This window comes from Zingiber officinale, chromosome 3A (genome assembly GCF_018446385.1).
Source record: "Zingiber officinale cultivar Zhangliang chromosome 3A, Zo_v1.1, whole genome shotgun sequence".
Taxonomy (NCBI): Eukaryota; Viridiplantae; Streptophyta; class Magnoliopsida; order Zingiberales; family Zingiberaceae; genus Zingiber; species Zingiber officinale.
This window is the reverse complement of record NC_055990.1, coordinates 154,929,190-155,000,459: the sequence shown is the minus strand read 5'-3', so window position 1 is coordinate 155,000,459 and position 71,270 is coordinate 154,929,190. Positions and strand designations below refer to the sequence as shown.

The 71,270-nt window shown below is 40.9% G+C and overlaps 5 protein-coding genes and 1 pseudogene across 6 annotated transcripts; 4 read left to right on the top strand and 2 right to left on the bottom strand.

Annotated features, from left to right (window-relative positions):
* Positions 1-18,541: 18,541 nt before the first annotated feature.
* LOC122054167 lies at positions 18,542-19,273 on the top strand. The gene has a single exon (XM_042615979.1). It carries the CDS (start codon positions 18,759-18,761, stop codon positions 19,101-19,103), a length of 345 nt encoding a protein of 114 aa, XP_042471913.1. The 5' UTR covers positions 18,542-18,758; the 3' UTR covers positions 19,104-19,273.
* Positions 19,274-23,346: 4,073 nt separating this feature from the next.
* On the top strand, positions 23,347-26,090 carry LOC122052916 (cyclin-dependent kinase inhibitor 4-like). Its single transcript, XM_042614659.1, has 3 exons — positions 23,347-23,876; positions 25,495-25,695; positions 25,799-26,090. Exons 1-3 carry the CDS (start codon positions 23,539-23,541, stop codon positions 25,866-25,868), a joined length of 609 nt encoding a protein of 202 aa, XP_042470593.1. The 5' UTR covers positions 23,347-23,538; the 3' UTR covers positions 25,869-26,090.
* Positions 26,091-26,440: 350 nt separating this feature from the next.
* On the bottom strand, positions 26,441-38,422 carry LOC122052917 (cyanate hydratase-like). The gene is made up of 4 exons (XM_042614661.1): positions 38,027-38,422; positions 27,902-27,973; positions 27,071-27,179; positions 26,441-26,726 (listed from the first exon to the last, which is right to left on the bottom strand). Exons 1-4 carry the CDS (start codon positions 38,308-38,310, stop codon positions 26,691-26,693), a joined length of 501 nt encoding a protein of 166 aa, XP_042470595.1. The 5' UTR covers positions 38,311-38,422; the 3' UTR covers positions 26,441-26,690.
* A 300-nt stretch (positions 38,423-38,722) lies between these two features.
* On the top strand, positions 38,723-42,897 carry LOC122054166 (protein BREAST CANCER SUSCEPTIBILITY 1 homolog). Of its 2 annotated transcripts, none has more exons than XM_042615978.1 (14): positions 38,723-38,921; positions 39,657-39,710; positions 39,792-39,862; positions 39,932-40,015; positions 40,131-40,450; positions 40,573-40,690; positions 40,770-40,828; positions 40,917-41,017; positions 41,240-41,426; positions 41,528-41,622; positions 41,702-41,825; positions 41,920-42,085; positions 42,165-42,283; positions 42,382-42,897. In XM_042615978.1, the coding sequence occupies exons 1-14, from the start codon at positions 38,833-38,835 to the stop codon at positions 42,691-42,693; spliced, it is 1,899 nt and encodes a 632-aa protein (XP_042471912.1). In that variant the 5' UTR covers positions 38,723-38,832; the 3' UTR covers positions 42,694-42,897. The 2 variants fall into 2 exon arrangements, with proteins under 2 accessions (XP_042471912.1, XP_042471911.1); XM_042615977.1 differs by having other exon boundaries at positions 39,932-40,036.
* Positions 42,898-59,780: 16,883 nt separating this feature from the next.
* On the top strand, positions 59,781-60,915 carry LOC122054165 (peroxygenase-like). Its single transcript, XM_042615976.1, has 6 exons — positions 59,781-59,883; positions 59,988-60,137; positions 60,216-60,301; positions 60,377-60,471; positions 60,552-60,677; positions 60,765-60,915. The coding sequence occupies exons 1-6, from the start codon at positions 59,781-59,783 to the stop codon at positions 60,913-60,915; spliced, it is 711 nt and encodes a 236-aa protein (XP_042471910.1).
* A 687-nt stretch (positions 60,916-61,602) lies between these two features.
* On the bottom strand, positions 61,603-62,511 carry LOC122050800 (annotated as a pseudogene).
* Positions 62,512-71,270: the final 8,759 nt, after the last annotated feature.

The following is a 71,270-nucleotide window of genomic DNA, read 5'->3' as shown; positions in this document are numbered from 1 at the left end:
AGAAAGAAGGGCACCAGGCCGACGTATGTGCTAGTCAAGATATGGAGTGCATGGACGATTACCTAGACTACATAAAGGTATCAAGCAAATGTTGAAAAGGCTAGAGCTAGAAATACAAAGCCAAGTGGCCCGAGCACTAGAACGACTCGGCATACGTCATGTTTCAGATCTATTGTTGAGCATATCATGAATCTGATGAGTTTAATTTAAAGTTAAATAGGAAAATTTTATATTTATTATTAAATTTATATAATTTGTCCCAAATTACTTGTGTATGTAGGAATGTGAACTAGCCTGCCAAATTACTTGTATGGAGGTCTTTCTTAAGACTCATAAGAAGAAAGATGATACATTTGTCGATACTAGATCTAAGGTCATATTTAATTTATTACATTTAATTATTTCTATCTTGATTAACTTTACTAATTGTGATTAAATTCATATCATATTTTTTCAAACAGGATCAAATGACAAATAGAGTGGCTCAAGCATCTCAGCCACCAATAAAGGGAGAGGGGAGTCACAACTTCTATTTACCGAGGTACTAAATGAGATTTATTATGATGTTATCGGTGGACAGACAAAAAACTTCACCCTCTACGACCTTGGCTCTTAGGCCAAAATAGCATTTGATCATTTGAGGACTCCTAGGGGTCGTGATGATTTCTCTTCCTCTTCTTCTTCTTCTTCTTCGGTACAGTCTTTAAGACAGGAAAATTAAGAACTATACACTCAAATTGTCTTAGTGGATAAGAAGATGGAACAGTGGATAGTTGCTGAGACACTGAGGAGAGCTGAGGAGGATCAGAAGCGATGTGAGGATCATGATGCTCTCATGGCTCATATGCAACCGTTCATAGCTAATTTTTCTCAACCACCAATTCGTTTAATTTTGATTCACAGGAAACTCAGGATCCATCAAATCCTGTTGATTAGTTTTTTTTTGAGATTTGTTTAACTAAAACATAATTTTTTTATCTTACATAAATCATGCAAAATATATTTATCATACAAAAATTAGCTAATTTCTAAACATTATATTGCTATATGTTTATGGAGTTAATACCTATTAACATTGATGATTATCATTTGTTTATTTATGTTATTAAGTATTAAATTTGGTTATACATATATGCAATATTTTTTATACATAAATATGATATAAATCTATCATATTTGACTTTTGCAAGAGATTTTCTATTACTATTTTATATATGGATGTATTATTTAGATTATGGATTCTAGATAGTGTAGTTTTTTTATATTAATTTATTTGTATGAATTATGTTTAGATTTTGTTTGTTTTAAATTATTGTGATTATTTCTATTATGGATTGTGAAATGTGTTTGTATTGTGAAAATATATTTATATGTGTTGATTGTGAAATGTAATTGTATGGATGAAAGTGAAATGTAATTGTGTGGATTGTGAATGTCATCGTTTGTGATAATTTTATTCGTATATGAAAATTGTAAACAAGGCTGAGCCTAATTCAAGTTTGCTATTTTATTTTATTTATAAATTCTGACGGATTCTATCGATGATCCGGTAGTAAGAACAGGGGACCCCGCCCTGTGGAGTCAACGTCACGTGGAAGTCACAGTGGCAGTTGTCCATCCGGAGAGGGCCGGGTCCGACCGGACGGCCGACCGGCCGTCTGGTGGAATCGAACGTCCGGAGAGGGATGGGTCCGATCGGCTGGCCGACCGAACGATATTCGGCTGATGGTTAAAGGCGCCCTGTCGAAATCAGGGTTCCGGCGCTCAGTGGAAAAGGTCGCGGTGCCGAGCGGACCTCACACTCGGCCAAAGCCATAAGGTAACACTGCTAATAGTCCCCATAAAGCACGTGATGGAGGATCTCCCCAAGTAAACCACCGCATATGTCCGGCCGGATGTTGAGGGAGCTGTCCGCCCGGAAGCCAGATTTGGAGCAAAGGGGAAAAGGACAAGGAACGTCTTTTTCTGACAGCAGGTATGTTTCACGTGTGGGCCATGCTCCAAATCTTGTGACAGGGGATTCCGCTGTCCCATCGAGGACATGCTAAGACTGTAGCAGTATAAGTTAGGGAAGCTCACTGACAAGTCCTTACTGGAGTATGGGCCATGGACACGTGTACACCTCGGTAGGTGTACACTCACTTCTTCGCTGCCCTATATAAAGGCCCTCATTTTTCGCCGGAGGTACGCATCCTACGAGTTTTAAAGCCATTGTTTCTTTCTTGAGCTTCGCCTGACTTGAGCGTCGGAGGGTCGCCGCGAGAACCCCTTCCCGGCCCGACTTCTGTGCAGGTTCGCCGGAGCTTCGTGCCACCAGTCGAAGATCCACGCTAGCAGCCGGAAGCGCCACGTGCCCAGCGTCCGTTGATTCTGCATTCGGACATGATCAATTTGGCGCCGTCTGTGGGAACGTTCCTGTATCCGAGCGGAAGACCGTCGAGCTCCGACGTTAAATATCGAGAGACGAGCCGGCGTCTATAAACGTCCGAGCGGAAGACCGTCGAGCTCCGACGTTAAATATCGAGAGACGAGCCGGCGTCTATAAACGTCCGAGCGGAAGACCGTCGAGCTCCGACGTTAAATATCGAGAGACGAGCCTGCGTTTATAAACGCTCCTAGCGAAGACCGCCGAGCTCGACGTTAAATATCGAGAGCGAGCCGGCGTTTATAAACGCCGAAGCGGAAGACCGCCGAGCTCCGACGTTAAATATCGAGACGAGCCGGCGCCTATAAACGTCCGGCGGAAGACCGTCGAGCTCGACGTTAAATATCGAGACGAGCCGGCGTTTATAAACATCCGAGCGGAAGACCGCCGAGCTCGACGTTAAATATCGAGAGATGAGCGGCCTATAAACGCCCGAGCGGAAGACCGCCAAGCTCGACGTTAAATATCGAGATGAGCGGCCTATAAACGCGTCCGGCGGAAGACCGCCGAGCTCGGCAAATATCGAGACGAGCCGGCGTCTATAAACGTTCGAGCGGAAGACCGCCGAGCTCCGGACGTTAAATATCGAGACGAGCCGGCGTTTATAAACGTCCGAGCGGAAGACCGCCGAACTCCGCGTTAAATATCGAGAGACGAGCCGGCGTCTATAAACGTCCGAGCGGAAGACCGTCGAACTCCGACGTTAAATATCGAGAGACGAGTCGGCGTCTATAAACATCCGAGCGGAAGACAGTCGAGCTCCGACGTTAAATATCGAGAGACGAGCCCGCGTCTATAAACGTCCGAGCGGAAGACCGTCGAGCTCCGACGTTAAATATCGAGAGACGAGCCGGCGTCTATAAACGTCCGAGCGGAAGACCGTCTAGCTCCGACGTTAAATATCGAGAGACGAGCCGGCGTCTATAAACCCTCCGAGTGGAAGGCCGTCGAGCTCCGACGTTAAATATCGAGAGACGAGCCGGCGTCTATAAACCCTCCGAGCGGGGAATGCCTATAAAGAGAATACAATTGCCCCAGAAACTCACCCTCAATATCATTAAATCGTCTCTACGTTCCGCTCGGCCGAGAGCCAAAAAGTACTTGCTCGATACATAGCGAAGGATCTCTGATATCAGAGCGGAAAATTAAGTAGGCGAAGTATTACATGTTTAGCCGAACGGCAGGGCAAGGCCAGGCGCTTGGTAAAAATCCCTTTCGAATACCAGAGAGGTGATAATGGCAGAGCGGATGAACACATATTTTGACTATGAAAGGAGACAGCAAATTCAAGGAAAACGTTGCATTATATGTAAAGCTTTAGGCCGAGCGGCCCAATTACAAAAAAGGATGATATCCGGGCGAGTGGCCGAATTACAGAAAACTACTCAATATAATCATAGAGGTCCCTGGGAATGTTATTCAGAAGCGCCACTTGATCGCCGGCCGGAATAGTAGTAGACTCCGGAAGAAGACCCTTAGACTTCAGATAAGTGGCGGTGGCGGTCATAGCCAAGTCGAAGGCTGTGTACATCCGCTCGCATATTTTCTCTGAGAATTCGGGCGAGCGGATGTAGCTCTGTCTTAAGGCAGCAACTCGACTCGGCTCGGCATCTTGATATTCTTTGAAAGCCGCTTGGGAGCCAGTAAGGGCCTCATTCAGATTTTGAATCTTAGTCGCGTCGGCCGAGCGGCCCGCCTTCTCCCTGTCGAGCTGCTCTGTCAACTCCTTTATCTTCAGCTCCAGGCCCCGAGCCTCAACGTTCTTCTTCTCCAGATTGGAGATAGCTGTATTCTTCCGAGTGGTGGCCAGGGTTATTTTTGTGTCAAGCGACTTGACTTGTCGCTCGGACTCGGCTAAGGCGTGGGCCTGGTCGGCTGTCTTCTTCTGTTCGGCCGCCAGCAGAGTTTGAGCTTTCTTCAGCTCCTTTTGCAGCTCGGAATAGGAAGGGCCCTGAAGGCCGGACGGAAACCAACTGCGGCCTTTAGTTGCCGTAGCTCTTCATCCACTAAGGCCAAGCGGTTGGAAACTGCAATTTCCTCCACCCATCTCTGGCAAAAGAAAATTATAGTTATTAGCGGCCGATCGGAAAGAATGCATACAAAACTTTAATAGCAAACTTACCCCCGTGGCCTCCCGCATGTGGCTATTGGCCAAGTTTCCGAGGGGTATCAGCGCAGTGCGTGCCCGAGCATTGGCCCACATCTCAGCTAGGGGCCCTTTCAAGGTGATGGTGTGCTCGGGCGCAGATGGACGGTCGGCCTCTGGAAGCAGCTCTTCAGTCGGGAGATGAAGAGTGACCCGAATCGTGCGGCCATGACCGGGGGTCGTCCGACCGGCAGTCGGAAGGGGATCAGAAGCCGGCGCAGAAAACTGCGAATGAATGGTCGAGCGCTGGGCTGAGTGGCGAGCGGGCGGAAGGGTGCTGATTGGAATAGCCTCCACTGGAGCAGCTGGCTCGTCCCAATCCGAAGGCGTCCGGTCGGACGAGATGGTTTCGGTCTCTGGCGCCTTGCCCCGAGCAGTTGCAGTGACCCGCTCGGATGGTTGGACCGCGGAGGTTGCCGACCGCAGGGGAGTCTCCACTCGGCGCCTCTTTTGTAGAGGCTGCTCCTCCTCCCGAGCGGAACCTTCCTCGGGGGCAGTTCGTTCTCTTGAGGGGGTGGCGCCGCTAGCCACATTTTGTTGGGAAGCTTGAGCGGCCGACTCAGCTTGAGTTCCGCTCTCTCCTTCATGGGATCCGACCGGCTGGATACCCAGCGCTTCCATCTCCTTGGCCGCCGCGGCCTCTAGCGCCGCCGCCTTTCTCTTCAAAACACCGGCCATGACCGAATCCATGACGATGTCCGCTGCAAAGAAAGGAAAAGAAATCAGTTAACAATCAAAGCAAATGCCCAACCAAAGTTCTTACCGAAACCGGCCGGAAGAGGAGTCCGTATAGGACTCAAGCCGAAGATGTACATCACTCCTTCGTGAAGAAGCTTATTGATGTCAAGTCGCAGACCGGCTAGCATATTTGCGGCGTGGAGATAGTCCGGTCGGGTCTTGAATTTCTTCAACTCGGGAGTGGGAGGCAGACTGACCTGCCACTGGGTCGGGAAGTTTGCCTGATTGGGCATACGGATGTAGAAAAAATAATCCTTCCAATGTTTATTGGAAGTAGGAAGTTTGTTGAAAAAGACCAAGTCGGGCCGAACTTAGAACATGAAGGTGCCCTGCTCGGCTTGCTTGGGGTAATAGAAATAAAAGAAGACCTCCGGTCGGATGGGGATGTTGTGAATCTTAAACAAAACGACAACACCGCAGAGGAGACGGAAGGTATTGGGTACTAAACTGCCGAGCGGCACACCAAAAAAATTACAGACATCTATGATGAAAGGGTGTACAGGAAAACGAAGACCGGCGGTAAACTGGTCTCGGAAGACACAGAAAGCTCCGCGCGACGGCCTGTGAGGCCGAGCGGAAGGACCAGCTAAGCGAATTTCGAAATCCTCTGGGATTTCGAAATTGTCTGTCAAAATATCGAAGTCCCGCTGTTCGAATCGGGACTGCATGGTGGTGTACCATGGGCCGAGCGACTGATTTTCGTGATTGGAAGAGGTAGCCATGGGCCGATCGGAAGGAATCAAAAGGCAGGAGAAAAACAATAGCAAACGAAAGGAGGTTTCAAGGATCGAAACTGAGAAAGAAATGCGGAGGAAACACCGGAAAGGAGGAAGGAAAGATATAAAACCTTGCTGCGGGGAAAGGGATCAAGGAAAAGGCGCCGGAGAGCGTCGGAGAGCAGAAACAGGATCGCCGGAGCTCCAAAGCGCAGGGGGCAATGGTCGAAATCGCGGAGGCAAGTGAGGGAGAGAAGGAAACGAAGAATTTATAGGGTGAAGGCCGGGCGGCCTCCACCGTTGGATCCAGGTCACGGGAATCAAAGCATGCATCGAGCCGTCCATTTCGAATCGCTTCGATCACATCAAAACACCATGCCACCGCCGCCGTACGCCGATGGCAGTGCTCCACGTGGCATTCAATCATTCGGAGCATTTAATGAAAGCATGCTCAACCTTAATGTCGAAGATTGGCGCAGAACACGAGGAGATCCGGTGAATGCCATTGTTGATTCGCTTAAGGCTACCTCTATGGTTGGCCGAGCGGAGGATACCAGCACGGAGGAACCGCTCGGCCAGATTCTTAGTCCAGTCAGTCGGACTATTCGCCTCCTTCGACTAGACTTGAAGGGGAGGCAAGTGATCCGGTAGTAAGAACAGGGGACCCCGCCCTGTGGAGTCAACGCCACGTGGAAGTCACAGTGGCAGTTGTCCATCCGGAGAGGGCCGGGTCCGACCGGACGGCCGGCCGGCCGTCCGGTGGAATCGAACGTCCGGAGAGGGATGGGTCCGATCGGCTGGCCGACCGGACGATATTTGGCTGATGGTTAAAGGCGCCCTGTCGAAATCAGGGTTCCGGCGCTCAGTGGAAAAGGTCGCGGTGCTGAGCGGACCTCACGCTCGGCCAAAGCCATAAGGTAACACTGCTAATAGTCCCCATAAAGCACGTGATGGAGGATCTCCCCAAGTAAACCACCGCATATGTCCGGCCGGATGTTGAGGGAGCTGTCCGCCCGGAAGCCAGATTTGGAGCAAAGGGGAAAAGGACAAGGAACGTCTTTTTTTGACAGCAGGTATGTTTCACGTGTGGGCCATGCTCCAAATCTTGTGACAGGGGATTCCGCTGTCCCATCGAGGACATGCTAAGACTGTAGCAGTATGGGTTAGGGAAGCTCACTGACAAGTCCTTACTGGAGTATGGGCCATGGACACGTGTACACCTCGGTAGGTGTACACTCACTTCTTCGCTGCCCTATATAAAGGCCCTCATTCTTCGCCGGAGGTACGCATCCTACGAGTTTTAAAGCCACTGTTTCTTTCTTGAGCTTCGCTTGACTTGAGCGTCGGAGGGTCGCCGCCGGGAGCCCCTTCCCGGTCCGACTTCTATGCAGGTTCGCCGGAGCTTCGTGCCACCAGTCGAAGATCTACGCCAGCAGCCGGAAGCGCCACGTGCCCAGCGTCCAGTGATTCGGCATTCGGACAGGATCAACCGATAAATATCGAAACAATTAATTTTTTACCGACGGAATATAAGATTCCATCGGTAATGACCGATGGAATCTTGTATTTCTTCGGTATGTCCTTTTTTAATTCACCGACGGAATATATTATTTTGCCAGTGATATTTATTACAAAAATTAATTTTTCATCATAAAATACCGACATAGTTTATTTTCCGTCGATAAATTATTTCCTCATAAAATTTTAGAATCAGTCCAGTATCTACTGTACCAAAATACTAAATTATATATCAATATTGATCCTAATTTAGTACAGTATAATATGATATTAAAATTTTCAGTATACTAATAATATCAATATATATATTTTAATATTTTTTATATATCGTAACTACGGTACACTAAAAAAAATAATATTTGTTTCGCTCCTATTCGGCCATCATTTATAATCGGATGAGGGCCTTAATTTATAAGAGGTGTGCAATATTCAATGTACAAGAATAAATGCAAAGTAGCGGCCTTAAGTCACATACATAAAATATTTGGTTATTCTTTTAACTTAAGTTTTATAAGCCAGCTGGCTTACCCCTTTTCTCTTTCCCATGCTCTCCTTTTAATATTTCTTAGACGGTACTGCTATTAAAATTGGACCAGATCAATGGGAGAGCCGAAGACTGACCCAGTTCCAAACATAAAGCCCAGTCCATACTCGCTTGGAGAATTTTTGTTGAGATTGACCATTGTCATGGATTTGATTCACTAGAATATGATCGAAGAGTTTTTACGATGGTAAGAAAATAGATCGTCATAGACATCATCATCTACGTACAATTAATCTTGAAACATAATCCCCCTTTGACCATACTTTGTCATCACCTTCATATTTCTTCAGCAGCCTTCTGCCTTCCTTCAACCGTCTCTGTCGCTTTAACTCCTTGTCACCATCTTCGGTGCAATCTCTTTAATTTCTCCGTTTGTCACTTTCTAATAATTGATTAGTTAATATCTTTATTCTGTTTTTATAAAGTTATTTTATTTTGAATAATCTTTCTTTTATTAATTTTGAAATTATTACATTCATAGTTTAAATGATTTTTGTTGTTATTGTAGAATTATATATAGGATTTGTACACAGTGATCATGTCGTTGGTGACTGATGAGCAAGCTCAATATACAAAAGCATTTTTCATTACAAATTTTTTAAATAAGAGTTTTACTTTTTAACATTGATGAACAATGGCAATAATAATTAATATGTTAAAAAAAAAGAGAAAATAGTATAATTTTCATTAATATTGAATTATTTTTAACTAAATTACAAGTACAATCTTATTGTATAAAGATATGACTCATTAGAGATTATTATTTTATTTTATTTTTGATAATTCAGGTGCTTGGGTTTTGAAACAACTAGTCTGAATAGGATGATTCAAAATACCAAGATTGATTCAAAATACCAACATTGATTTGGGTCAAATCATCGGATCAAAATCAAATTAGTATTAAAATTTAATAATTATTAGAATAATTTTATTATTTATTAATTAGTCAATTGATCAAATATTCTTTATATATTATATATTCTAACTATTCTTAGGGTAAATATCAACAATAAGATTTTTTATTGCTCTCCTATTCTTCTTCCCTCTTCCTATTCGTCATGAGTATCAGAGTCATTGCTATTCTTTTTCGCCACAACTATCTCTTCTTGCCTCTACCTTGAATCAAAGGTTTGCGCTCCAAGCCCAACTCCCGCCGCCTAGAGCCTACAAGTAAGAAGCTCCCGCTCTAGCACTGGCGACATCCTCCCTGCAACTTGTTCACGAAGCCACCGAGATCCACCATGAACCTCCACCCTCGTTGACTTCATCGCCACGAAGCCATCATACGCACGTTATGCTTCAACAAGATCTGCTCCGATCCTAATTTGCCACTAACTATTCTCTCCCTCTCCACTACTTCCGCTAAGTGGTGATCCCTCTCCATCACAGACGACTTTATTTTTTCGAGATAAGTTCTTTGCTCTTTTTTCTTTGCCTTCTTCTTTGGTTTCTCTTTCCTTGCTGGTTCAGAGCAACTCTCTTCCACCATCCACCACAAATAAGTTATCATTACACAAATTATTATATTTATATATAATGTTAGAACTTTCTTCTCCATCATCTGCCATATAAATAAATTTTGTAATACAACTGTTGGAGTTAAGACGATGAAAGGGAACCCCTTCCCCTTCATCTCCTAACCCATTTAATTCCTCTATTAATAGAGGGAGAGGAAGATTCATCTTCCTCTAATATCTATGCATCCAAGCCAACGAAGAAAAGGGGAGTTTTACGGGAGCTTGTTGTGTGTGAGGTTTGTGTAAAGTCGGGTTTGTCCAATATGTGAAAGGTCTCTGTGCAAGGTTCGTCAACGTGTACAATATTGTAAGAGGGAGTGAGCAAGTAATCAGCAAGGAGAACATCCGGTAGAGAGATATTTGACTCGTGAAATCTTGAAGAGCTACCATATAATATATGACCATGTCATTATGACACATGGGTATGATCATTATATAATAATTAAATGGACTTATGCCACTTGATACTATATTTTATTAACATATCAATAAATAAAAACATTTAGTCTTCGTCTCTTGCTCCGAAGCATTGTGGCATTTTAATATATTAGTACATTGTTAACCATATTAGCATGATGTTAGCATTTACCCTATTAAATTGTTCTATCATAATATTACTATAAACTATTAATTGTGGCGATTATATTAGATACTATGTAAGTTGACTCATGAGTTTAATTATTTGCACCTAGTAACTAATAAGATAGCCCAAGCTACTGATTCATGTACATCAATATGGGTAGCCCCAGGCAGGCCAGAGATACTTAACCATAATAATAGTATGGGCACCAAGGGTATTAGACCTAGCCTATGTTATTATTATTAATTGATCATAAGAAATATACCATCATAGTAATGATGCTGACTATACAATCATAATAATGGTGAAAATTCGGCTATACTGCTAATTGCTATATTGGTCCCATATTAGCATTAGAGTCCCTCATAATAGTACGATAACTTAATAAGTTATTACCCCATTATCCCATATTTGGCATGATTATGGGATAATGAGCTATGTCATATGGCCATAACTACGGGGTATATAACCATCATATTATGCTGATATTATATCTTAATGAACCATCAGTATTTTCATTCCCACGGTTATAATCCTATCATTTGACCTACAAATGATATTAGGAAACATATATCGTTACTAAAATCATTTTAGTTCAGCCCACGGTCAATGCATGATAGGAATGGATTACTATGTTGGTAGCAATATTCCATTCCTATCATGCACATATGTAATAATCACAGATAATGCCTTATATAGACTGAGCATATAGGATATCAATTATCGCATAGTGATTGTGTAGCATCACTATTAATATTACCAATATTAGGATAATATTGGTAACTAAAGTAAGACTACATTATTCTATTAGAATACACAATAGTCTATCAATGAGGGTATCATAATGTATTTTTGTCCATCATGAGAAATAACCATTATCATAATCGGATCAATCATAATACCATTATGCATATGGTGACAAATATTGTCTTGCTTATTACCCATGTGATCATTAACATGATAGGCATCCTTTAATAGCTATCATATCCCATTGTTATACTTTACAATTAATCATATGTTCTTATGGTGCATGGCGATCCTTAGGGTATTATAATAAGTATTATAGTTATCACTGTATGATAACTATTATAATATGCTATAATAGGACTTTTCTGTTAATTATGATGTAATTAATTATTATGATTATATCCATATAGGTATGGTAATTACGTGGCTATAACTATGGTAATAGTATACCATATGCATAGCTAATAGGGTCAAACTAATGATTAATGAGCGATTATTTACCTACTCTAATACTATCACTATTATTGATACAATTGGATCATATACACATTTATCATGTAATGGGATATTGGTGCCCAGAAGTAGTAGGATTATGCTAAGGATATGTGTCATTATGGATATAAGGCACATGATTTAAGGTTATCCCTGCCACGGTGAACCCCTGTCATACCATATTTGTGATTAGAATATTACTCATTATCCTACTAACCATATTAGTTTTCACCCTATACGATGTAATCCTTAGCATTCACCAGTATGATAAATAAGTATGTGGTGACTCATTGCATTTAGGATATGGAAATGCAATGATCATAAATGATTAGCGGTGTATACATATTGATGTGTATTTATAACATATAGGGGCATATGTTATTAGTACCCTAAGTACTAATATACTAATTACCCCACTTGTATTTTAGGAATATCAACTTACATACCCTGTGCTATTACTTCCATTACTATGGTGGGTATATAGGGGCATGATGTTATCCCTTAATGTGCGGATACGCTATCAATAAATTTAAACAAGTCAATACATCCACTATGACACTGGATCCCATTAATCTAGTGTGACAATATAATGTTACAAGATAAAAGGTGCTCATTATAATATCGTAGCTATCATGATCATGTTTGCAACTCTTCACAAAGGGAACACCAACTATTAAGCATTCTTATATTGGTTCATATTACTTAATCTTAATAGCTACCATCTCCAAGTTGAGCATATTGAGGAAACTAAGTGAACTATTTTGTCATGTCAAAAATATCCTCATTAATGGATATACAATGCAGATCATTTGACATATCATATTATTAATTCCATCATTACATTGAATCATACAGTCACATGATGGATCATATCCTCACATAGTGATTATTAGTATAAATATGTATAATGTGACCTCAAGATATAGCCCACTAATCCATATGCAATTAGTTTCTCAGCATACTCAAACCACTTGTACTACCAATAATATGGGGAATATGATACGGAGCATATAGGATAATATGTGAACATTACTATGTTGGTAACAATCCATTCCTATCTTATAATGTATTCCCCATTGATACAACTAGAAGATTGTTTCTAGTTGGCAAAAGAAGACCACTAGAAATTACCTACTTTGGTAAAAAAATCAATCTTATTAAATATAAGAGAATGTGATGATCCACTACCTATTTAGAACAATGGATAGTCTCTATTAAAAGAGATTACCAAGTGACCATGAACTAGATATAGAATTTGGAGAAGGCATGATAAGAGTAGGAGAAAATTACTTAGAAAATGTTGCTAGAGCCGCATGGGAAGCTTATAAAACTACTTATCTTGAGGAAGTAACAAGGATTGCTTCACAAGGAAACAACATACTTAATTAGCCAAAATGGATGATTACATAGTATAATTAATGGATATACCATTAATATGGGCTAATTACTTATAGGTACCCATCATAGCTTCCCAACGCTAGCCGTGGCATATTATCATAACTATGCATAGTAACTATTTGTATGTAAACTGATATGCGTTCATTTTGAGATTATATTATAATGTATAATCTTATACATTATAATATTGGTTTATCTAATTTTACGATTGCCCATAATCTCTAATCTACTTTGATAACATGATAAATATACTTCGATTAAGTATATTAGGGCTTCTATTAGAGAAGGTATCCTTTGCTCTTTGCCTTGATAAAGAATTATTAAGTTGCCCATAGGATTAACTATTAGTTATGGATACATTATAAGCACAATAATGGTTAATGTCCTAATGAGGTAAGGTCACGGACCATAATTATGATATATTATCCTGATAATAATGTATCATGAACCATATAATATGAGTCAATATCATTATTAGACTAGGGTAGGATTATATCAGTTTATAATGCGGCAATCATATGTATATTCTGATTAGAGTGACACATTAGTACGGAGCTACTAATCCCATATGATCATCGGATTAATATGAGTCATTAATGGAACATAATAATATTAGTTTATTATTGTTGGAGTGTATACTGAAAGCCTAAGCTTTGTAAACATTCATTATGAATAAAGAATCACATTTGGTCAAATTGTCTACATTTAGTTGTAGTTGTTCAATTAATTTATACTGTAGATAACATAGTATGTGGTGCCACATGCAAAAGATGATGTTATCAGTACCTTATAAATTATAAACAGTAGCTCACGACCAAAATGGAAAGGAACAAACCATTAGAAGGTCGTAGTGTAATTAGGTATCAGTTTATCTTGACTGTATAATTACACTAGTACACTTAGAGTGTATTGAGTAGGACCATTTGAGGTCGTTTCTTTTATACTGACTTTATAAAGAAACAAAGACCTCGGTTATTATGGAAGTGTGCGCTCTTAATCCTAATATAATAACAAGCACATATATTTGATATTTATTTCTTTAATTTATCAGTGGGTGAGATTTAGTTCGATGAATCAATAAGCCCGATAAGTTGGGAAATGATATCACTTATAGTGTGTGTTGTTGATTATAGAAGGAAACCGTGTCCTAGAGATACTAGGTTGATAATGTCCCCAAGAGGAGCTCATAAGGATTGTCATGTTAAACCCTGCAGGTGGACTTAGTCCGACATGACGATAAGGTTGAGTGGTACTACTCTTGGACTTAGATATTAATTAAATGAGTTGTCAGTAACTCACTTAATTAGTGGACATTCGATATCTTAAACACAGGGAGACTAACACACTCATAATAAGAAGGAGCCCAAAAATGTAATTTGGGATTGGTGCGGTAGTCTCTAGTGGAATGAATTATTATTGATAAAATTAAGTTGTGTGTTCGGGGCGAACACGGGATGCTTAATTTTATCGGGAGACCAAAACCAATTCCTCCTCTCGGTCCCTATCGTAGCCTCTTATTTATAGAGTACTATACCCACCTATACCCACCTTCATATCCATGAGAAAGGGGCCGGCCAAGCTAGCTTGTGGTTCAAGCTAGGGCCGGCCAAGCCGTGGGTGACCCTAGCTTGAACCCAAGCTTAGGTGGCCGACCCCCATTAAATTAAAAAGAATTTTAATTTTAATTTTATTATGTGGAAGATATAATTTATTACAGAGAATTAAAATTAAAATATCTCTTTAAAAGATCTACAAAAGATTAAAAGAAAGAGATTAGATCTCTTTCCTTATTTGTAGATTGGAAAGATATTTTATTTTCTCGAAAATTATTCACATGTTGAAAATTAAAATTATAGAAATTTTTTTATCAACCATGAAGGGATTTTAAAAGGAAATTTTATTTTTTAAAATTTTCAAAGACAAAAAAGGAAGTTTTAATTGTTGATTAAAATTATCCTATTTGCTCTACATGAGGTGGCCGGCCACATACAATTAATTAGGAAAATTTATTTAATTTTTTCTTAATTAATTGTTATCAAGGAAAGTTAAGGAAATTTTATTATAAATAAATTTCCTTATTTGCCAAAGCCAAAGAATATAAAAGAAGGGGTAGGGGTGCCTTCATGGTGAACAACCTCTATTATTTTTCCTCCCTCTTTTCCTTGGTGTGGTGGCCGGCCCTTCCCTTTCTCTCTTCTCCTCTTGTTGGCCGAAACCTATCTTCTTGGTGGAGCTTTTGTTTGTGGCCGGATCAAGGAAGGAGAAGAAGGAGAGAAAGCAAGTCTCATCTCTAGCATCCCTTGGAGCATTGGTGGTGGCCGAAATTATTCATCCTTGAAGAAAATTATTGTGGCCGGCCATCCTTTCTTCCTCTTTTGTGGTGGCCGAAACTTATTTCTTGCTTGGAGTTCTTGTGGTGGCCGGATACTACTTGGAGAAGAAGAAGAAGAAGGAGAGAAAGCTTGTATCCCTTGGAGCTTGGTTGGTGTTTTGTTCTTCGTCCTTGGTGAAGCTTCTTTGTGATTGGCCGAACCTAGCTAGGAGAAGAAGAAGGTGCTTGGTGGTTTCTCATCTCGGAAGATCGTTGCCCACACAACGTCCGAGGTTAGAAGAGGAATACGGTAGAAGATCAAGAGGTTTTTCTACAAGGTATAACTAGTAATTTTTCTATCCGCATCATACTAGTTATTTATGGAAATAATACCAAACACAAGAGGCTTACGATTCTAGAATTTCGAATATGTTTTTCGATGTTGTTTTTTTTTGTTTTTTTTTCTTTTCCTTGTGATTTGATTGTTCTTTTCGGTTAACCTAAAGTTATTTTAGGAAATTAAATATTAGCTTTCTATAAAAGGTTTTGTCTAGTCGGTGGTGGTTGCTCCCATATCCAAGAATGCCATGTGCCTCGCCACGTCAGTACTGGGAACCAATTATGGAAATTAATATTTAATGGAATTAATAACTTAAGGTGATTTGGGTCGAACGTGTTAAGTTCCGCAGGAGATCCAAGTCAAAACCTAAAAGAACAAATAGATTAAGTTTTGGATCTAACGTGTTAAGTTCCGCAGGCGATCCAAAATTTAATTTAAAAGAACACATGGTAGCTAGGAAAAGGTTCAGACCTTTGTACAAAAATTTTGTACAGTGGAACCTCTAAATTTTCCGAGTAACAACCAACAATTATGATATGTCACCTCAGGGTTATAGATATGGCCATAATATTTCCATATAATAATTTACCCTGTCATCATATGGTGCCTCATATGAGCACTATTATATGGCGGAGGTGCCTTTACCATAATTAGTATATATTATGTCCCTACTGGCTTTGCTACCCTAGGGATATTTTACCCGTTTATATTAGTTTTAATCTTATATGCATTGACAATAGTAATTTTATAAGGATATAAGATTGCCCTAATAACATATCGATTGATGTTTAAATAATGAACTATAAGCACATCTCCGGGTTATTAATTGGTCAACTGACTTAGTATTTCTTATACATTATATATTATATTGTCCTTAGGAACAAATATCAATGAGTAATAAGATTTATTATTACTCTCCTATTCTTCGTTGCACTCTTTCTATTCTTCTTCTTTCAGACTCGACCTCATAGATAAATCATTAAGTAAATACGGAAGCATGAACATCTCCTCACCCCGCCAATGTCCCAAATTTTTCATCTCACTTGAGAAAAATATACCATACATCATATCAAGATTAAAATCATGAATGATTGAAAAACTACTTGAACGTCTTACCATTGCCATTGCCATTGCCACATGGCCAAGGGCATTAGAGATTAATTTTTAAGTCGATATTATTATCTAAATAATTAAAGTATGGATGTTATACAGACATTATTTGAAGGCCACGCATCTATGGCGTGCAAGCTAGTGAATGGAACAAATACCTCACGGACTTCACCTTCATATATGCAAGCCAAGAATCCATCCTCCTCTGCTTGTCTACAATCTTATATATATATATATGCGCGCGCGCGCGAGCCGCCCTCCATCCACCATTGAATAGATCAGCCATGGCGACGGCGAGCGCCGACTTATTCGTGGGCCTCGGTGAGGGCGAGGGCGAGGGCGCGGGGTTGGTGATGCTCACCGGGGAGAACACGGGCGCGGTGACGAAGGCCGACAGCCGACTACTGCAGCAGCTGGCGGTGGATACGCAGGGCGAGATGCGGGCCGATGAGGCCTCGCTAAGCGCGTTCGCCAACAGCAACTACCAGGCCGTGAACAACTCGGTGGTCGTAGGCGGGCACTGCGCCGTGGAGGACCCCGGCGTCCACATCGAGATACTGGAGAACGACGACGAGGAGGATGGCGGAGGATCAGATGTAGACGAAGAGACTGCGAGCAAGGAAGACGAATCATCGAACTGAGACTCTGAGAGGCTGAATTTTCATGCTTAATTCCTTCTCTCTGGTCAAGTGATGAACAATTCAACCTAGCTATAACGTTCCTCGTGTCAAGAAAACGACCAAAATTTCGATGGAATTCAAAGTATAATTGACTATATATATAAACTTTTTAAAAGATTAAAACTTGGGTTGGAAACTTCTAAAATGTCAAAAAGATACAACTAATTAAGGCGGCATAGTTAATGCTTTGAGTAAACTAATCAAAAGTTTTGGTATTTCATTTATTTTTGTATTTGTTATCAGCAAATATGTTTATTTTTTATTTTGGTTTGTTATCGGACACGAAGGATGTCGATTTTTTTTTTTTTATTTGGATTGACGAGGGAGGCCATCTGTGAGCCATCAATGAAGCTGAGCTACAGCTTGCGTGGAAAACTCAAAAAAGTTGAAACCAAATTAAAGATATTAATCTTTTTTTCTAGAAAATAATAAAAAAAAATATAAGATTGTTTTAGTGGTGGTTGAAACTGATAACTAATAATTAATTATAAGGTAAGTAAATTAAGAATTTAATGTAACATTTATTGTATTTTTATTACTTTTGGTGTAATATATTTTCATCTATCAATCTATATTAAATAATGAAATTTCTCTTAAATTTTTTATGAAAAAATTGATTAATCAGGCAATGTCAAATCTAGGATGACGGTATGATTCTATAAAAATTTTACATCGGCTATTTAGATAAATCAATAATATACATTAGGCCCAGATCCACTACGCCTTAAGAAGAATTTTTTTTAATAATATATCATAACTAAATTTTAATAAAAACTTTATTAAATTTTGAAACTACGTAACCTTAGAAATCAACACAATTAAAAAAAAAAAAACCTTTTTTATCCCCTACTTTCTGTCCCATTCTTCATATCATTCAAAAACATTGCATCAGCTAGGTCCCCAGTTGCTTCAGTGTTGTAACCAATTATCACAAGGGTGTAACTTGGGTAAAATTCGCAGTGTACCTATATCAATGGGAACTTGAACTTCCCCTACGCCACAACCATCCTTCTCCGGAGAAGTAAATGACGATTTTACCCCATACGCAATCTCTCCTTAGTTCGTCCCTCCCCAAATCGAGTAAATAAAATGACTAAAAGCACCCTTATTAAAATCCTCGTGATCAGACGGCTAGAGTTCGCTTGAACTGGGCTGATCAGAAGCATTCAATGGTATTTGATCATGGATCTAATGGCACGGTCGTAATTTTCTTCAACTGAAAGGGAGTTTGTTAGGAGGGTACTCTATATAAGGAGGCTGGGCCTGGCTTTTGCAAGGGCTCGCATATCTGTCTCAAATTCTCCTCCTCTCGCTTCTCTCTCGTTCGCCGACGGCCGTCTCCGCCGGAGAAACGGTCCTCAGGGTCTCTCCTCTTCCGACGCCGCCTATATTTTTTTCCTTGTGTTTTTTTGGGGATCCTGCGCGGTGTGTTTTGATTTCACTGGGTTCATTCCACCGATCTCGCCCTGGCTGACGTGGCAGGACGGAGGGCCACGATGTTGAGCGAATCAGGGAAGGAGCCAGGCGCAGTGGGCAAGCGGAAGGGCCGCGATCCGGACGAGGCCCAATCCGCGGCCGAAGCGAAGCGAGCTCGGACCGCAGTCGAGGCCGCAGCCCGGGGGAAGGACAACAGACTCCTCGCCGGCTTCCTCGCCCACGAATTCCTCTCCACGGGCACACTCCTCGGGCAGCGGTGGGATCCCTCGAGCGGCGCCGTCAAGCAGGGCAGACCGGCGGCGGCAGCGTACACCCAGGTGTCATACTTGTTGCTGAAGGCGAAGGGACCCCACATCGCCGGCGTCCTGAACCCCACCCAGCTCGCCGGATGGCTTCAAATGTGAGCGAGGGCGCTTGAATGGAACGAAAGAAGGTAAAGGAGTTTGTAGCATTCGCAAAATGGTGGTTTCATTTTCTTTCCGTCGATCCAATTTTCCTGGATTCGCTTTGTGTAGTGTTAGCTGATTAATTCCTGTAGCTCCATTAACTCTTGCAAAATTGGATTCCTCTTGCGGAGATTATGCGTTCGATTCTTCAGTGCGGATTCTCCCTCTTCTTGATTGAATCAGCCAATATCTTTCATTCATTTGCTAAACTAACGAGTAACTAAATCTGATGCGAGCAATTTTGTTGTTGGTTTAAGTATCTGCGAATTTGCTAGATTGTTCATGCCTATCGAATCAATGCATTCTCACTGTTGTATCCAATTGTGGAATGGATATTGAAAATGATCAGATAATAACAGGCTTTATCAGCATGATCAACGTCCAATAATTTCAAAAATCTGGATAAATTTTCTCAAAATTTGAAATTTCTTTCCTAATTGTCATTAGTTTGGCTGTTATTTTGACTCTTTAACTTTTGCTTTAGTTTTCTGGTACATGTTTATCACTACTAGAATGTTTAAGATTAAAAGCTTTTGCTTGTTAGGAAAAAACAATGAATTCTTAAAATCTAGTAGTCTTCAAATGGCATTTCCAGACATTATGTATAGAATGTTCTGCAGGGAGTTTTTTTTACCAGACGTTGTTGGTGCTCCAAATGGACCACTTCCCTTATGAGTGATCGTATGACTAGTATTTAGACCATGATGATTAATTTGACAGGTAATTCAAGAAACTTCTACTATGAATACAGAATTACAATGGCAACTTTGGCAAGTAATTCAGTATATGATTAAAATTCTCACTTGGTTCCTTAAATTGAATTGATTCATAAAATATCAGGATCAGTTAAAAAAAGAAAAAAAAAAAAAGAAGAGGAAATTGGATTTTGTCCATTAACTCTAAACAACAAAACTAGAGTACATTAAATGACAGTCGGTCGTGAATCGTCTTTTTCCCCCCACTCATGGACTTATACTGTTCCCTCTTTGAATCGTTGTTTTCGATAACTTTCAGAAACAGATCCTCTGGTCTTGATTTTGTGAGAGTTCAAGTTTATTGGGAAGTGCAGCTCTTTAGCCATATTCCTTCCAGCATCCATTTGGGCAAGAACTCTTCGTTGTAGCATTAGGGAAGAGAGCAAGTTGGACAAAATTTTCACTTTATCCCATAAGTTTATCTTCTTTCCGGAATATTATAACTAGATCAATAAATATATAAGAAAACAATGATTAAAAAAAAAGCTAATTCAACTGAGTATGCAGAATCTATAATTCTATAGACTAATTCTGTGATTTTTTTTTTCAGTATTAATAGTCTCAATATTTATTTAGCCTATGTAAAAAAAATAATAAAAAATAGATCTATTATCTTAACGGTCCTCCTAGAATGATCTTATGGATATGAAGAAAAATTCATACAGGTACTCAGGTGTTGAACGCATGATGGGACCAATTATGTCAGTCATCATTCCGAAAAATCAATCCCTGATCATTACGTCAGAATTATCATGCGCTCACAGTGTCATGAGATTAGCCTATATATAAAAAAAAGTTAGTATCAACAATGGTGTTTGGTATAATATCTGTTTAATTTTTTTTAGATATCTTAAAATTAAGTTTTGATTTTAATAAATTAACGGATAATATTTTTTAATAAAAAAACATTAATATCAAACGGGCAATGGATATTTCATCTCCTAGGCGTCCGATTTGTCAGTTCAAATACTCATAATTAATCTCGCCGACCGAATGGCAATTTTGTTATATTCTCTAGTGTGGGACGGCCCACGAATGGGCAAACGGTGGCGCCGGGTCCCACGGGAATGCGAGGATATCCAGGCGAGTCGACCACCACACGTATTTCCTTAATTATTTACAATTATTATTTTTTTTCTTCTTTCTTTTTAATTATTACGTTTATCCTGTTTGTTTCCGATCGAAAAGAAAAGAGGATCGTTAGTTCCGCACGTGCCGAGGAGGTTGGTGACGGTTTGGTTGGCGGGAAATAATTACAGGCGCGGGAGTCCAAAATGGCGGCGGCGAGGATTTTGGCGGGAACTTCGTTGGGTTTCGGATAGTTGGCCGGAAGAGCCATTTGGCTTGGACGCCTCTTTTGGAAATAACGCGCGCATCGGATTCTCTTTCCCTGTGTTAATACTATGAACTGTGGATTCTCTATCGTTGTTTACTTTTAATTCAGATTTTTTTTTCCGATTAATTTAAAAAATGAATGCTGTTGAATTATGAATGCATGCTGTTGTCTAAGGCCCTTATGGAACATGCATGGTGATATCTTCCAAAAGAGAATATATTTCAGATCTAAAATAATATTCGGAGAGAGTGATTTGGATTTTTTTTTTCTTTTTTTTTTTTTTGGTTCTCTGTCGGATATATAAGAAAGGGACATCACTTGGAATCAATGCCGAACCTCTTTGAACAGGAATAATATCTCTTATTTTGTTTCAGCCGGTTCACTGTCATCCATGATCAGTTGTTACTCGAGACGACTGAATTGGAGGGCATCACAATTCACACAATATCTAGTGAAGTTCTGGGAGCGATGGCAGGTGAGGAACACGATCATCCTTGTCATCGTCACAAGGTGGACGTGTCTGTCATTGTAGCTATATTAAATAGATAATTGACAGTCAAATAGTTAGACGTAAAAATAATTTTTTTCCATATACTTAGGGAGAAATTGATTTTTATCTCATTATAATAATCTATCATTCTTTAACCAACTTAATATCTTATGGAGGCTATTTGTGCTCCAAAAAAATTATAGTAAAAATTGATTACGTTTATTTTATAATCTGTCTTCAGATTCTATGAAAAGAGATAAATCATAAGATTAATTTATAGTCGACCGAGTGGGAGAAATTTTTTTTCCTGCAAATATGTGTCTATTGAGAATTGATCTCTATTTCATTTCATTGTAATAAATATATTATCCTTTAACTAATTAGACATCCATGATAGAAATAACAATTGAGGGATGAGTTTATCATCCCAATCTCTGTACCCTCAATTATATCCCTCATTTTTAATTTTGTCTAATTAAAAATCTCAGTCTCCAATCCTGTGAGAATTAAATTATCATATTATCTTTCAAATGATTATTTTCCATTGATTTAATAAAAGAATTCATTTTCAATTCTGAAGTATTAATAAAAAAATCTAATTACATATAAATACTAATATAATTGAATAATATATAATAATATTAATAATTGATAATTTAATAAGAGGATTATTTAAATTTATTATTATTATTATTATTATTAACGGAATGAGTTTAAAGATCAGAATAGTATTTATATATTCGTTCCTGTTCAACTGTCAAGATTTTAAAAAAAAATTAAATCCAAACCAATATTTAGAAAGAGTATTTCAATCCGTTTCCGTATTGGCGTGGAGACTTATTTGTGAGGCGTTGTGCTCTAAGAGAGGGATGGTTCCAAAATAAATACAAATCCAGGACAGAGCATCAAAATAAGTGCCCGCATATAAATGCCCGTGCGCGAGCTACGAGTGCAATGGAGTTTATTTTGACTCCGACCGCCGCAAGCGCTGCCGATTAGTAAAACTGGCCAACACACGCGCTCCTCTCTCTCTCTCTCTCTCTCGCGTAACAAACAGAGACAGAGAGAGAGGCACCGCTGCCTTTCTCTCCTTCTCTCTCACCACCTGTCAATTGGAAAGAGAATCCAATGATCATGACGTCATCCTATATCATGCCATTCTCATTATATATTATCAAAAGAAAAAAAAAGAAAAAGATTTATTTATTTATTTCTCTGATGACGTCTTAACATACTGGACGGTTAAACTTTTAAACAGTTAATCAGCTATTTAAGAATTGAATGGTTGGATATCTGCGTTATAAAAAAAAAAATTATACAAATTATTTGAGCTAGACTAGAGTACAGATTTATCCGAATGGATTAATGAAAAACTGAACGGTGTCATAAGGATATTTTATGAAAATAATTTAATAATTAAAAAATTATACAATATAAAAAAATATATATATATATATATATATATATATATATATATATATATAATTAAAAAATAAATTAAATATTATATAATCTAAGAAATGGTCGTCCTAATTTTAATCTCCCGTTGCAGTGCCCCTTCCACCCCTCACTATTTCTACTCGTTCCTTTTTCCCCTCCTCTTCACCCGCCTCTTATTTTCTTTATCCACCTCTTTCGGGCCTCTCTTTTCTTCCCTCCTTTGCTCGCCCACTTGGGCTCCCTTCCGCTTCCTTTTTATTTTACCTTCCTCGTTTCCGCACTTCGATTCTCCCCCTCCCCCACCGCCTCGTGTGCTTCCGCCCGCAGCTTTCTCCTCCGCCTCCTCGTACGCGATCGGAATAGGCGGAATCGATGGGGAAGTATATGAGGAAGGCCAAGGTCTCAGGCGAGGTCGCCGTCATGGAGGTCACGCACCAGTCCGCCCTCGGCGTCCGCACCCGCGCGAGGGCCCTCGCGGCCGCAGTGGCCAAGGACTCCTCCTGCGATTACCTCGTGCTCCGGAGCCGCCGCCTCGAGAAACCTCTCCCGCCGCTCCCGGCCTGCAAGGACTCCGCCAAGGCCAGCGCTGGGCCCTGTCTGAGACCGAGTTCGGGTTCGGCGGGGACGGGGAGGTGCTCGGTTGCTGAGGCGCCGCCGGATGCGGAAGCGTCGTTCGGGGAGAATGTTCTCGAGGCTGAAGCCAGAGATAGGTGGGTTAACTCGGTAAAATTAGGTCTTATTTTGCTTCTCCTCTGCTTCTTCTTCAAACTCTGTGATTCTCTTTTACAGATACGTGCTTTTACTTCGGCGCTTGGTTGATCATGTTGCATTATCGCTTCTCTTTTATGTCCTGACAAGATTTTCTATTTTTTTTAAAAAAAAATTATATATTTCACGTAGAGGAAGAAACTAACATTTCTACTTATTTTGCTCATTTTATAGCTTATATAAAAGTATGATAGTGATTCTTCTACCATGCTTTTCTCCGGAACTTTTTGTTTTCTTTTACTTTCTTTTGTTCTTTCTGTGTAGATTTTGTTCTTACTGGCCTTTGAGGTTATTCCTTATTCTACAATTATCACAAGAAATTTATCCTCATGGGCGATGCGGTCTTAACTTGTTCAGAAAAAAAAAAACAGTCACACACACCGTTGTTTAACTTTTGCTAAAAGAAAATCATCGTATATGATCATTGATCCTTTTTTTTTGTAGCTCCATGACAACTTAGTTCATACTTTTTCCTTTCATCGGTTTTGTTTTCTTTTTACCGCCGTATTAGCGCGACATTGCCTTTGATTGCGACTTGTTTCCTATGAATCTATGATATTGTATGAATCTCTTGTGTTAGTTCACTTCTTCACTTCCGTTTGTTGTTTACTGGAGAGCAGTATCGTGTGTGGTACTGTTTGCGGACTATAACCATTTCGACGACTCCTCCGGTTTTATTACTGGTCCATGATGATGAATGGTCTTTTTCTCTTCTGCGTCGTTTGATTTTTGGTCCCGGGTGAGGTGGGCAAAACTTGGTTTTTTTTGGTCATTCATGCTTACAAGTAGAGCTTCAGCCATGGCTTGTATTCAATGCATTTGACATGTGCTGTAGTTAATGTTCTCATTTGTTTGTACACTTCCGTATCAGTTTTTTTTTTTTTTTTGTCACCTACCTTTGCAATCCTATTACGTTCCTTTCTTTTCTTCACTCATCTTCCTTCTTGCTCAAGAAGTGCAGATTCTTCCCCTTTTTCTCCAGCAGTTCATTTCCTTCTCCTAATGATTCAAGCCGTACGAGTTAGAACCTATGACAGACTGTCTGTTCCAAACTCGTGTCCCTCTGATTTTTCTGAAGTTGAAGATTTACCAAGTTTCAAACAGTGCTGGCGCTGTTCATGCATTAGGTGCTATGATCAGAAATTTTCTGGCAGGCTACTCGGGGTTAATTGGAGAAAATCTACCGAGTTACCAAGTAACCTATCCAGCTTAGCCCTTGGCCATCCTTAGTTTAGTCATATCTAGTGTAAAAAAGTTGTCTTTGTTAGGGTACCTTTGCTTGGTTCTCTGCTGTAATTTAAGGGTTACCTTCCCACTCTTTCTGCGTTACGTTTTGAAACTCATACTAAATTCTTTGTTTCGTTCTTACTTGCGACATCACATTGTAGGAAAATTTTTGGAGTTCATATTCTTTTGGTGGGAAGAAAAAACAAATACCATTCCTAGTTTTATATTCTTGTCTCCTAACAATTTGAAGTGTTAATGGTTGGCTTTAGTTTTGCACAATTTGGCTCTTGTGTTTCTGTAGATGAATGTTTCTGACATGGCAGCTGTTTTCAGGCATGACAGGGAAACTACACCGTGCAGTCTGATTAGAAATCCAGAAGCAATCCAGACTCCATGTTCCACCAATAGACGAACCAATTCTAGAGGAACTAACAGAAGAACTGAAACCTTTCATCAGAACATACCTACTACTCAAGAGATGGAGGAGTTTTTTTCCAGGGCAGAGCAACTCCAGTGCCAAATATTCGTAGAAAGGTACAACATTTGTGAGGCTGTTCTCTTGTCCAGTTCTGCCTTGTTTTACAAAAACCATATGATTTTATCATGATCCATTACTTATTCTTGTTGTCTTATCCAGGTACAACTTCGATCCTGTTGATGATCACCCACTTCCTGGAAGGTACAAATGGGTGAAAGTCGACCTCTAATTCACAGATCAAAAGCTAGGCAACTACTTATCCACCTGTGTTTTTGTCTTTCTGATGATCGCTGCCCAGGGTTTTCACTGATGGCAGCGTTGCAGTTACCATCTGTTATGTTGTAAAAGGTCAAAGGTCCCAGGGATTAGTTAGTTAGTTGGTTAGTTTAATGTTATGTAACGTATAGAGCAGATGAAGCACTCCTATAAAGTGTAGTTAGTTTCATTGCAACTTGTTCCAACTATATGTGAGTTTCGCACGAATCAACCTAAACTCCAGCAAATATTACAATTGCAAACTGTAAAAGCAAGAAATTAGCAGAGGCACACTCAAGTATATCATTTTTGGACCTGTTTCCATGTTGCTGCAGTGATGACATGATTCATCCTTTTGCTTGCCTCACTTCACGAGGATCGTACAGGAGCACCTATAAAAATCACTAAGCATAAAATCTTTCACAGACAAAATGCCCAAAATATATAATTCAAACTCCAATACTTACATATTCAATATAAATATAATACTGACAATAATTGCAGACTTGACAAAAGCATAGTGCCGAAGAGCAGGATCACATCCAGTTAGAATTCCGAACTATCTGAAATTTTAATACCCACTCCATTATAGATTAACACCAACACTCCTAAAGCAATATGCATCTATAAAACATGGAAAGGTGATTTCAGTTTCATGTCTGCTTATTGATTACAACATCATACGATTGAGAATAGAAATACATAAAGCATTGCTCTAAAGTGAAAATACGCCGTTAATATTTTCTGCAACGTATTCTGAACAAGGCAGTACAGTAGAGTCGACTGAGATCAATTTTCAGTGTTTCAACTTGGAAACCATATGCTCAGACTTCTGTTACAATGAAAGAGACAAACATCAGCTAGAATAAATAGATGAAAAGCAAGCATTGAAATGAAGTTATTCTCCACAAATTACAGTTTTTGAGCATGTGATGAATGCATCTATATAAACTTAAGCCTAGATTTAAGGACATTAACTTTGAAATTTGTGTGGCTCTTAGAAGTTAGATAACCAGTTAGAGACAATAGCATTCCTGGTATATTAAAACACAGAGAAAAAAAAAGATGTAACAGGCTATGCTTCCTCAAAGCAAGAGGATTAGATTCTTCTACAGTATTCACAAGCAAAGTAGACTAAAAAAAATGCAAGTTTTGAAAACAAAGCAAGCAACTAACCTGCTCAGTATAAGGCAGATATTTGCCATCAAAAGTAACAACCACTCGATCTTTTCCATCAACACCCTTTACTTTGTCAACTGAACAATAGAAATCTATAGCCGACATACTGAAATGTAAAACCAGCCATTAAAATATCAGTTATAAAAAGGAGAAAATAGCTTGAAGGAAGAGAATGAGGAGAGAGGTGAATGACAACCATCATGAAGCCAATGCAAGAAGTTGTACGTAATTTTCTATTCTAGTAAGATTTCACGAGTCTCAGTAGGTGTGAAGAGGGCAATAACTTGCCTCAAAGCTAACATGCAATAGGCAAATTAGTATACACAAATCTGCTAGAATCTGAGGAATGATTGAATCTTCCTCAGCATTTTCAGTCGATAATTACTTCCAGGATAAGTTTGCTTAAGCATTCGAGGCTTTCACCAATAGGGCCACTTGTAGCAAGATGGTTTGACTTGTTTGCTGAGTAATGAGATACATCAACCACAGAAAATGATAATACCAGTTAATTATGGTTCGTGACCTCAGTAGTATACAATTATTAATCCTCTCACCTAGCCCGATAAAAAGTTTTCTTTACGACCAGTTTTTTTGAATTCAACCCAATTGCTTGGCAAACAATACAAACCACATCGTTAACCTTGGGCCTGATTTAATATTAGGAGATTTATCCAAGGTCACTAGTCCCTCAAGTAGGAATGCCCTAATTGTACACACTATCTACATAAAGGCCATTCAAGGTCATTAGGAGATTCATTAAAGGTCATTCAAGTCACAAAGGAAACAGTATCAACAATATAACACAAGATAGGCTTCAGATTCACTTACATGCCATCACCAAATTCTTCATTAATGATCTCTTTGATGCTTTCTCCAAAATGCATAACTGCTTCATTTAATCTAATAAATTTAAAAAATAATGGGCAGTGTCAATGGACAATTCTAAAATGGCATAAATTAATATTGGAAAATGAAATGGGAATGAATAATGACAATGAAAACAAAGGTTCCGTACAAATAGCATATCTAGAGATTAAAAGACCCTATTCAAAAACCTTTCAGTTTCCAATTTTCTACCAAACAACCAGTAATTTTATATCCTTCAACAATAAATGAAAGAATAACACTGAGATAGACTAATCAAATCCTAAGACATTCCTTGTACATGCAGTTTAGTGAAATTTCTCTGGAGAAATTAAGTCATATGAAATCTCATATAATATATCCTATACAAATTCTCTATACCAACGACTGTCTACTACACTCGACAGAGACAGCTAGGTAAGGCAGGTCAGGTATGCAAAATTTCACATACTATTTGAATTGGATCCCTTTTAACAGGTACCCAATCCAATCTAAAGCCCAACAAAAACTTTGCATATAACTATGCAACCTACCTGTTTAATCAGATGGATACCCATCTGCTAGGTATTCCAAACCCACTATGAAATAAGTCAGTTAGGAAACATACTTGAACTAATAGGTTCATGCAGGACCTAAATATGTCTATGGTATCAAAATATTATATAAGTATACTAATGATAAAGATTGTAAACCACATGGCGCACATAGAATCTCAATGAATAAGTATATAAATATTATAATAAATTTGAACCCATATAATGCATGCAAATATATGAATAGTAAGACTCAAATGAACAATTTAGTATCTTGTGCGCGCACCAGTAAAGCCTGCAAAATCATCATATCTTGGGGCTTGTTACTCACTGACTCATGCAATTTGATGCATAGTTACACAAATATTCTCACTTAGCACGTAAGAAAAGGGTTTCATCATATTGACGATGCAGTGGACCAACTTTTGAACAACATGAAACCACCTAAACATGATGATTTTGAATCACCATTCCAACAATAGAGGGCAATGCTTTAAAAAGTAGCCTAGGAGATTGACTAGGCAGTTTCAACCAGCCTCCATTCGCCTAGGTGGAAGGTGATTCACTTTGAGCACACTATTTAAAAGGTGGTCCATGCGGTTTGCTTAGGTGATCCATGCGATCCAACCATTTAAAAGATTGATTTTTTATGTTTAGTTCACTTACTAAGGATAACCTTGATTTCTACCTTCACTTGAACACTCATTGGTCTTCTCCCAAGTTCTTTAAAGTGTGCTCATCTTCCTTTATTCCACACAAACTTTTGCCTATAATTTTGGCTCTCTTTGGAAAGCGGTTTCCCCTCTTCTCTTCTGTAGGTGTGTTTCTTAGTTTGCCTCATTGTTTTCCTCTGTATTTTTTTAGTTGATTTTCAAGTATATTTTCATGTGATGCAAAAGGAATAACACTCACCCAGGCGCTCCTCCACTACCTGTCCCAAGTCCTTGTGGGCGGCCTCCTAGGAGGAACTTATTTCCTAAGGAAATGAACCCTAGGGGATTCGAGCCTTGCTCCTGTGATGAAAATCTACCACCGAGTATCAACTCAGCAATGCCCGTGGAGGCTTCAATTATATTTTCATGGTTCTTCTCAACATGACCTATTTTCTTTCTTTTATTTAACTAAATTATTCTTTTCATAGTTACTTGAGCTATTCCATCCATTGCATTTCTATAAATCCTTCCAATTGTTCATTGTGACCTAGATCTCCTTTTATGTAAGGCTGAGTTGCCAATGAAAATTTTAACAAGTGTATTATAAATTTCTGGAATTTTGTTGCTAAATACGCCAAGTGCAGATTTATTTATTTATTTTTATATCAAAATTAGTTGCTTGTAGACTAATAGAATTAGGGATTTGGTAGACCATCTGCCCCCAACTGTCTATGCCCTAACCATCCTTTAATATTGCTAGAGGGCTAGTAGGAGTGTTAAGTAATATGAGCTAGTGTTTTAGTTCAAAAGGTTGATGGTCCAAAATAGATCACGTTTGAAAGAAAACTCCACCAAGTATTTATAGGAGTGCCAAATAGCGCTTTGAAGTGCTTTTGAATTCAGAAATTCTAAGAATCACATTGATTGCCAAAAACATGATATTTTGGAGAGAAAAACTCACTATAATAATTCTAGAAGTGTTCATTAGAGTTATCAAGAGTGTTTAATTTGAAGATAAATTAAGATGAGTTCAAAACCCAAAACTCGAGGAGTGTAAATTTTTGATATTTTTTTTGAAAGTAGCAGGGTGGCGTAATTTTGGATATTCTTAATTGTGCGCATTTGGTAAAATAAGCTGGATTGACATAGAAAAGTTCTGAAACCATCATATTTTTGTGTCATCTTCAAAAATTAATCTTCTGTTATTGGAAACAAATTACAAGGCCAGACATATATCATTAGAAAGCTACGGATGTCTAGTTTCCAACAAAAAAAAATTGGTGATAAAAAATAATATTCCTACAAAAGTTATGACCATTTTGATCAAGATCTGTAATGCTGAAATTATTGCTTGGGAAAGATTGCTCAAAGGTCATATTGCTCGGGAAAGACATATTGCTCGGGAAGATTGCTTAGGGATAAATATATTGCTCGGGAAAGACATATTGCTCCGGAATTGGAAAGAGTCAACCTACGTTTTGGGTATTATTGATAGTCTTCTTAGAATTGAAAAGGTTGATGAGCCTTTAATACCCTTGCATGGTTCAAGGCTTAGGAAATATAAATCTAGTTTAATGAGACATTAGGAAATATATATTGCATTTAATGCATTTTGACTCATCTTGGAGGGCTGTTCCAAGTCTCCCCTATAAAGGGTCATCATTGTATTGTTGGGAGATGATTGTTTTTTATATTAAAATATATTTGAGCTTTTAAGGTTGTTAGAAGATTTATCTTCTTGTCATCTCTTTAAATTCCTAGTGGTGAGGATTGAGTGCGCCTTGTGTTACCTCCTACTTCTCCTATGCTTTCCGGTGTCAAGTTGGCATCAAAGCTTAGGTTCTCAATGGTTGGTTGTAGAAGACAAAGGCCAAATGGTGATGATCCTGCAGCTCGCTAAAGAGACCACCTTGACATCGAGTTGGATGACTTGAGGAGACAAGTGTAACAACTTGAGCAACATCTCACACATGGTGAACCTTTGGAACATGATGTTGAGGGTCGTGGTTCAGCGATTGGTTATTGTTATGCAAATCAGGAAATGAGTTTTAATCTATTTCATGAAGAAGTCGATAAGGATCCTTACGAGGCAACAACTATCTACGATGAATACGATGAAGAAGAAAATATTATTTATAAAGATTATGGATAATCTTTGGTGGTATGGCATAGCCTCAATACTACTTTTGTTGAAGAAGGTCATGACATACCTTTCCAAGTGTAGTCTCTTCTTCAAGAATTTCAAGTGGTGGTACCCAAGAAAGATGGTGTGTGGCGTATGTGCATTGATAGTAGAACGGTGAACAAAATCGCCATCAAGTATTGCTTTCCTATCCCTCTACTCAATGATCTTTTCGAACAACTTCATGGGTAGAAGATTAATTCCAAAATTGATCTTCCAAGTGACTATCACACCGATGCAACAAGATCAATGATAAGGCTCATAAAGTTAAGTTTCCCCATGGTTATGGTGTTTCCACTAACTTTAAAATTGTCGACATTTCTCCTTATATTTGATCTAATTTTAATTCAAGGGCGAATCTTTTTCAACCGAGGGAGAATGACCCAGAAAAGTTCTGAAACCATCAGATTTTTGTGTCATCATCAAAGATTAATCTTCTGTTATTGGGAACAAATTACAAGGCAAGACATATATCATTATAAAGCTACGGATGTCTAGTTTCCAACAAAAAAAAAAAGGTGATCAAAAGTAATATTCCTAAATAAAGTTATGGCCATTTTGATCAAGGTCTGTTAGGCTGCAATTATAGCTCGGGAAAGATTGCTCGAGAAAAATTGCTTGGGAAGGCTATATTGCTCAGGAAAGATTGCTCAGGGAGGGCTATATTGCTCGGGAAAGACATATTGCTCCGGAATTAGAAAGAGTCAACCTACGTTTTGGGTATTCTTGATGATCTTCTTGAAATTTGAAAAAGTTGATGAGCCTTTAATATCCCTGTATGCTTTTTCATGATTAAACTCACTTTATTTTCAAGGCTCAATAAATATAAATCTAGAAGGGGAGTCTTGGCGCAACGGTAAAGTTGTTGCCATGTGACCAAAAGGTCATGAGTTTGAATCCTGGAAACAGCCTCTTGCAAAAAGCAGGTAAGGCTACGTACAATGGATCTTTCCCCGAGCCCCCGCATAACGGGAGCTTCGTGCACCGGGCTGCCCTTTTAGGAAATATAAATCTAGTTTAATGAGACATTAGGAAATGTAAATTGCATTTAATGCATTTTGACTCATCTTGGAGGGTTGTTCTAAGTCTCCCCTATAAAGGGTCATCATTTGTATTGTTGGGAGATAATTGTTTTTAATATTAAAATATATTTGAGCTTTTAAGCTTGTTAGAAGATTTATCTTCTTAACTCTCCAAACTCTTGGTGGATTTCCTAGAGTGGTAAGAATTGAGTGTGCCTTGTGTTACCTCCTACTTCTCCTATGCTTTCTGGAAAGAGCGGAGCTATATAATAAGGTACCCGGGCTACAACTAGGGGTCCCAATTTATTATCTAACAACATATATAAAATTTAATTTTTAAATTTCTCTTATTTTATCCGTTAGTAGATTTATTAGCCTAGGAGTCCATGCCCAATTTTAGCCCGGAGCCCATGCCCAGTTTAATTCCTAAATCCTAACACTCTCTTCTTAAGTCCTGTTGGATTGGGCGGACAAAACAAAATTCTACAATTGGTTTTGTTCACCCAATTTATTTTCCATATGACATTTTGTTTTTTAAACGAATTTGAAAGGAAACCTAAAAAATTAAAATTGCAATTAATATCCCAAGACCCAAATCCCTCTTTTACTCTTCCGCCTATTTCTTTTTTCTCCTAGTGTCTTTCTTCCCGCCAACTCTTGCGATTCTCACAATTGCTTCTCCGTGGCTCTGTCGATTTCTTTTGACTTCAGTCGATCCCTCTTTTTCTCTCCGATGATTGCTAGTTTGATTCACGATTCTTGTTGCTCTCTCTCTCGATTGCTGCATGACGTTATAATTGCTCCACCAATCCTTATCCCTCCTTTTCTCTTCCGCTGTTGCTTCATGATTACTACTGCTCCACAACTACTGTAAGTATAAACAACTGCTATCTTTATTATAATCTTCAATTAAAATGTGTCTTTTTTTATTTGAGAGTTGATCCCAAGATTTTTTTTTATCACAGTTAATTGAAATGCATGCCTAATCAATAACCTAATTATAAGATTAAAATGCATTCCTAAATCCATCACAGTTAAGTGCTTAAGAAAATCAAACAACTAGTTTGAAATGTTACAACAAACGGAAACAAACCCTAGCTGTTTGCTTTTATATATTTGCTTATTTTCACTTTTAAATTTTTATTCTATTAATTATTTACTATCTATAATGGCAAAAAAAATAGTAATGAAATTGATAAATATGCATGATTAAATGCTTAATCAAAGTTTTTAATACAATGTTGAAGTTAATTGAAGATTTTTTTACTAGATATACCGCCAAGCTTTAATTTTTAATACGTAGTTATGCTTTGTAGAAAGGGATAACATATTTCTATTTCTTTTTATTAATCTTGTTCTTATGTAGCATTTAAACTAGTCGATTTCTTAATTGTTTTCTACTTTAAATAATGTTGAATTTTTAGCTACAACAGTTGATGTTGAATCAAAGTGATTTATATTAGAAATTGTATTTAAAATTGTTATTTAAAATTCCTGAGATGCTAAGTTAATTATATCAAAATTTGTTTATGTTAGGCTATTTTAATGTCAAATCAAGAGAGACACGGGGAAACAATATTCTATCATTCTTTAAACCAAGAATTGATAATCCTTCATTGTCTGAGAGGACCAAGACTAATACAACCATTCCTAATGAGAAATTCAAATCTCCTTCTAAATCTCAAAGACTTGAGTTTGATGAAACTTCACTTGAACGAGATCCTGGATTGCATATTTCCATGTGGCAACATCTTGTTAATTATCGTGATGAAATTAGACGAGCTTATATCAAAATGGGGGCATATCAACCCAAGTTTCAAGAGTACCCACAGTCTGAATCAGGAAAGCAACATCGTCGATTTCAACATACATGGTTTAAAAAATTTCCATGGTTAAAGTACTCTCCTTCAAAGGATGCAACATTTTGTTTTCCGTGTTGTCTTTTTGAAATAAGTGAAGCACAACAATCTAAATTTACAGTTGAAGGGTTTAAAATTTGGAAACGCATTAATGATGGAGCCAAGTGTGCCTTTTTTTTTTGTCTCACATGGGAAGTTATAATTCAGTGCATAATAAATTTGTAAAATTTGTTGCTGATGTGATGAATGTAACTCAACATATAAATAAAGTTATGAATCAAGAATTTTTTGAATAGATTCAAAGAATTGATTAAGGCTTGCAGCAACAATTGAGAGCGCTTGTTGGCTTAGTTTGCAAGCATGTGGATTGAGAGGTCATAATGAATCTTCACATTCTCAAAATTGTGGCAATTTCATTAAGATGCTAAAACTTTTGGGAAAATGTAATGCTAGTATTGGCGATGTTATCTTAGAGAAACTCCGGGAAATGCAAAGTATACCTCACCAGAAGTTCAAAAAGAAATCTGACATATTATTAATAATAGAGTCAAAATAAAATTCATGATAAAATTGGAGATTCTGAGTTTTGTATTTTGGTGGATAAAGCAAAGGATATATCTAACAAAGAACAGATGATTATAATTTTGAGATTTGTTAATGTCTATGGTTTTTTGCGGGAGCATTTTTTCTAAATTGTGCATGTTCATGACGCAACACTTAAGAAAGAAATATGTGATGTTCTCACTAGATATAATCTAGAAATACATAATATGCGGGGTCAAGGGTATGATGGTGCTAGCAACATATGTGGTGCTTTTAATGGATTGCAAGTTTTATTTCTTAAAGTTTGCCCCTATGCATATTATGTGCATTGCTTTGTCCATCGACTCCAATTAGTGTTAGTTGCATCTGCTGAAAATGAGATCTCTATATGGATCTTCTTTTCGAGTATGACAACTATTGTTAATCTTGTTACATCTTTGTCCAAACGCAATACCGAGTTACAATTTGCTCAAGTTAATGAAATTGCACGTTTCGCTCAAGTTAGGTGAACGTGAGACTGGACAAGGAGCTAATCAGATTGGTACTTTGCATTATGCAGGAACTACTCGTTGGAGTTCCCATTTTGATTCTATTTGTGACTTAATAGATAAGTATAATGCAGCTATTAATGTGCTTGAAAATATTATCACTAATGGCTCCTCTACTTCGATAAGTGGGGAAGCTGGTGGTTCCTTAATAAATGAAGTCTTTTGATTTCATTTTCATTTTGCATTTGATGCATAAAATTATGGCGATCATAGATTTACTTTGTCGTGTCTTGCAACAAAAATATCTTGATATCGTAAATGCAATAGATTTGGTCTCTACAACTAAAGCACTTCTTTTGACATTAAGAAATGATGATTTTGATATTCTTCTTTCATATGTCAAATCATTTTGCACAAGATTGGATGTTGATATACTAGAGATGAGTGCTCGTTATAAGCATTCTAGTTGTTCATGCCAGCAAAAGGATGCCATCATAGTTGAGCATCACTTTCATTATGATATATTTAATGTTGCAATAGATTTTCAATTGGAAAAGTTAAACTCAAGATTCAGTGATGAGCCAGTAGAACTTCTTGTGCTTAGTTTTGGATCCAAAATATAATTTTAATTGGTCTAACATTGATAAGATCTGTACTCTTGTTGAGAAGTATTATCCTAAGGACTTCACTTAACAGGAAATGCATAATTTGAGGTGTCGTCTATAATATTATGAGCTCAATGTGGGTTGTCATGAAAATTTTCAAAAAATGTTCACTATCTCAAAATTGTGTCAAGGGTTATTTGAAACAAAAAAATTGCAATACTATAATTTGATCGACAAGTTGATTCGTCTAGTTTTAATTTTCTTTGTTTCTACGGCAACTACAAAGCGTGCATTTTCGGCAATGAAGCATGTTAACACAGTAATAGAATGGGAGAGGATTTTCTAGCAGATTCTATGATTATCTACATTGAGAGAGAGTTTGCTTCAAGTATGAATTTAGATTCTATAATTGATGAATGTTATACTTTGAAGAATCGAAGATCACAACTTCAATAATGTGTATCTATATATGGATCATAAAATGATTTTTTACTTTGAGTTATTTGTGCTAATTAATTTTTTTCCTACTTTTATTTAGGAAGCTGATGGTGTGAAAGTTAATCAACTAGAAACTGCAGCTGGAGCGGTAATTCAAGTAATCGTTTGACTAATTAGATACGTTTTCATGTTTGTCGCATTACCTGTTATATATTTCACTTGTGATCATCTAATTTGATAGTTTTCTTTGCACTATTCCATCAACTATTCCCTAATTCTCTTTCCCTAATTTTTCTAATGTTAAGGGCAAGTTGACCATCAATGCAAAGCTTAGGGCGCAGTTGGAGATTTTGGATGGATCTCTCCTTGGTAAAGCAACGTATATATTGACCCTTCTTGTTCTCTAAAGTTTTGAGCTCCCAAGATCTGGAGATTGAATTTTATATCTTGTATCAGGCAATCAACGACCATGAAGACCTCTTAGACTAATTATTTGTTCCTAATAGTATATTAGTGTTTTGTTAGATTTTGATTTTCTATATGCTTCAAACATGATTTTCTTTTGCAACACTCGAGAAGAAAACATCAAAGGGATTTACATAAGTTGACTTTGGCCACTCAACCTTTCAAGACTTTTTATTTGTTTGTGTTTGCTACACCTAATATTTTGGATTAATGAGGTGAGATTAGTTTTCCTTTTCATGTTATTGAACTTTACACCGCTAACACTTTTGTACTTGCGCTCTCGTGTTTTGAAGGATTCGGCCTATAAATACTTCGAGTTCATCGTTGTTGATGCACCTCACATATCGTTATCTGCAATGACCTAAGGATTAACTCTAGAGTTACCAACTTGCTTTTATAGTTAGCTTTTGTCTAGAATTTGATGTGATTTCAACTCAGAGTTTTAATTACCTATTTGATGCACTTGCCTAGTCCCATAAGTTTTGTAATTTTACTCAACTTTGGACTTCTATAAATCTTTGGATAATTAACATTCTGATATATCTTTAGTACCTATCATTTTCCTATCTAGTTGATAAATGAGTTTTTGTATGGATTTGGGTTGAAGTAAAAGATACAAGTTATAGTTATTCTATTTGTCTTGTAAAAATTGTTTTGAAATATTTTTGTGTGATAATATTATAAGTTTTTCTTAATATTTGTTTTTTAAAATATTAAGAAAATTAGCGACGAATATTAAATTTCTTCATTAAATTTAGCGACGAATATTAAATTTCATCGCTAAATTTAGCGACAGATATTAAATTTCATCGCTATAAGCCACGAATATTAGCGATGAAATTAAATTTCCTTCGCAAAATGCATTAGCAATCAAAATTTTTGTGTCCGACAATTTCGATGTTAGTTTCTAATGGTTATTTGTTCATGTCTAATGCATATATATTATTTTTTTTATCGTTAAAATTTTTAGCCCGGAAAGATTATAATTCCTGGCTCCGCCGTTGCTTTCCAGTGTCATGGATGATGCACTATGAGACGAGATGTGAACTGATACCACCGATTTGGAGGAAAAAAAATTCAATTTGTATTGAAAAATAAAGAAATGAAGATCTACCGATCTAAGACATCAAAAAGGCACTATTTATTTTCTAAGATAAGTATACTTCTCCTGCAATAAAGCCCTCTTTTAGCCCCTAAAAAAAAAATATTCATCTGACGCTGATCGATGGAATAACATCAAGAAAAAAAAAAAAAGTAAAATCAAGGTTCAAATAGAGGAGCAATCAGCAAAATATACCGACCGATAGATGGCGGGTTCCTGGACAAGGTCAGGTCGAAAGGACCGGAAGGGTGGTTCCATCATCTCCCTGATGAGCTCATCCGAAAGCGCAGGGACGGCGGCACGGAGGGCGTCGCTGGTTCCAGGCTTGAGTTGGGCCTGACGACGGAACAGCTGGGCAACATACACATTGGTGAGGCCCGTCTCCGCCGCTATCTCCGAGAAACTCTTCCCCGAGTTCCTCTTCGCCAACAGAAGCCTCTCCGCCACTGCCTTCGCCACCGCGGTCCCGTTGGTCTCCTCCATCTCTCCCTTCGTCGCCTGCCAATTTGTTAGGTTTCTTGGAGAGAGATTTTTCGGATTTTGTAATTTTAATTGGACTCGGGAAGACGCCACGTGGTGCAATGGTCTTCCGTCGGCCGCCACTGGATGGTGGAGCTCGCCAAGTTGATTGCAAAAACTGCCATTATTTATGGCAAAAATAATTGTGAGGAAAATTTAGGAAAGCAATTTTTTATTTTCCTAATAATAAAATATTTTTTCCAAACAAAAAATGAACAATAGCAATTTGGGCCTAAATCCATGGCCCATACTACAAACGGCCGTGCCAAACCAAATCTTAATCGAAACGCAGAGATTACCCGCGCGCGCGAATGCAAACGAAAGTAAAAAGACTCCCGCGCGCTTCTTACAGGCAAATGCGGTAAGGGTTTATCGGCATCCATCTCACCTCTCGCGACGGCGTTAAATAGACTGGCGCCGATACCTATCTCGTCCTAAATCCCCACCATCAACGACAGGGAAGGAGCAAGGAACAGGGCGGGAAAGATGGAGGATTTGGGAGCTTTCAGGCGATTTGCAAATCCTTTACTTTTCAATCTCCAGAAGTTGGAGTTGGAGCTGACTTGCGCCATATGGTATTTCGTTTATCTTCTTGATTCAATACCCTCTTTTGTGGCTCACAAGAAAGATCTAAGTTGATTTTACACGCATGGTAAAGAAGGCTTCTTTATATATGATGGTTTCATGAAACTAGCAGCGGAAAGTTTTAGATTTTAGTAAAGTTGCTAGTTTTTCTTTCCTTCTTGGTTCATGTACGAGGAGTTAGTCTGCTATGCATCACTCAGCGTGTGCTTAAGCTTGCTGCAGGAGCAACTATCATTCTACAGCTGTGTCATATGAGTAGGGCATGCTGAATTTTTGATGTCGCATCTAACATCAAATTCATTTAGTATTTATTTTTTCTGAACAAAATTTCCCTTTGATAACTTATGTTAGCGAACAAATTATATGTCACATAATCTTCAGAACTTATCAAACTAGTGGAAGTCTCAAGTTTGTTTGATTCAAGCAGTCTGGGTATGTTTCATTGATATGTTCAAGTGTTCACACGATCTTAACCTCTAGTATGTGTACTTCCAAAAAAGGTTTCATGCTTGATTTATCATTACTCTATCTTTACAACTTGTGATGTTATCTCTCGCCTAATAGAGTTCTTGTTTTGTAATGACACAAAATTCCTTCAGCAGCATGTTGAGGATAGATATCTCGAATTAGTTCTTCAAAATTCAAAGAGAAGCTCTTAAATCTGCTTGTAGGCGTTGTTGAGTTTTATAGTGTTCTAATCTATTGCCTCCCGACCACTTTGACAGCTTAAGACTGCTCAGAATGCCAATGTTGTTACCATGTAACCATATGTACTGCAGGTTTGTGCTTCTGCGCCATTATAACTGATTATACATGTTTAGTTTTTTCATGTAACACAGTTTTTGTTTGGTCGTCTCCAGATCTTGTATTACTACTACCACAAGAAATACACAAGACTGTGCTGTGTGTAAAGCACCTTTTTCTAAACAAGGTACATTCTTGTCAAATATAGATCCATTGATCCAGGCTTACTATTCTCATGTCTAAATAAATGGTGCAGACTTAAGGACTGCAGGCCATATTGAAGCGATTGCACATATTTGCAAAAACATGACTTCTACAGTTAATGCTGTTGTGAATCAAGGTCCGCAAGTTGCTATTTCTGGTACCATCAGAGCTTCATTTCCTTATGTTAAAATTTATTAATTTACTACTTTGAATAAATAATAAATTTGCAACTTCGACTGATATGTTACTAGACACAAAGATGCATTCAGCAAATGTAAGGCTAGATTCTGGCAACAATGACTTGGCAGAAAAATTTGGACAACTTACAGATATCATAGATAAGAAAAGGTCATGTCATGTCAAGTCTACTGCAACATTGTTTGGATATATGAATCCATTAGAAAATAAGTTTGAGGGAAAACTACATGAACACAAGCTGAATGCAGATGAGAAAGTCAGCGAAGAAGCTGAGATCAATAAGTTCCTTGCACCAGGGGATACATTCAGTCCTCAATCTTCTGGTTGTCAAAAATCTTCAGAGAATGACAGCTATGATGGACGAAGTGAACCAGTAAGTTCCATCAGAAAAAGAGAATCCTCATTTCTAGTATTTTAGGATTTGGTTACTTTTTTTCTATTTAATTTCTTATGCTCAACTTCTTAGTTATTAACCTACAAGTTAATTGTTCCCAGACCACTGGACAATTGCCTGTCACAGAGTCATTCAAGAGAGCTGCAGATAATGAAACCTGCCTGATGGAAAATGGCTTTTTGGTCGAGTCAAAAAAGCAAAGGCTAAACAAGGATAATGGTAAGTAGTACTATGTATGATTTTGAATCATTTTTAGTCAATTGTATGGATCTTACCACTTGTTATTTGCTTAATGCAGATCACATGCACGAAAAACTTATAAATTGTGCATTTTGCCACACTTCAATAGCCACCGAGGTATATTAATTTTGAATCACTAATTGTCCTCAGCTGGCTCTACTTATAACATTTAGCAAACCTCGTATTAATTAATGGAAGTTTTCAGGGATCTGGACCAATGTTACATTATCTTAATGGAGAACCAATGACGGAGGAGCAAGCGTCACAACCTAATGTCCTGCACGTCCATCAAAAATGTATAGAATGGTAAAGTCACTGTTTTCTGGATGTTTTAATGTCATGCACATTGTTGTCACTAGCACACAGTAGCTATTCCTTGCGTTTTTATCAGTATGCATATCTATGGTGTTGATGGGCAATGCCGTATTATTGAATTTTTTTTGTATGTGATAATCTATTCATTATGAAGTTTTCATGTCCCTATCGGCTCAATATTTCTTCTAATACACATGCTAACCACTAATCCAGGGCACCACAAGTTTATTTTGTTGATGAGACTGCTATGAATTTGGAGGCCGAGCTGTCACGCGCATCAAAGATCAAATGCAGTCACTGTGGCTTAAAAGGAGCTGCACTCGGGTGTTACAACAAGAGTTGCAGAAGAAGTTATCACGTTCCTTGTGCTGATGCGATCTCAGACTGCAGATGGGACTATGTAAGATAATCCTTTGTTCTAAAACCAATGAGCCTCATTTTTCGTTTTCTTTCCTGCAATTGAGTAACTTTAATCATCGTAAATCTACTTTCTTGTGCCAGGAGAAATTTCTTTTGCTTTGTCCAATGCACTCTTCACATAGACTTCCATGCGATAAATCCACTAACAAGAAAAAGACATCAGCAAACACCACATTGTATGATTTCTCTTTCTCAATATTTGAGCTTCTTACATAGACTGGGAATTCCTTTTGATTTTTTTCGGTGTTGTGTTAGATGCCATTCCAATCCGATGGATCAGCCTCCGTGCACAAAGCATTTCGGAGGAACTTGGACTGCATCTCCATGTGTAACAAGAGAATGGATACTTTGTGGATCTGCCTTGTCCAGGGAGGAGAAGGTAATCATGTTGATGCCTTAGAAAGCAAACATTTTATTTATTTCATCTGCCATCGTCAAGTCTTTCTTTGTTGATGCTTGAGCAATTCTCACAGAACACGCTAAATGAATTTGTAACATTATCCGGAGCTTCTACAACCAGCGTATGGAATTCGAGCATAACACACGTGATCGCTGCCACGGATGAGCATGGTGCTTGCAGCAGAACGCTCAAAGTTCTAATGGCCATCTTGGGTGGGAAGTGGGTTCTACGTGTTGACTGTAAGTACCTTCGCACTCGTGCTATTCTTTTTTTTCTTTCTTTGCATTTTCCTTGATGTCATGAACTTATTACTTTCAGGGCTTAAGACCTGCATGGAGGCTGGTCATCCAGTGGCGGAGGAACCTTATGAAATCACCCACGACATTCATGGATCATTTGATGGACCAAGAAATGGGCGACTAAGAGCTTCTCAAAAGGTATATACATTTTTCTTTGTTGTTACTTTTTTATTGATTCCATTTCAGTGTCCGCAGGAAGCTGATTATTTGCCTCTGATCTTACTCTTCTGTTGCAGGCGCCAAAAGTGTTTTCAAGTCTGTCCTTTTACTTTAATGGTTATTTTATGCCAAACTACAAGAAATATCTTGAGACTTTGATTTCTGCTGCCGGTGGAAGATTTCTGGAGGGAAGTGAGGTTGTGACAACAACTTTGATAGTTTATAGTGCAGAGCCTCCGCAAGGAAGCGACCCAAGTGACCTGAATGGAGTGATCAAGAGGAGAAGAGAAGAAGCTGAGAGTTTTGCAGCCAACACTTCCTCTCGGGTGATTCCACATACGTGGCTTTTGGATGCCATTGCTTCCTGCAATCTGCCACAAATTGTGTGATTGGTCTCAGATAGAGCCACCGATGAAATCTGGAGATGAAAACTGATGAGGATTTCCTTTGCAGCGTGAGGCAATTCGAATGTGCTCGAGCATGAAATTGTAGCGGAGTTTCTTGTATTTATGTACGGATCGCAAGACGTACGTGTTCGATTGTACTTTACCAGTTTTACACGTTATTTGTTAATCATCATGGTTGTTGCTTAATTTATTTCATTTATGTTTTACTTAATTATTTTCTTTTTTTAAAAATCCTTTTTAATTTATGGTAATCATAATTTTATCCTTTTAAATGATAAATTTAGATTTAGGTTTTTTTTGATAATTTAAATTTTTGGTTTTTCAAATTGATTAATTTGGAGGTGATAAATTTTATTTTGTAGAAGTTTTCTATTGATTAGTCATTAGGTAAATTCAGAAAGTATTTGTGTTGAAGTTTATTGACATTTGTTTTTCACAATTGATCCATAGTTGTAGATCATTATGCTCCACTTGGGTGTTAGAATAGTGGGTTGTAAACACAGCCACTCTGGTCCCATCTGGGCACGAGATGTTTGATGTTTGTGGAATTGTTGCTTGGCATTGGATGATAATAGATCAGATTGAAGTTGGATTTTATATTTTCTATCACCATATCCATTTATTATACATCACCATGTCTATCATTCAACTTCCATCCCGTCTTTATATCCGTCAGAGGATTGATATGGACACCCCACGTGGGCACCCCTCCCAGAATATTTTCAGAAGTCCCGTTGCACTAAGGAGCCCATGTACATCACTCAGCATGGGTGTCCAAGACAATATATATACCCAACGTATTGTAAGTGATCCTAAAAGTAATGTAGAATTAATAATTGAGATAATATAATGGTTAAGATCAAAATAAGGTGACAAACAAAATTAAAGTGTATGTATCCAAGAATTACTTTTAATGGAAACCAGCTCTCCACCTCTCATGGGTAAAGCTCCTAGCATAAATCCGATCGGCTCTTGTGTCGGTCAGACTTACGAGGTTCAGCTCCCCACCTCTCATGGGTAAGACTCTCAGTATAAATATGATCAGCTCTAGAGCCGATCGGACCTACGGAGCTCAGTTCCCCACTTCTCACGAGCAAGACTCCAACATTAACCCAACCGACTCTAAAGTCAGTCGGATCTTGGGGCAAAGTTCTCCACTTTTCATAGGCATAACTCTCAACATTAGTCCAATCGGCTCTAATGTCAGTCGGACTTACGTGGCTCAGCTCTCCACTTCTCATGGGTATATATAACTCCCAACATTAGCTCGATCGACTCTAGTGTCGGTCAGACCTACGAGGCTCAGTTCCCCACTTCTCATGGGTATGACTCCCAACATTAACTCGACCGGATCTAGATTTGGTTGGATCTATAGGAATCAGTTTTCCACTTCTCATGGGTATGACTCTCAACATTAACCTGACCTACTCTAGGGTCGATCGGACCTTCGAGGCTTATCTCTTCACTTCTCATAGGCAGAGCTCCCAACATTAGCTAATCCGCTCTAAAGTCAGTCGGACCTACGAGACTTAGTTCCCCACTTTTCATGGGCATGACTCCTAACATTAGCCCGATCGGCTCTAGAATCAATCATAGGTGGCTCAGTTCCTCACTTCTCATGGCCATGACTTCCAACATTAGTCCAATCAGCTTTAGAGTCGGTCGAACCTACGAGCCTCATCTCCCCACTTCTTATGGGCATAACTCCCGACATTAGCCTGACTATCTCTAGTGTCAGTCGAACCTTCGGGGCTCAGTTTCTCACTTGTCATGAGCATGGCTCCCAACATTAGCCCGACTGGCTTTAATGTCAGTCAGACCTTTGGGGCTAAGTTCTCCACTTCTCATGGACATGACTCCCAATATTTTGCCTGACCGACTCTAGAACCGTTCGGACATTCGAGGCTCAGTTACTCACTTCTCCTGGGCATGGCTCTCGACATACATCGACCAGCCCCATAGTCGGTTGGACATCCGGGGTTCCAATCCTCGTTTCTTATGGGCACGACTTCCAACATAAACTCAATCGGCTCACATCGATCAAACTTCAATGGGGCTCAGCTCCCCACCTCACATGAACATGACTCCAAACATAAACTTAGTTGGTTTCAAGATGATCAGACTCCCTTTAGAAATAACATTGTCAGAGAATCGCAACTACCTGTTAGAGAGTAATGGCTATTCATTATGAAATATTCCACCACTCTGACATATACACACAATGAAATCTTCTTCTACCTAGGAGAGGGCAGTCGTACATCCTCTACTATCCAATATATTCTGACATCAGACATTCTCTGACGCCTCATTATTACGGAGGTTGAAAAATATTTCATACCCTCCTACATTCCGATGGCATAGTGAAATTGTCATCCCTATTAAAGAGTTGTGCAAAGATGGTTTGCTTGGCTACCATTTTAGAAATTTGAGAAGTTTGAAAAACTCGTTCAACTATGTGATTCTTAATTTTGGGGTAGTAAATTGGATGGAAGCTGATATGCATTATGAACCATTTTCAGACTTATTCGTGTATTGAAACACTTGTGTGTGGATTTTTAGATTTGTGACATCCTTTTATTTGGTTATATACTTATTGTATTTAAGCCGTATTAGTACATAATTGTCTTTTTGGTTTGGGTGACTTACCTTTTGTCTTTCGCTGTTGATCCGGTGGTAAGGGTGGGGCCCGCCTGGTAGAAGGGCATCACCGCGTGGAGGATCATGGTCAAAGTGGTTAACGTCCTGGGCAGACGTCCGATCGGGCGAACCACCTTCCCGGTCGACATGAAGAGTAGTTGATCCGACACTTCGACAGCTCGGTCAAATACGGAGCTTTCGACACTCATAAAGCTAAAGTAGGGAAGGACGAAGGTCGAGCGGTCGTCTCGCTCGACTAAACAATGGACATAGCCTCGACTTGGCAGGCAGGGCTCCCTCGCTCGACAGGGTGGAGACGGATAGCAGATCATTGGTCGAGCGGACGCTCAGCCCGGCCATGGTATCACCTGGATGATAAATTGGCTAAGTGTCTCTCCCGCTCGGCCCAACAACGGACAAAAGGAGCAGTTGAGAATATCTTCCTCAAAATTGGTGTCGTCGACAGGCGGCATGGTTGGCGGCATGGTCAGACAAGGAACGTACGGTGGAAGCTTCCACTGTCACGACAGGGATATGCTCAAGCTATTAAGGTATGGCGTCAGGCACGTTTTCCTGATATACTCTATCTAGGTATGCTTTGAGATGCGCGCACGCTTGGGGAAGCGTGCACACACCTCCTGAAAGCCCTATATAAGGACTCTCAGGGTTTGACGGAGGTATGTTCACGATTACTGTAGCCACAGTTACGCTGCTGCTTTTTTCTCTTCTCCACTTCATTCATTTGCCGCCGGTGACTAACTTGAGCGTCAGAGGGTCATCGCCAGGGAACCCCTCCCCGGCTCGGCACTAACGACTTGTGGTTGCAGGCTTAGCTTGTTGGAGGTCCGCGTCATCTTCAGTCTACATCCAGTCAACGTGAGCGCCATCTCCCCAGTGTCCGTCGACTCGACTCTTGGACAGGATCAAATTTGGCGCCGTCTATGGGAACACATCTGAATCTGAGCTGAGAAGATGGAAGAAGCTGGATGACTGCACGCCGTGGCGCTCACTTAGGAGGATCTCGACACGCTCATACAAGCACGACCGACAAAAATAGTCAAGCACCAGCAGCAAGGAGCGTTGGCCGATCGAATGGCTCAACATGCAACATCAGCCTCGGGAGGCCGAGCGACATAGGAAGACCAGCCGGAATAGTTGTCCATCTGGGGATAGAATAAAGGGTCGACCAGCACACAAGGGGAGGCGTTGCCCGCCCCGATATCATTCCACCGGGTCTTATTCCAGACGCCCTCCGAGATCGCGCAAGTAAACGAAAAGCGAGGTTCTTTGTCAGATGAAGCACCCGTTCGGGACGCGAGGAAAGGCAAAGCGCCGAAAGCTTATTTGTCCCCCGAGCGGATTAACTGCCAATTCTCCGAGGCGATATTGCAAGATATGCTATCGAGGCACTACGCCCCTCTGGCGATTGGGGAGTACAGCAGATCAACCAACCCGAACGACCATCTTGGCAAGTTCGACAACGCCGCTACTCGTCATCAATACACAGATGGAGTCAAATGCCGAGTCTTCCTCACTACATTTTCCGGGTTGGCACAATGCTGGTTTCGAAGGTTGTCGGACGGGTCAATCCGGAGTTTTAAGGATTTCCGAACAGCTTTCTTTCACCACTTTGCGAGCAGCAGGCGCTACTAGAAGACAAGCGTCAGTCTGTTCTCCATGAAGCAAGGGTCGAGAGAGACTCTCTGAGCTTACATCCAGCGCTTCAATCAGGTAGCGATGGATATTCCCTCGGTCTCGTCCGAGACCATGATGAACGCGTTCACGCAAGGGCTCGTGGACGAAGACTTCTTCCGATCACTCGTCAGTAAGCCACTCCGAGACTACGACCATATGCTGAAGAAGGCCAACGAGTACATACATGTGGAGGAAGCCCAGGCGGTCAGAAGGAAGAAAGCACCATCAGAACCATCGGCGCTGACCGAGCGAAGGCCGCCGACCAGCCACTAGTTGCCAAGAGGGCCCTGAGCTGAAGGAGCACGTCCACATCAGGAATCAAGGCCACACACCGTCCAGCATGTGGCCTCCAAGCAGCCAAAGCCAAAGGGCAAGATATGGACTCCTATGTTCTATGCTTTCCATCAGTCAGCAACCCACAACACCCGCGATTGTCGCCGATTCTCCTCGATTGCTCAACCGATCCCTAGAAGTTATCGGCGCCGGTAGCCTTCCTCCAACCGACGACACTGGCGTTGTAGCATCAGGCGGCGGGAGGAGACCAGACGATCATCCGAGCGGCAGCACCATCATCAGCCAAGGAGTGGCGACCATCTTTGAGCCTCACACGAACGCGGCAAACCATCCGCTCGGGAGGAGGAGAATAGAAGCAACGCCGCGCGGGGCGAGATCAACATCATCGTCGGCGGAGCGACCGGTGGAGACTCCAATCGAGCCCAAAAATCATATGCTCGGAGGCTGGAGATCCACGCCGTGGGCTGCAGTCAAGAGAGGGCGAGCGTACCTGAGATCAGCTTTGGCCCTAGGGATCTCGAGGGAGTTGAAGTGTCACACGACGACGTCCTCATTATCCGAGCGGTAATTGTCAACTATACTATTCACCGCATATTCATTGACACAGGGAGCTCGGTCAACATCATTTTCAAAAAGGCATTTGAACAACTCCAAATTGATCGAGGCGAGCTGCTACCGATGACAACCCCACTGTACGGGTTCACCGGCAACGAGGTTCAGCCGATTGACCAAATCAAGCTGGCCATATCACTTGGGGAGGAGCCACTCCGAAGGATGAGGGCCACGAACTTCATCGTGGTAGATGTCGCCTCATCCTACAACATCATTTTGGGTCGACCAGCCCTCAACGAATTCTAAGCGGTCGTCTCAACCTTCTGCTAGAAGATCAAGTTCCCGGTAGAGGACCGGGTAGAAGAAGTTAAGGGGGATCAGTTGGCCACTCGGCGTTGCTATGTCGAGATGGTCAACACCGAGGCAAGGTCCGCTCGGAAGACACCTCGACTGGAGGTAAACACCATAACTGAAAAAAGACCCTACTTTAGTTTACGAGGAGAGGGAAGAGGTGCAAATCCACCCAAGTCGAATGGAAGCAACCACCTTCATTGTTGCCGATCTGGAGGTCAATCAGAAAGCTGAGCTGATCGCATGTCTCCAGGAAAACCACGATGTGTTCGCATGGTCGACGCATGAGCTTCCTGGCATCTCCCTGGCCGTGGCCTAGCACGAGTTGCACGTCCGACCGGACGCTTGACCAGTAAAGCGGAGAAAAAGAGACTTCAGTGCTGAACAGATCCTAATCATCCGAGCGGAAGTCGAGAAGCTCCTGGAGGCCGACCACATACGGGAGGTTCAGTTCCCGAGCTGGCTCGCGAATGTGGTGCTCGTCTCCAAGCCAGGCAACAAATGGTGAATCTGCATCGACTTCTGGGACTTGAACAAAGCGTGCCCAAAAGACTTCTATCCCTTGCTCCGGATCGATCAGGTGGTAGACTCCACTGTCGGGTGCAAGCTGATATGCATGCTGGATGTGTATCAGAGATACCACCAAGTGCTGCTCACCAAGGAGGATCAAGAGAAGGTTAGCTTTATTACGGCTGACGATATTAGTTGCTATTCGGAATATCGTACCGGCTCCCCTGTATAAAAATTTTGTACAAGTCCTGAACCTTTCCTAACAACCTATTGTATTCTTTAGAAATTAAATTTGGAATTACAAACAGAACTTAACATTATTGATTCCAAATTCAACTTATCTGTTCTTAAAGGTTTAGACTTGGATCGCAAACGATGCTTAACATTATTAATCCAAATCCACCTATGTTATAAATTTGATTAAATATTTATTTCAAAGTTTGGCTTCCAAGTCAAACGTGGCGAGGCACTAGACCTTCTTGGGTATGGGATCATCTACCACTGCCTAGACAAAGCCTTACAAAGAAATTCAATATTTAATCTCCTTATATAACCCTAGATTTAACCACTAAGAACAATCGAATCATAAGTTTGAAAAATAAAAGAAACACAAAATTAAAAACATAAATTCGATAGCCTAGATTCATTAGCCTCTTATGTTTGGTATTTCAAGATCTAAACAAAAAGATGAACTAGTTATGATGCGAAAACTAATAACTAGGTATACCTTTTGTAGCTTATAGACCTTACGATCTTATGTTGTATTCCTCTTCTTATCTCGGACGTCGTGTGGGCGACGATCTACCTAGACAAGAATCCACCCAAGCCTCCTTCTTCTTCTTGCAAGTTTCGACCACCAAGAGTCTTCTAGAGATGAAGAACTTTGGCCACCAACCAAGCTCCAAGGGATGCTAAGAAATAAAGTCTCCTTTCTCTGCTTCTTCTCCAAGCTAAATCCAACCACCAAAGACTCCCCAAGAGTTAATGTCGTCGGCCACCAAAGAAGAAGAAAAGGAGATGAGGAAGGATGAGGGCCGACCACCACCAAGGAGGAGAGGAATAATAGATGTGTTGTTGTGAGGTGAGGCACCTCTACCCTCTCTTTTATATTCCTTGGTATTGGCAAATAAGGAAAGTTTTATAATTAAAACTTCCTTATATTCCTTGCCAATGTCTAAGAAGGAAAATTTAATTAAAAAATTTCCTTATAAACCTTTCAATGGCCGGCCACATCATGTCTTTCAAAAAAGGAAAGTTTTAAATAAAAAATTAAAACTTCGTAATTTGTTTCTGGAAATTTTTAAAATAAAAATTTCTCTCTTTAAAAATTCCCTTCATGGTTGGTTATAAAAGAAAACTTTTATAAATTAAAATCTCTCTATTAAAACATGTGGATGATTACAAAAAAAAAAATTTCTCCAAAATTAAAATCTTTATTTTAACTACAAATAAGGAAAGATATCAAACCTTTCTCTTAATTTTTTGTAGAAACTATAAAAGGAAATATTTAATTTTAAAATTCTCTTTTAAATCATGACTTCCACAAAAGGAAAGATTTTAAAAAATAAAATCCTTTTAATTTTAATTGTGGCCGGCCACCCTTGCTTGGGCTCCAAGCTAGGGTCGACCACAACTTGATCCATCCAAGGCTTGATTTGGCCGGCCCTTGCTTGGGCTCCAAGCTTGGCTTGGCCGACCACCTTAGGATGGGTAAGAAGGTGGGTATGGGTGGGTATAACACTTTATAATTAAGAGGCTACGACAGGGACCGAGAGAAGGAATTGATTTTGGTCTCCCGATGAACTTGAGCTTCTCGTGTTCGCCCCGAACACCCAACTCGAGTTCATCAATAATAACTCATTCCACTAAAGAGTTATTATTGATCTACCACACTAATCCCATATTACTATATGAGCTCCTTCTTATCATGAGTGTGTTAATCTCCCTATGTTTAAGATATCGAATTTCCACTAATTAAATGAGTTACTGACAACTCACTTAATTAATATCTAGCTCCAAGAGTAGTACCACTCAACCTTATTGTCATGTAGGACTAAGTCCACCTGCAGGGGTTACATGACAATCCTTATGAGCTCCTCTTGGAGGCATCATCAACCTAGATTACTAGGACACAGTTTCCTTCTATAATCAACAACATACACTATAAATAATATCATTTCCCAACTTATCGGACCTATTGATTTATCGAACTAAATCGCACCCTTTGATAAATTAAAGAAATAAATATTAAGTATACGTGCTTGTTATTATATCAGGATTAAGAGCACACACTTCTATAATAACAAAGATTTTGTTCTTTTATGCAGTCAGTATAAAAAGAAACTACCTTAAATGGTCCTGATCAATACACTCAGAGTGTAATAGTATAATTTTATAGTTAAGATAAACTAATACCAAATTACACTACGAATATTCCAATGGTTTGTTCCTATCCATCTTAGTCATAAGCTACTATTTATAACTTATAAAGAACTAATAACATGATATTCTGTGTGTAACATCACACACCATGTTATCTATAATATAAATTAATTGAACAACTACACTTAGCATATAAATGTAGACATTTGACCAATGTGATAAATATTTACAAAAAGCTAGGCTTTTAGTATACACTCTAACAAACGGAACCTATTGTTACAACGTGATGTCGTTCGAACTGAAGAATGTCGGCACTACCTATCAAAGATTGATGAACAAGGTCTTCCGACGGCAGATCGGCTGCAACCTGGAGGTGTATGTGGACAACATTCTGATCAAATCCCTCCGAACTGCTGATATATACGCAGATGTCACGGAGACATGCCAGACGTTGAGGACGTACGAAATCAAGATGAACCCGAACAAGTGTCTATTCGGCACAAAGAGCGGGCGATTCCTGAGCTACATCGTTACTGAACGGGGAATTGAAGCAAATCCCAGCAAAGGGAAGTCACTACAAGACATGCCGCCCCTCAAAAATATGAAAGAAGCCCAGTGTCTCATCGTTCGGATAGTTGCATTGTCTCGATTCATCTCCAAATTATCTGACTGGAGCCTACCATTCTTCAAGATATTGCGCCGAGCCACCAAATTTCAGTGGGACTCGGAGTGCGACCGGGCATTCGAAGAACTCAAGGTGTATCTGAACTCGCCGCTTGTGCTAGCTAAGCCAGCTATCGGTGAGCCGCTCCGAATCTATCTGTCCTCGACCGAGCACGCGGTCGGCTCGGTGCTTGTTCGACAGAACGACAAAGAACAACCAGTATATTTTCTAATCCATATATTAAAAGACGCTGACTCCCGCTACACTAGTCTTGAGAAGCTTGCTTTCGCATTAGTACTCGCCGCTTGGAGACTCCGCCCATACTTCCTAGCCCACACAATTATTGTAATGACTAATAGTCCCCTGGGAAGAGTCCTTCTTAACCCAGAGGCGTCCGGTCGGTTGATCAAGTGGACAACGGAGCTCAGTGAATTCGACATCTAGTATCAGCCCCGAACAGCCATTAAGGCACAGTTCTTGTCAGACATCGTCATTGAAGTGCAGAATCCCGAGCCAGAAGTCACTTTGAAGATATATGTGAACGGATCATCCACTCGGTAAGGAAGTGAGATTGGCATATTGCTGATCTCCCCACAAGAAGAGCGAATGCAGTTATCCGTTCGGCTAGACTACCGAGCAACCAATAACGAAGCCGAGTACGAGGCGCTCATAGCGGGTCTACAAGCCATTCTCCATGTCGGAGCTATCCGAGTTCTCATACACTCAGACTCACAGTTGGTCGCTCAGTAGCTAACCGAGACGTTCGAAATAAGCAACGCGCGTCTCAGACTCTACGCAGAAGCCTTCGAAAAGCTAAAGGCCAACTTTCAGGACGTCATCATACAAAAGATTCCCCGAGCGGAGAACCAGGTGGCGAACGAGCTGGCCAAACCAGCCAGCTCGCTATCACCCATCGTTATCACATAGCCGATCGAGCAGGTGTCTTTGGTGGCACACATCGACCGGATGGAGGGGCTCACCTTCCCAAGTGATTGGAGGGCTGCGTTGATAGAATTTTTGTGATCAGGAGTAACACCAGCCGATCGGGAGGAAGCCAGGCTACTAAGGAAAAGGGCTGGCCGATTCACCCTGATCGGGGATCAGCTCTACAAGAAGGCTTTCTCCCGGCTTGTGCTTAAGTGCGTCAGCTCGAAGGACATCGACTACATTTTACAAGAAGTACATCAAGGCTCCTGCGGAGAGCATCCGGGTGGCTGATTGCTAGCAAGGAAGATTCTGCTGGCTGGATATTTTTGGCCTACCTTACAGGAAGACACCACTCGGACAGTGGCCACTTGCCTGTCCTGCCATAGGTACCATAACCTTTTGCACCGACCCACTGAAGAAATGAAGGCTTCCACAGTATCATGCCCGTTCGACCAATGGGGTATGGACATCGTGGGGCCCTTCCCCATGGCGACAGGTCAACGGAAGTTCTTCCTTGTCGCAGTGGATTATTTCTCCAAGTGGGTCGAAGCCGAGCTGCTGGCGAGAATAAACGAGTAGATGGTCCAGAAGTTTATATGGCAGCACATCATCTGTCGGTTCGGGATTCCGCGTCAACTCGTCTCAGACAATGGTAGACAGTTCGTCAGACAGAAACTCAAAGAATGGTGCGAGGGGTATGGCATTCAGCAGGCCTTCACCTTCGTACCATACCCTCAGAGCAACGAATAGGCTGAGGTCGCCAATAGGGAGATCTTGCGGGTTCGGCTCGACCACATCGGAGGGAGTTGGGTGGACGAGCTCCCTGGCGTGCTATGGGCAATCTGCACGACCCCTAAGGAAGGCACGGGGGTAACCCCATTCCACTTGGTGTATGGAGGCGAAGCGGTCGTCCCCGTCGAGATCGAAGTCTAGTCTGACCGGATACAGAACTACAGTGAGGACAACGCCGAGCGAAGGCTATTGGAGTTGGATCTGGTGGATGAGGCGCGCGATAAGGCCGACATTCGGCTTATGGCCTACAGGCAAAGAATGCGGCAAAACTACAATCGGAGGGTGATTCCGAGGTCATTCCAGATCGGGGAGCTCATATGGAAGAAGGTGAAGCCGATCGGCAACGTCACTAAACCGGAAGCTCCTTGGGTCGGACCCTTCAAGGTCGTAGAAAAGCTCCGCTCAGGCGCCTACTACCTGGAGGGCAAGAACGGACGACGACTAGAACGTCCGTGGAGTGCGAACCATCTCCAGCCGTACCGAGTTGGATAAAAGGTACGTTGATGTAGTTAATGTCATGTATTTTCCATTTTCCTGCACCCTTCGACTGCAGGATTGAAATCAAAAGTGAAGAGTTTGTAAAATCATCGCCAAACGGTGATGAGTCTCCATCAAACCATCAAGCGGCGATGTTAAATCCAGGTCTCCACCGACGATCGAGCGGCGACCTTAAACTCCTGCCTCGAAGACCGTCGAGCGGCGACGTTAAACCCAGGTCTCCTCCAACAATCGAGCGGCGACCTTAAACTCCCGCCTCGAAGACGGTCGAGCGGCGACGTTAAACCCAGGTCTCCACCGACGGTCGAGCGGTGACCTTAAACTCCTGTCTCGAAGACCGTCGAGCGGCAACGTCAAACCCCAGAGTCAAGTGGTGACTATAAACTCCAGGGTCAAGTGGCGACCTTAACTCCTACCTCGAAGACCATCGAGCAGCGACATTAAACTCAGGTCTCCACCGATGGTCAAGCGACGACCTTAAACTCCTGCCTCGAAGACCATCGAGCGGCGACGTTAAACCCAGGTCTCCATCGATTGTTGAGCGACGACCTTAAACTTCTGCTTCGAAGACCATCGAGCGGCAATGTCAAACCCCAGAGTCGAGCGGCGACTATAAACTCCAGGGTTGATCGGCGACCTTAAACCCAGGAGATATGACCCTAGCGAATTTATCAATCATGAAAATGCAGTCGTAGCGCCCGTTCGGTACTATACGACTAGATACTTGTGAAAAGGCAACATATGGAGAAAAACCACAAAAGTACTTCGTTGATAATAAGTCAAACATGGCTGAACGACAGGGATACATTCAAGATTTGCAAAAATTCCCTCTACAAACTCCTCACTCACTCAATGTAGTCAAAAGCCTCGTTAGGTATGGAGTCGAGGAGCTGGACGCGGTCGACAGCATTGTCAGGTAAAGCTTCAGGGAGATGGTTGTTCACCTTCAGATGGCTAATCGTGGCGTCGATGGCCAGTTCAAATGACTCAACGATCCGTGTGGTCGCCTTCGCGAGGAACTGGTCCGAGCGGAGGTATCCCTGCTTCAGGGCCGCGAAACGGCTCGGCTCGGCATCCTAGTAAGTCTTCAGGGCCGCGCGGGAGGCCTCCAAAGAATCCTCTAGGGCCTTCACTTGCCCTTGAAGATCGGTCTCCTGAGCTGAACAGCTCTCCCGCTCGGCAGCCAGAAGGTTCTCCGCCTTCTTGAGCTTCTCGGGCAAATTCTGAGCCTCCTGGTTCTTCAGCTCCAGGTCAGTTATGGCTCGGTTCTTCCTGTTGGTAGCCAATTCAATCTTGTGCTCATAGGTTTTCACTTGAGTCTCAAGCCGACCCAACATGATGGTCTGATCGACCAACTTCATCTGCTCGGCCTCCAGAAGCTTCTTGGTTTTGGTCAAATCGGCCTGTAGCTGAACATGCGAAGGCTCTTGGGAGGAAGCTCCACTAGAAATCTTGAGCTTCTTGAGCTCTTCCTCCACCAATGTCAGGCGGTTGTATACCACCACGCTCTCCACCCAATACTACATCCGAACGGAATAGTATTAGTGCCAAACGAAGGTAAGTCATGAATAGATGAAAAATTTACCCCGGTGGGCATTTGTAGATGGCTGTTGGCGAGCAGCCTGGGCGGCATCATCGCGACGCGTGCTCTGGCTTCCTCCCAGACCTTAGTGAGCGGCCTGCGGATGTGTATCTGATGTTCGGGAGTTTGCGGTTGATAGCCGACCACCAGGAACTCCTCCGTCGGAAGGTGGAGAATGACCGTCATGGATCGGCGGCCGCTCAAGGCTGACTGAGAAGAAGCCGCGGGGCCAGAAGCTTGAGAGGTCGAGGCCGGAAGGATGCCGGATCGTAAGACCTTCCGCCGAGCCGGAAGAAGAGAGGAGAGTGGTTGGACTGTAATCGGGTCCGACGGTAGATCGGACAGTGAGGGGGTCCGATCGGAAGAAATAACTTCCATGGTCTCGGGGGTAGCTGGGAGGGAGATGCCTTCCCGCTCGATGGAGCGCACCACCGAGGCAGCAGAGTGGGAAGGGGTGGTCATGCGGCGCCTCTTGCGTCCGATCAGGGGAACATCGCCAGAAAACCCCGACCTTTCTTCCCGAGCGGCTGACTGGGGCTCAGAAGGAAGCAGATCCTTGGATGGTTTTGGGTGGGGTGTCTGACAGGCGGCACCCTCTCCTTCAGTTTGCGCAACCTCGCTCTCACCCTCGTGAGACCTGACCAGAGTCAGATCGAGGCTCGCCATCTCTTTTGCTGCTGCTGCCTCAATCTCAACCTGCTTGGCCTTCATAATCCCGGCGGCTAAGGAGCGCATCATGATATCGGCTGCAAAAGAAAGAAGGAATCAGTTAGACTCAAAAGAAGAAAGAATCGAAAATTTCATACCTAGGCTGCTCGGGACTTCGTCTGGATCAGACTCAGCTCGAACATATACAACACCCCCTCTAGCAGCAGCTTATGGATGTTGAATTTCTGGCCAACCAACAGGTCAGGCCGCATTGAGATAGTCCGGGCGACTCTTGTACTTCGACAGCTTTGGTTGAGGCGGAAGCCCGACTTGCCACTTGGTACGGAAGCTTGGCCGCTTGGGGAGACGCATATAGAAAAAGTAATCTTTCTAATGTTTATTGGAAGATGACATTTTGTCGAAGAAGATCAAGCCGACCTGAGACTGGAAGAGATAGGTGCCCAGCTTGGACTGCTTGGGGTAATAGAAGTAATGGAATACCTGAGGTGTGAGGGAAATACCATGTACTTTGAATAGTACAACCACACCACACAGGAGGCAAAAAGAGTTAGGGACGAGCTGCGCCAAAGGAACGCGGAAATAATTGCATACTTTGGTTATGAAGGGATGGATTGGGAAACGCAGACCAGCCACGAATTGGTCGCGGAAAAAACAAACAGTGTCGATCGACGGGTCATTGGGTCGATTAGACGGGGAGGCTAAGACTACTTCATGATCAGAAGGAGTGTCAAAGGCATTGATGAGGTTCACAGCGTCGCCCGCATCGAACTGAGTCTCCATGGTGTTGTACCAGAGATCGGGAGCGGGGTTGGACAGTTGTGATGAGCCAGCCATCGCCGGAAAAACCAGTGAACCGGATCGACGAGGAAAAAGTTTCAACAAGCAAGACAGCGAAAGCAACAAAGTACCAAAAACCCACTAGACAGCGGGGAAAATCGAGAAGGATCGAGGAACGGAAGGGAAAGGAAAGCTTACAAGGGAAAGGGATCACCGCCGAGAAGCATTGAGTCACCGGAGCTCTGGTCGCAAGAGAACGCCAACAGCTATCGGAGAAGGGGATGCAGGGGGGGGGGGGGCAATGCGGCGCCTATGCTTTATAAAGGCAAGCTTGGCCGTCCAGGACCGTTGGATCCAAGTCGCAGAGCCCAATGCACAGATCCCGCCGTTGAATTCGAATCGGCGAATGTCGCATTAACCCTGTCGCTTCGATCGTGCGGTGATGGCGGCAACACCACGTGGCGATTGTTTACAGGATGACATTTAATGAAGGCCATTACAGGGCTTGGGCGTGCGCTCGACCTTAATGGAGCTAATTCGCATGGAAGCCGAGGAGATTTGAGTGACGTTAGCCTTGACCACGCGGTTCGCGCCCCTCTGGGAACGCTAAGGGAGAAATCTCCCAAGTACAAATGCTTAAGGCGCCGGTCGGCGCCTAAAGATCAGTCATGCGCTAGCCGATCGGGACCCAACCAACATACTGGCCGATCGGCTACTAGACTACTTGTCCAGTCAGTCGGACTTGCAGCCTCTTTCGACTAGACTTGAGAGGGAGGCACGTGATCCGGTGGTAAGGGTGGGGCCCGCCTGGTAGAAGGGCATCATCGCATGGAGGATCATGGTCAAAGTGGTCAACGTCCTGGGCAGACGTCCGATCAAGCGAACCACCTTCCCGGTCGGCATGAAGAGTAGTCGATCCGACACTTCAACAGCTCGGTCAAATACCGACTTCCGAAGCTCATAAAGCTCAAGCAGGGAAGCTAAGGACGAAGGTCGAGCGGTCGTCTCACTCGGTTAAACAGTGGACGTAGCCTCGACCCGGCAGGCAGGGCTCCCTCGCTCGACAGGGCGGAGCCGGATAGCAGATCATTGGTCGAGCGGACACTAAGCCCGGCCATGGTATCACTCGGATGATAAACTGGCTAAGTGGCTCTCCCGCTCGGCCCAACAACGGACAAAAGGAGCAGTTGGGAATATCTTTCTCGGAATTGGTGACGCCGACAAGCGGCATGGTTGACGACATGGTCAGACAAAGAACGTACGGTGGAAGCTTCCACTGTCACGACAGGGATATGCTCAAGCTATTAAGGTATGTCGTCAGACACACTTTCCTGACATACTCTATACATGTATGCTTTGAGATGTGCGCACGCTTGGGGAAGCGTGCACACGCCTCCCGGAAGCCCTATATAAGGACCCTCAGGCTTCGACGGAGATATGTTCACGACTACTATAGCCAAAGTTACGCTGCTACTCTTTTCTCTTCTCCACTTCATTCATTTGCTGCCAGTGACTGATTTGAACGTCGGAGGGCCATCGTCGGGGAACCCCTCCCCGGCTCGGCACTAACGACTTGTGGTTGCAGGCTTAGCTTGTTGGAGGTCCGTGTCATCTTCAGTTTACATCCAGTCAACGTGAGTGTCATCTCCCCAGCGTCCGTCGACTCGACTCTCAGACAGGATCAGCTGTATTTTTGTTATAGCTGTGTGAGTTGCTTATTATTCTGTGTGGTTGTATATGTTATCAACCGTGTGAACTGTTTATTATCCTACGTAGTTGTATATGATTCCATACGTGTGAACTTTAAGTTATCATATTTGTATAGCCATATAACTATATATCCAAATTTTGTATATTATCATAAGAAGAAAGATGTTATCCATTTGTCAGACATATACGTGTGATAAAAATTATCATCCCTCTTAAGGAGTTGTGCAAAGATGATTTGCTTGGCTATTATTTTGGAAATTTGAGAAGTTTGAAGAACTCGCTCAAGTACGTGAATCATAATTCTGTGGGTAGCAAATTGGATGAGACTGATATGCATTATGGACCATTTTACTACAAATGTGAGGAGGTTTCGTAGAAGTGGCACGAAGGACGATTCACGCTTGACTATTTTAATGTCAGTTTTTTAAAAATTGCCGTAAGGAAATCAAATTTTTCATAAAAATGTGATGATGCGTGCAAAGAGCAACAAGTAAGAGAGGGCACTAAAGCATCTTAGGTTTTTCAAAAAAAAAAATCCCAAATTAAACTCAGATCGAATGGACACGCACTTTCTTCGTGCATGAATCAAAAGCTCTTTCATAGTACACAGGAAGAAGAATCAGAACTCTAACTATTTAATCTTAATTTTTATATATATATAATTTAGAGACGCACTGTAAAAATATTCAAATGAGTGTAATTATCATTTGCTCTAAAAGGGAGAAGAATCAAAGAATCAAGAGGTCCTATGCAACTCAGCTTGTTCCGACTATGGTTATTTACAAGTGGCGAACGTGACCGACGCATTTGTCACGCAAAGCCACCGCTTCCTAACCTCCTGTAACGCACGCCTGCCATGCACATCGCCACGTATAGACACCACGCCCCTTCCAGTATCCACGGGTCTGGATCTTCGTCCTCCCCTGCTGCACTCATCCTCTATTTATATGCATCCAAAACAAAGACGGAAATTTGTGTTTCGCTCTCTGTTCTAGCTAGTAAGAAGGGAAGCCGGAAAGGGAAGGGAAGATGACGGAGCCGAAGGTTTCGATGTCGACGGTGGCAGCGGAAGCGCCGGTGACGCTGGAGAGGCGCATCCGGACTGACTTGGAGGAACACCTTTCAAAACCTTGTACCTATCTCCCTCTTTATCAATTTTTGTTTTTAGTCATTTGACCTTAAACTTGATGCGTAAGACAATAATCTCGTTACACATCTTTTGAAAAAAATTTAAAGATTTGGCGAGAGGATTAGTGGCTCCCGACGTCTATCATCCTGAAGGCACCGAAGAGCGCAAGCATCATCAGCTCAGTGTTCTACAGCAACATGTTGCCTTCTTCGACTTGGACGACAATGGAATCGTTTACCCTTGGGAAACTTATACGGGTCAGTGGACTGTCACTCTGTGCTAAACCCGGAATCATATTCCATATATATGATATATATATATTCTACGTATGACAGGTTCGAGACTTATTGGCTTCAATCCTGTTATGTCACTGCTGATTGCAATCGTAGTTAATGCAACTTTTAGCTACGCAACTCAACCAGTAAATTTCATTGTTTATGTGGGCAATTAGTTAATTAATTGTTATCTTTGCAATAAGATTTTTGTTGCAATGCAGAGCTGGATACCTTCTCTGTTTTTCCCCATATACATACTCAACATCCATGCAAGCAAACATGGCAGTGATTCCGGATCTTACGACAACGAGGGAAGGTATTATCTTTTTCTTAATACTACTATTTATTATTGGAAAACCTAATTATAAATTGAATATTCTTGGAATTTGGTTATAGATTTGTGCCTGTGAACTTTGAGAATATATTTAGCAAGTACGCACGGACGGATCCCAACAGGCTCACTTTTGTGGAGCTGTGGAGGATGACAGAAGGCCAAAGAGTTGCTTACGACTTCTTTGGATGGTGATCTTAAATCTAATTCAACTCCTATTTTTCTTTTTTAAAGAAAAAAATGTAATTAATCTTAATAATCGAAGACGTGTTGAATAGGATTGCAGCGAAGCTCGAATGGATAGCTTTGTACCTGTTGGCGAGAGATGAAGAGGGATACCTGCCTCGGGAAGCCATCAGGCGTTGCTTCGATGGAAGCTTGTTCGAGTACTGCGCCAGCCAGCGAGAGGCGTGCGAGAAGGTGGATTAGAGTGATATTGCGTTCGCTAATAAGCCGAGTCTTGCACCTAATAGTTATATATGCATGCATGCTTATAGTATTTCTGAGTGATGTTGGGTTGAAATGTGTACGTTCGTGGTGCCCCATAATGAGAAGCTTAATCATAAACTTGCATGTGATGCAAGCTAGAACAAAACCAATTGCTCTACCTCTCTCTCACATGATTTTATTGATGACAATTGACACGCATTTGAAAGGAAACGTCCAAAAGGAGACCCCTCCGTGAGTCAATTCGTCCTCCACGAAGGAACATTAATCATCTTTTACCCCTCTCTTCTCAAGAACATTGTCATTATTTTCGTTTATTGTTGCTCAATTATTTCACCCATCAACCTTCAGTAATCAGCAATGAATTGGCGAAAACAATAGATGAAGCAAGCAAACAAAGATTAGGAACACCAAAAGAAGACAGTTTTTTTGTTTTTTCATTAGAGACACCAACTGTCTCTTGTTATTAGAAATACATACAGTCCTCAGGTGATGTCATGGTAGGATATCTAAATTGTCTTTCAGGTATTCATGGTTCGAACCCCAGCTACGATATATTTGTAGGAATTTTTCCTCTAAATTTATCCTGATGAACAGCAAGCAGATCACTCCTCTCGAACTAATTAGAAAAGGATTGATATTTACTTGGCTTAAGAATAAATTGAGAAATCATTTGTAGCTTCGGTTTGGAGTAAAGAAGGAACATAAATTAAAAATGTGATCTTTGATACAAGTTAATAGATGAAGGTAGCAGTGATCACCTTCTCCACCGACACTTCCTGTGCCGTGAGGGATGCCATTGGTGTAATAGCTGTAGCTGACGTAGCACTTGTCGAGGTAGATTTGGCCGGAGGCCGCGCCTCCGCACTCCACCTCAGATTTCTGAACGGCTTGGGCGACACACTCTCCGCAGTCGGAGACGGAGCGGTCGCCCTGGCATTGTGCCATGGCGTACACGGACGCCTAGCTAGTGGCGTAGAATCCATGGCCCGCGGCGACCCCGCTCTGGAGCTGGGAGAAGACGGTGTCGCGTTTAGCCTCGCAGTCGCTTCCGCTGCCGCCGGCGCCACAGGTCTTGTATAGCATTTGGGTGCCGGAGACCTGGGGGAATCCGGGGGCCTGGTATAGGGCGTAGCACCCGTTCAGCTGGACACGTGCGGCGGCCACGGAGCCGCCGCAGAGGGAGGTCCACATGGGGACCCGGGTGACGCAGGCGGAGAAGGACAGGTCTCCGCGGCACTGGAAGAGAGCGAACAAGTGCTGGCCGCCGAGGGAGGAGGATGAGGCGGCGACCTTGTAGAACTTGGAGGTGGCAGCCTGGGTGGTGAGGGTGGAGGAGACGGAGGTGAGAGGATGAATGTAGGAGTAGACGGCGGAGAGAGTTTGGTTGGCGCAACCCTTATAGACAAGGGAGAGGACGTCTCCGGCAACAGTGGGGAGGAGGAGGAAGGAGAGGAATGGGAGTAAGGTGGTGAAGATTTGGTAAGGGGAGAGAAGGAGGAGATGGTGGTGGAGGAGTTGGGTTCCAGTAATGCCCATGGATTTGAGGCTCTCTCCTTTAGTTCACACTCTCACTACCACTGGCCGGCCACTCTCGTCTCAGTCAGTATTTTGAGCTGTTTCCTTTTTATTTTATTTTATTTTGTTTGTAAGCAATTTGTACGCCAACTGAAAAATTTTCCAAACTACACTGCTACTTTTCAAAACCATTCAAAATCTCCAAGCACATACAGATTGTCCCAAATTGTCCTCCACAGCCTGAAATAAATTGGTAGGTAGCTCATATTGCTGAATGGCACTTTTCTTTTTTTTTAATGAAAATTTTTTACTCACCTTGCTTCCACTTTTAACTCTCATTATATTCTGATTTCGATATGTTACCTTTAATCTCTACTGGCGGTGGAGTTACACGTAATTTAAAGCATACATATTTATATTAGTAAGAAAATAAAAACGTTAAATTATCTAATTAGTACGGAGAGTTTAAGTTATTACTCATCCAAATGTTATTATTAATGGGCTTATAACGGATTAAGTTATTACTCCGATTAAATATCATGTGACAAAGGTGATTCGTTCGCCGCTAGTGTCCCCGTCAATTTATTCCTAGGCCAACACGGAGGAGGTAAATCACGGATGGCTACTAGCTATTAGTGCAAATGGCCAAGACATGGGGGAGGTTATGCTCGATCACATCGAGTTTCGACTCCAAGATCTCATGTGGTAACACCCCATGTCTTAACCATCGCACCGCCCCGAGAGGACACTCCGATTAAATATCATGGATTGTCAATTCATCCGTCAATAAATAATTTAAATTGTGTGCTCTTTGGAAATAGTCGGTGAAGAAGATAAGGATGACTTGAAATACACTTCAACAAAAGATTAGAATGATGTTGGGGAGATATCCTGACAAGCCACTTTGATGTTGATCAAGTTAGTATTTGTTTGAGATAGAAAGTTAATACAGAAGCAAGAAGAAGATGTGGATGCAAGATTTTGATGTAGCCGAAGAGAGTGTCTGAGAGAGTCTCTATTGTACTGACCTCCTCTAAGGTTTATATAGTTATTAGAAGAGCATCTTTACATCAAAGCCGATGAGAGAACCAGATCTGACAAACGTTAATTGCCTCTCCATCCACTAAGTGTCACGTGTTTGAAGGAAAGCATCTAGGAGACCAGATCCGACAACCATATAACCGTCTCTTCATTCATTCGGTGTCATGTGTTATGGAATTGTAAGATACGACAACAAAAACTAATTAATTAATAAGGTTAAATAGAAGAATAACCTTAACAGAATTTTTCGAAATTTTTAGAAATTTTCTGGAAATTTTTCGGAGGTCGTTCGGTGTAGGTTACGGGAATAAATATTGGGCTACGAGAAAGTCTATTTAGACTACCCCATTTAAACGAGGAAAAGTTTAATTTCTTTTTTCTTTTTCTTTTTCCTTTTCTTTTTCTTTTTCTTCTCTTCCTCTTCGTCGTCGTTTTCGCTCCTCACCCACGCCTTCCTCCCTCACCCGACGCCGAAGCCTCTTCATCTTTCCCCCAACCGACGCCACCCTCTCGAGCTCTTCGCCTTCTCCAAATCGGACGCGACGTTTCTTCTCCATGAGTACAAAAGCTTCGAGCCAAGCCTTCCCCTTGCGTCAATTCTTTTTCCTCTTCTTTCCCTCTACCCTAGTCGTCTCCACCCTTGCCCCCTCTCCGCTGATCGTTGGTCACCAGCGCCTGCCACCCACTGACGACAACCTCTTCCTCCCCCTTCTCTGGAGGCCAGATCAATGACGCAGTCGAGCACCCGCGTCTATTGGGTCGTGCCCTAGATTGGGTCCACAACCACCGGCGTCCCTTTTCAGACGCCGAGGGAGTTGTCCACAACCGCGGACACCGTCGTCACTAGAGTTGAGTCGCTAGACTTCCATCGGCCCTGAGGTAGCATCTCCTCCTCTTGGGCTCTAGTAATGCTATTCTGATCGCCGACCGCTAGCTCCTCTGCTGGACTAGGCACCATAGCAGCCACCACTAGACCTTCCTCTTCTCGATTCTTCACTGTTATCTCCTCTCTGTGCCCTAGAGCCAACATCGCACATACCTCGAGTAACTTTCAATTTGTTCTCGATCTGTTGCTGCCACCAGCTCTGCTTGATTTCTTACTTCCATCACCAAAGAAGAGGAAGGTTAGGTAAGGATTCTTGTTAACTTCAACAATAGTGTAGATTTAGGAAAATTATTGTTAGGATTCCTAACTAGTTGATTTAGGTATTGTTTGTTTTCCAAATGACAGTGGGGAATTGGGCGTAGTGGTTTGATTACAACCATTTTCTTCAACGGTAAATCATCAAGGTATATCTGGATTTGGGTGAGTGGTTGACATTGACCTATGTTTAGTTAAACTATTGGATTGTGGAATGGTTAGTAATTATTCATGAAGTAAATGTGTATGATGGATCTAATAAGGGTTCGTTAATTGTGTTGGATTGATTAGGTGGATCCAATTTAGAACTTCTTAATTGGATTAGAATTTAGTTTGGCTAATTGTTGTATGATAGAATTAGCTAAACTATATATTTTTGATACAGGACTCTGATTCGCGATGAGTTGCCTTACGTGGGATTACCTTTGACATGCGCTATATCGGAGGCGGGTACCTTGACTTATCTCTTTTGATATGTCATGTTGATATACGTAGTAGGTTATAGCCTTTAGTAATAATTATGTTTATCTTTGCTTTGGTATGTCACTACATGATACTTGTTGCATGCTTTTATCTGTTCTGCATTTATGTTTTATACCCTCTTGTTTATTTCCATGATTATTTTTGCTCATAGTGGTAGTGACATACCATGCCTTAGGATACACCGGACTAGACATTTACCATATCTGACCGTGTACCTAGATCAATTTTATTTGATCCATTTATTTTTTGTACATATTTTATGGAGGTAGATATGGTCAGGATTTTTATGCTTAGTGTCATGCACCATCTCGCATGATTGCATGTTGAGCGATTGTCGGCTCCATTATTGTTGAGCACATCGCCAATTACATGGATCTGCACACACAACCACTCATGGGTTAGTGATTTGTATTCAGGTAGGGTCTGTTACAGCAGGTTGCTCTATCGGTGCTCCGCTGGTCCGCTCATGGGTAGTGTGACTGCAGCGTGGTAGCAGGACAGGGATCCCTCTTCCGGATTATCTCGGGGATATGAGAGCATTGAGCTCCCCCACTTATGATTTGGGGTAGGAGGATAGGTGTATTCCGACAGCATTCCGTCCACTCGGTCACTCATCAGGAGCAGTGATGGCAGAGTGCACAGTTGTCATAGCCCTACCCACTCGGTCTCACCATCGTGTGTGAGATGGCTGACTGACGTCAGGAGTGACCAAGACATGTCATTGGCATCATATGCATGATTGCATTTATTGCTTGTGTTTGCTGCATTTTATTTGCTGCATATTGGATGGATGCATATGTTTGACATGCATATAGGAATATATTACCTTTGGTCTGACGACTTTATTATTTTGATAGGAGGTCCTGGGGAGTACAGTTTCTCATTTTCTTACAGTTTTACATTTTTCATTACTTCAAGAGACTGTACACATATTTATTACTACTAGTTATTTCTTATTATGCATGTCAACTTGGTATCCGCTGAGTGTTGGACTCACCTCGCTGATATTTTCTTATTTCAGGTTGAGGCCGTCAGGAGGTTTTAGTTGCTAGTCCCCTGGTCACGAGAGTTTACTTATTAGTCTTGTGGTTTTCTGTTTATTTCAGACTTATATTGGTTTTGCACTTTGGATTTTATGATTTTCCTTAAGACATTATGATGGTTGGATTTTTGCTTGCTTAGTATATTTTTATTTGGTGTGTTTTGCTACGCGCCTGCCAGTCGGCAGAAGAGGTAAGGTAGATGTTATTTTTGCTTTCTTTAGTATTATGATGACAGCCGGAGGCTGTTTTGATATAAACTGCGTGGTTTGTTTAGGTTTTTTTTTTGTTATTGTTCCGGTTGTGTTGGCCGAGGTATATGTGGCCCTGAGGGCATGTAGTAAGTTTCATATTGTCACCCGTACAGGAAAGATGCTGTCGAAATTTCTTCTGACATGGACTAAATGGGACGTGACAGGCCATCGTAGTCTACATCCTTTGGAAAAAATGGTCTCATCAATGAGGGTTTAATGTGGGTCTAATCCAAAAACATATGAGGAAATTGTAGGTGCAGCGGAGACCGGCAAGAGGGGGGTGAATTGCTGTAAACAAAAATAAAATATACCCTCCTCGTACTTTCAACTCAATTAGTGCAATAGTGATAAATTAATAAAGCAATAAGAAAATATAGAAAGATAGAGAAGACCGGGAGTTAACCTGGTTACAACCAAGACGATTGTTAATCCAGGGCGATGAAGAGCTCAGTAGAAAAATTCTCCTTCTCTGAAGGCGGAGAAGCCTTTTACACTTTGAAAGCTTAGAACTATTGCTAGGAATGACTACACAATGATTGCTTGAGTTATTATTGAATTCCTACCTCTAGGGGCCTTTAAATAGCCTCTGGAAATCTGATCTCGAAGCTCCAAGGCGCCTTCAACGAGGATCCAAGGCGCCTCTAAGCGAGTGATCGGATAGAACTCTATCCGAAGGCAAACGGTCGGATTGACTGGGTTGAAGGCGCCTTCAACCTGGCTGAAGGCGCCTTCAAGCTGGCAGCTCAGCTTCTTGGCTCCATTTCCAACTTTCTTTGACTTCTAACGCTCCGATCTTTTGGGTGATTGCGTCCAACCGGAATAGGGCTCACCCGAATCCAATTCCCGGCCTTCTCCTCGAGCAGCCTTCCGTCCCGGCTTAATGTCCCTCGAACGCCGCGCACGCTCTTCACGCCCACCGGAGTACTCTTCCGCAGCTCTCTTGTTCTTCGGACGCACCGAGCCCGTCGGCTCCCTTCCTATGCCGTCCTTCTCGCTAGCTGCGTCTTCCGCTCGACTTTATGTGCTCTTAAGCTCCTGCACACTCAGACACAGGGATCAAACACAAAGTAGGGCCTAACCAACTTGGTTGATCACATCAAAACACCACGGGGTCCAACAATCTCCCCCTTTTTGATGTGCATCAACCCAAGTTCAAGTTAGGGAAAAAATAGACATAAAAAGTAATTTTTAAAGAAAAATTACTAAACTAACCAGTTAAGCATAACTTTTGCAATAAATAAAATTGCAACAGATTTTCAAAAAAATAGGTAAAATTTTAATTTTCCTAACTCTCCCTAAACTTGTACCTTTCTCTCCCCCTTTGATCACAGTAAAAATGGGGTACCAATAAGAGAATACTAATCAAATTATTAAGGTAGAAAAAATTCTGAGCAAAAATGAATTTTTAGAAAAAAAAAATTCTAAGTGAAATTGAATTTTTAGAAAAGTTTTCTAAGCAAAAGTAAATTTTTAGAATTTTAAAAAAACTTCTAAGTTAAACTTAATTTTTGAATGAAGGTTTCTAGAATTTTTCCAGGAAAAAAATATTTTTAACAAAAAAAAATTTAAGTTAGAATTTTCAAGAAAAATTTCTAAGTAAAAGAAATTTTTTGTTTATTTTAAAAAATATTTGATAAACTTTCAAAGCATTATTTAATTCTTGTTTAATGCTTTTTCAGAAAGTTAATTAGACATTTTCTTTCAATATTTTAGCTTCCAGGTCGTGGCGAGGCATTAGGTCTTCTTGGTTATTGGAGCAACAACCATTTCCTTAGACAAAGCTTCCATAAAAAATTTCAATGTTTAATTTTCTCACTGTAAGCTTTTAACTAAAAGATAAATTTAAACCAGCAAAGATTTTGGAACCCAATAAAGGTTCCTTCCTACAGGATTAGTCAAAAACTTATGGGGTATATAATTCTTAGGAATTTTCCTAAGTTGACCCTGATGCTTCCTTATATACCAGTTTAATTTTCCATAAATTTTAAGTTTTGATTTTGGAAAAATATTTATCTTTAAGCATGCATCAGATTACAATTTTTCAATTTCCAATTTTAAATTTTCATTTTCTGATTTCAAATTTTCATTTTCTTTTTTTTTAATTATCTAATTCTTTAGAAATAGCTTTAATAAATTAAAAGATTGATTCGGGGTTAGATTGCGTACCTTACTTACCTGATCCGGTGACGCTCCCCCTTCACTGCTACTTTCTTCTTCTAATGTTCCTCCCCCTTTATCCATGCTCATGTCTGAGCTTGAGTCTTTTTCCGGTTGATAGTTTGCCATTAGCGCTAACCCCGAGAATTCTTCGATGTCTGACTCAGAGGATGACGAATCTGACCAAGTAGCCTTCAGGTTCTTGTGCTTGGAGGGTTCTGGTTTCTTGTATTTTGACTTTTCCCTTTCTTTCTTCTTTCTCTTTAGCTTTGGGCAGTCATCTTTGATGTGCCCCTCTTCATTGCAGTTGTAGCAACGAACTGTCCTCTTCTTTCGATGATGCCTCTGCGATTTAAATTTATTAGTACTGAAAAACTTATTGAAGCGTCTTACCAGTAGTGTCGCTTCGGATTCGTCGGCTGAGGCTTCGGAGTCAGAACTGTTCATTTTTGCCTTTAAGGCAATGTTCTGACTAGTCTTCTCTACTCCATTGGGCTCTGAAACTCGAGATTCGTGAAGTTCAAAAGTGGAAAATAATTGTTCTAAAGTACTTACCTCGAGGTCCTTAGAGATGTAGTACGCATTTACTAAGGAGGCCCACTCTGGAGTTCTCGGGAAGGCATTTAGCGCGTACCGGAAAGAGTCCCGGTTTGTTACCTCTTCTCCAAGATTGGTTAGTTGTGTGATCAACTCTTTGATCCTTGCTTGGAGCTGCGCTACCTTCTTGCCTTGGTTCATCCAGAGGTTCGTCAACTGGTTCCGGAGGATGTCGCGCCTTGCTAGCTTCGCTTCGGAGGTACCTTCGTGAAGCTCCAGGAATTTTTCCCAGAGATCTTTCGCGGAGTCGTAGCTTCCGATCCGATTTACCTCTTGAGGCGGTAGAACACTGAGTAGGTGGAACTCAACCTTTCTGTTGGCGACGAAATCTGTTTGCTCTGTTGGTTGCTACTCGGAAAACCTAGAGGTTCCACTGTACAAAAATTTGTACAAAGGTCTGAACCTTTTCCTAGCTACCATGTGTTCTTTTAAATTAAATTTTGGATCGCCTGCGGAACTTAACACGTTTGATCCAAAACTTAATCTATTCGTTCTTTTAGGTTTTGACTTGGGTCTCCTGCGGAACTTAACACGTTCGACCCAAATCACTTTAAGTTATTAATTCCATTAAATATTAATTTCCATAATCGGTTCCCAGTACTGACGTGGCGAGGCACATGGCCTTCTTGGATATGGGAGCAACCACCACCGACTAGACAAAACCTTTTATAGAAAGCTAATATTTAATTTCCTAAAATAACTTTAGGTTAACCGAAAAGAACAATCAAATCACAAGGAAAAAATAAAACAAAAGAACACAACTTCGAAAAACAAATTCGAAATACTAGAACGTAAGCCTCTTGTATTTGATATTATTTCCATAAATAACTAGCATGATGCGGAAATAAAAATTACTATTTATACCTTGTAGAAAAACCTCTTGATCTTCTACCGTATTCCTCTTCTAACCTCGGACGTTGTGTGGGCAACGATCTACCGAGATGAGAAACCACCAACCACCTTCTTCTCCTCCAAGCAAGGTTCGGCCACAAAAGAAAACTTCACCAAGGAGAAAAACCAAAATACTAACCAAGCTCCAAGAGATGCTAGCTTTCTCTCCTTCTTCTTCTTCTTTTCCAAGTAGTATCCGGCCACCACAAGAGCTCCAAGGGGAAGAGAGAGGTTCGGCCACCACAAGAGGAAGAGAGGGAGAGGATGGCCGGCCACACCAAGGAACAAAAGAGGGAGAGAAATAATAGATGTTGTGTCTCTTGAAGGCACCCTCACCCCTTCTTTTATATTCCTTGGCCTAGGCAAATTAGGAAATTTAATTGCAATAAAATTTCCTCAATTTTCTTGACATGATTTAATTGAGAAAAATAAAATAAAATTTCCCAATTAAATCTACATTGGCCGGCCACATCATTGGAGAACAAATTGGACAAGTTTCAATCAACAATTAAAACTTCCTAATTTGTTTCCGGAAATTTTAAAATTAAAATTTCTCTTTAAAAATCTCTACATGGTTAATAAAAGAAATTTCTATAATTTTAATTTTACAACATGTGAATAATTTTTAAAGAGAAAATAAAATATCTCACCAATCTACAAATAAGGAAAACGATCTAATCTCTTTCTTTAATATTTTGTAAATTTTATAAGAGAGATAATTTAATTTAAATTCTCTTTAATAAATTATTTCTTCCACATAATAAAAATTAAAATTAAAATTCTTTTTAATTTATTTTGGCCGGCCCTACTAGCTTGGGTTCAAGCTAGGGCCGGCCACCCAATCTTATACCTAGGCCGGCCCTAGCTTGTTCCCAAGCTAGCTTGGCCGACCCCTATTGGGTGGGTATAGAAGGTGGGTATAGGTGGGTATAGAACTCTATAAATAAGAGGCTACGATAGGGACCGAGAGGAGGAATTGGTTTTGGTCTCCCGATAAAATTAAGCATCCGTGTTCGCCCCCAACTTATTTTTATCAATGGTAATTCATTCCACTAGAGAACTATCATTGAACTACCGCACCAATCCCAAATTACATTTTTGGGCTCCTTCTTATTATGAGCATGTTAGTCTCCCTGTGTTTAAGATATCGAATGTCCACTAATTAAGTGAGTTACTGACAACTCATTTAATTAATATCTAAGTCCAAGAGTAGTA

Bases quoted from the DNA above. Each gene is read 5' to 3' on its own strand.
- LOC122054167 (XM_042615979.1), top strand. From the start codon at position 18,759: ATGTTGAGCGAATCAGGGAAGGAGCCAGGCGCAGTGGGCAAGCGGAAG.
- LOC122052916 (XM_042614659.1), top strand. From the start codon at position 23,539: ATGGGGAAGTATATGAGGAAGGCCAAGGTCTCAGGCGAGGTCGCCGTC. The intron at 23,877-25,494 runs GTGGGTTAACTC...AGCTGTTTTCAG, and splicing joins GAGGCTGAAGCCAGAGATAG to GCATGACAGGGAAACTACAC. The intron at 25,696-25,798 runs GTACAACATTTG...TGTCTTATCCAG, and splicing joins TGCCAAATATTCGTAGAAAG to GTACAACTTCGATCCTGTTG.
- LOC122052917 (XM_042614661.1), bottom strand. From the start codon at position 38,310: ATGGAGGAGACCAACGGGACCGCGGTGGCGAAGGCAGTGGCGGAGAGG. The intron at 27,180-27,901 runs GTAAGTGAATCT...TTTACATTTCAG, and splicing joins GAAGAATTTGGTGATGGCAT to TATGTCGGCTATAGATTTCT. The intron at 26,727-27,070 runs GTTAGTTGCTTG...TCATTGTAACAG, and splicing joins ATCTGCCTTATACTGAGCAG to AAGTCTGAGCATATGGTTTC.
- LOC122054166 (XM_042615977.1), top strand. From the start codon at position 38,833: ATGGAGGATTTGGGAGCTTTCAGGCGATTTGCAAATCCTTTACTTTTC. The intron at 39,863-39,931 runs GTACATTCTTGT...TAAATGGTGCAG, and splicing joins AGCACCTTTTTCTAAACAAG to ACTTAAGGACTGCAGGCCAT. The intron at 40,451-40,572 runs GTAAGTTCCATC...AATTGTTCCCAG, and splicing joins ATGATGGACGAAGTGAACCA to ACCACTGGACAATTGCCTGT.
- LOC122054165 (XM_042615976.1), top strand. From the start codon at position 59,781: ATGACGGAGCCGAAGGTTTCGATGTCGACGGTGGCAGCGGAAGCGCCG. The intron at 60,138-60,215 runs GTCAGTGGACTG...TACGTATGACAG, and splicing joins CCCTTGGGAAACTTATACGG to GTTCGAGACTTATTGGCTTC. The intron at 60,472-60,551 runs GTATTATCTTTT...ATTTGGTTATAG, and splicing joins TCTTACGACAACGAGGGAAG to ATTTGTGCCTGTGAACTTTG.